Source organism: Solanum tuberosum, unplaced genomic scaffold (assembly GCF_000226075.1).
Source record: "Solanum tuberosum cultivar DM 1-3 516 R44 unplaced genomic scaffold, SolTub_3.0 scf00158, whole genome shotgun sequence".
Classification (NCBI taxonomy): domain Eukaryota; kingdom Viridiplantae; phylum Streptophyta; class Magnoliopsida; order Solanales; family Solanaceae; genus Solanum; species Solanum tuberosum.
In genome coordinates, this window is record NW_006239083.1 from 524,391 (window position 1) to 577,439 (window position 53,049).

Consider the following 53,049-nt stretch of genomic DNA (forward strand, 5'->3'; position numbering starts at 1 on the left):
ACAAGCTATATATTTATTAAGTATCGTTTATTCTAGCGAGATAACATAGTATATATATATATATATATATATATATATATATATGAATGAATAAGAGTGCAATAACATACTTATTTGGGACGATTATAAATTTATATAAAAATCTTCAGATTTATTTAAAGGAACATAAAAATTGATCTGATTCAATTACTTCAATTGAGTTTTTAAAAATCATTGTAATTTTAATATTAGAAAACTAAAAAAAATTAAAATATGCGCTGACTTTATTTTTATCTTTATAGAGCAAAGAAATTATTCTATACGAGACGTTGAATTTAGTTGGGTTGTTCAAACGAACAATTCAAAGTCAAATATGAGTAGTTAATATTATTTTGGCTGTTAACAATAAAGAAGAAAAAGTGTGACCACAATAAAACATCTATAAATCTTAATAATTAAGTTTTGCACGTAATATTTGACGATGAAAATATTTCAATATAGTATTTTTCTTCGTAGAAAAGGATCGCACTAATGGACGGGTACACGGCTTCCCTACACGGTTATATTTGGTCCCCTACGCCCTCACTCACCAAAAAAAGCGACGTATTTAGGGTTGAATGAACATGATATTTCTGATATTATTATATTAAAAAATTTAGAAAAAAATATTTTATTAAGGGAAAAAGGTCAAAAACGCCTTTAAACTATGCCAAAGAAACAAAAATTTCCTTCGTTTGTTGTTTGGTCCAAAAATGCTCTTGCCGTCAATACTTTGGTTCAAAAATACTCTTATTGTTATTTAATGAGTCAAAAATGCTCATTTTCTAAATAAATATATTATTTATTTTCTTTTTAACACATTCTTTTTTCTAATAATATTTTTTTAAAAATTAGAAAATGTTTATCTTACTCCAGTTCAGAAAAAAATAAAAATGAAAATATTTCTTACTTTTTATCGTTACATAAATATAAATTAATGATTGATATATTATGATATTTTATAAATGACATATATTATATGTCGAAAGGGTACATGAAATTATTGTATTTTAATTGATAAAATGAGATGAAGAAGAAAAAACATAGTTCCTACATTTTTATTTGTTAAACTGATTTTAAAAGAAAGAAAATAATAACGTGGTTCTTTAATAATATTTTAATTAGAAAGTTTATGTGTTTAAAAAGGAAAAAAATAATATATTTATTCAAAAAAGGACATTTTGGCCCATTTAGTAACTATAGGGGTATTTCTGGACCAAAGTATTGACTGCAAGGGCATTTTTGAACCAAAATATTGATGGTAGGGACATTTTTAAGCCAAACTAAAAACGGAGGACATTTTTTATCCTTTTCCCTTTTATTAAATTTGAATTTTGATTTTATCTTTGATTGTATTTGTTATTTACCTAGCATCAATCATGAATCCTGTCACACCCCAATCATATGGTATATATATTATTGTTCTTTATAGTCCAATAAATCTAAAGATTTTATTCCCTTGATCGCCTAAGCTAAATCGAATAAATACTATGTGAATTATTTTGTGTTGATCGAATTATCTATAAAAAATTTAAAATATCTTTAGATAAATATTCAGTACGTTCATTAAGTAACCGTATGAACAAAATAACTTAATCCAACCACTCATTAGTAGGAAAAATTAAATAAAGACACTACTGCACGATACTAATTGTACTTATTAGGAAATTTCTGCAGAGCAAAAATACTACTCACAAAAAACAGAAATGTCATCTTCATTGATTTGAAAAGGTGATTGTAATTTATGAATGTAAAAGGAAAGGGATTCACCAATTTTAAATCACCCTTTTAAAAAAAGAAAATAAATTAAAATTCAATACGAAGAAACGTACAAAAATTTGATTTAATTATCTTAAGTAATAAAAATGTACTATACATATAGCAAGAGTCTACCTACGTCCATTCTTTTTGATATGATAAATGTAAGTTATGATAGTACTCTTAATTAATGAAAACACATTATATATATATATTATTAGTTACGATCAAATATTCAAAAGGGCAATCTAAAAAGATATTTCAGATATATATTTAGATAGAAAATGTAATATATGTTACATATTTATGTCATCATATTTTTGGCGTACTAGACACATTAAGACGCAAAGTATGCATGGAATTAATTTCTCACTTATTGATGAGGTGTTAGGCCCATGAGACTTTTACCTCAAACAAATAAGGAAGTTTCCCAAAAAAATTTTTTTGACCTATGCAAGAATATAGTTTGTTCTCTACACATCTTTTAGTGAGTTGTTATTTGAAAGTACACGACTTGCCAAACAACTCAAATATTATTAAATTGAAGTTTCCTCCATATACGATATGAAGATATTTAGATGTGAATTTTAGACTTTTAGTATTCAAAATTCAAGGCTCCTATTAATTCAGATTTGCCTTAGGTTAGACAGTAAACCTACTAATATGCGCTGAGCTCCTTATCAATTAAGAGGATTATTGAGGAAATACAAAATTTCTTGGTTAGAAACGCTTTATTCTTTTAGTGAATCTACTTAATCTAAAACTATATTATTTATTGAACCGGTATGTTTTAGACATACCAAATGCTTAAAGAAATCATAAAAGAAGAAGAATTTAGCTTTTTAGTCCTGAAAGATTTTCAACACTGAATATTTGGCACCAATTAGGTGAAAAGTTCCAAAACTTTCATACTTTTTTTGGGCAAAAGACAAGTAGAATAACTACAAATAATTAGAGTACTTAAATAAATGTTTATATAATTATAATTTGATTACTAACTAAAAGAATCAGGTGATGATGTGGAGACAGGAGAGGATTGATGTTAGAAAATAAAGAAAAATAATAAGTTGTGGATGGAAAGTGGCCAGCTTTTGGTCTGAAGTGAGAAAATGAGCTGTTTTTCTATTTTCTATTTTCTTGTAACCTTCATTTTATTGTGGCAGACATTAAAAATTGAAACGAGAAAGAAAAGAAAATAAAAAATAAGAGTTTGGTTAAATAACTTTCAAAAAGCAAAATGTGACAATGATTTTAAAACGAATGAAGTATTGTCTTACTACTTTTGTAAGCTTACATTGTTAGAATCATTTGAATAATCATTTTTAATATGATATAGTAATTTAATCCTTTTAATATAAATAATGAGATAAATAATTTAAATTTACGTTTAGACATATCAAAGTATTCTTTCGCAGAATCTCAAATTCAAATTTGACACTCCTAATTAAAGATAAAAGAAACCTATGTCCTTCCATGGCACCTTACGCCACTATTAGTCATTGATGACCATAGAGTATAATATATGATTTTGTAGCCTCTTTGACCGACTATTTAATTTGATAATGTAATGCATAATAGTGGTGGCCAGAGACAACTTGTGTTTTTTAATAAGGAGAAAAGAAGATTAACAAGAGATTCCTCAGTATTTAATTATTTAAGAAGATTTATCAAACATTAATTTTGATTATCAACATCTTTTGACATGTACTTGCGTTGAATAGGCACTAGTATTATATTACCTATATATTACAGCTAAAGTAAACTTTATTGCGATTAAAATACAAAAAATAAATTAGAAGTGTAATTTATCAAGTATTATAAACAAAAATGAAAACATAATACTTTGTAGTGTTATAAACAAGAATGTTTTGTAGGCCACTTTCAAGTATTTCTGAAAAAAATCATATTATGCTATTCGATTTATAAGTAACCAAGAAATCTCAGTTTCTCATTTTTTTTTTTTATTTGGATCAAGTCATCAAGACTGGCCATACAAGTTAAAAGGAAATTTGTACAATTGTTGATATTGAAAAATTAGATAATGTGTCTGCATTTTCTCTCTCTTTTAGCTTAAGACATTCGAAACTCACTGGCTCGACTAATTTGGATCATGTTCACCAAGAGTCTTGGTGAATTGCTATAAACAATAGACAACAAATATGCTAGAGTGTTCCCATCATCAATCTGTTTTTTTTTCTTCTTAATCCTTCATATTTCGTGTTTGCAATTGATATTAACTCATTTATGAAGCTTGCACAATCCACATATATTCATTAGAAAAGAATTCCTCATGACAAAATCATTAACTAACTAATTTGAATGTTTGCATTGCAATGTACTATTTCTATTACAGGGAAATCATTCAACTGTCGTTCTGTTGCACAGCAAAGATAATTTACCAAAAGACGAGGACGAGGGAGAGGGGAGGGGGAACTCAGTCACAATTCAATAGGGGCACATTACCCATAAATAGCAAAAACTAGAACCACAAGGAGCTCAGAACCTCAAAGATACTGTAAAGGCGTGACCAAGACGACTCAATCAAACAGCTCACACTGTCTGTTTCTTTGTTTCAGTGATGACCTTGGTCAGGACAAAACAGTCTGGTGGAGTAATGTTTGTGTAATAGTTTGAGATTTTATCAGTAACCTCAAATCCAAATTTCTTATAGAAATTGATGGCTTCTTCATTAATTGTGTGCACATGCAAATAAATATCGATAACATTCTGCTTGGCACAAAGATCGAGGACATGATTCAACAACTTTGTACCTGCAGCGGAATAAGAAGGTGGGTGAACTAAATGGGAAGCAGCTCAATACTATTGAGATGTATCGAGAAAGATGACATCGACTTGACACTGTCTTTTTATTCATTTTGTCAAAGAATTAAATAACTTACCACAAGTTTCTGTTTTATGTTTTGGAATAGTGTAAATGCCTCACAATAAATTTCAATGATTAAACAGAAAGGGCAACATGAAGGTTGATGCCATAATACTAAATTTTGAGCAGTCAAAGTGGAAAAAAACCATGGAAATTTATATGAAAACATTAACTTTAAACAAGGAGAGCTGGATAAGAGAGCACTTACCAGTACCTAACCCACGATATGGAGCCAAAACACCCAGAGTCATTATGTAAACACGAACAGCCCCACTTTCCTTCTTCTCAAGGCGACATGCTATTGAACCTACACAGATATCACTGTAATATGCTGCAGGCACAAAAGTTGAACACGGTAAGTTCTTTAAACCACCTTGTGATTGCAGACATTTTTAATACAAATATCTTTTAAATTTTATTGATAAAAAATGATATGTCTAAATTGTGATTTCATCCAAGCGTTTAATTTGATTTCAGAAATCATTCTACATGTCTCGAATTTATCAATCAATTGTGGTCGAAGTACCCTAAATCAATTGACCATATCCGGTAATGCATCCCGCACCCATGTCGTGTTGACACAGGTGCAGCACCAGAAGTGAACAGTCCGCGCAACTAAACTAAATAGAAGGTTCTAGATTCTTCAAAAGTAACTCCCCACTTTCATTGGAAATATGATTGAACTTCAACTCTTCACTCAATAATTGTGTCGGAAAAAAAAAGGCACCTTAATAGTGATGGAGGAATATTTCTTCAAGCAGAGGCCATTTAAATGGTTTTCCATCTTTTGATACATCATAAACAAGCCAAAGAGGTGCATGGTGAATGTAGGACAATTAAGCAGAATATACATGCTATGGTTTTTTCTAATAGACACAGAGAGACAGAAGAAATGTGTTCCTTTTCCACTTCTGCCTGTGATGAACCAAGCACTTCTCTTATAAATTCAGGTCGGATGTTCAAATTCTTTCTCATTAGACTAAAATCAATTTTCGGCAAACCAAACCCTAATACTAGTAAGTTCACAGTAAATTCATGTGTAAACCAAAATCTGGTTAGACCTGCGAGACATATTGAGCCATATAGTTATCCCATATGAGTAGTGTAAGAATTTCCAAAAGAGTTTATAAATGTCATGAGCTACACCACCTGTTGCCTTAACTTCTTGGATTAGATGCTCAGATTGTTTTCACACATGAATAGTCGAAGGGCTTCTAATGGGTTGGATTTTCACACGCTACTTGTCCGGCATGAGTGTAATGGATTCCAAAAGGGTTATGAATGTCATGAACTACTTACATGTTGCCTTTAGCTTACGGGTTAGATGCCCAGGCCTTTTAACACATTCAATTCTTAAATGATATATACAGTACAAAAATCATTAAGTATAAAAACAAACAATCCACGGAAATCTAAAATTATTTGTCATTTACTCTGGTATACCAAAGTAACTAAAGGATGCTCAAATGACTTGATTTCCTAAACTATGAAAACAAATTCATTTGAAATGTTTTATGAGAATCAAAACAGTCTTATTAATAGTAGGACACTGAAGATAGAGTCTTGGATGTGATACTAACTGGGAAACAAATATGGCATGTAGAAATTCTAGAGTCACCGTGTAACACTTAGGGGCCGTTTGGTGTGTGGGATTAAAAATAATAGTGATGGGATAAAAAAAATTTATCTTGTTTGGTTGCCATGTTTGGAATAACTTATCCCACCATTTATATCATAGTGATGGGATAAGTTATCCCAGGATAGCTAACCCCAAGATAACTTATCATGGGATAACTTGTTCCCAACCAAACGACCCCTCCCTTAGAGATGTGGAGATACAAAAGAGATGGTATGGAGGTACAACCCTTAGAGATGCATATCCCAGGATATATTTGAAAAATTGCCATCAATGTCAACCTGCTAACTTTCTTTAATCCTTGCTAGATCTCCTATCTACATTTAACTTTCAAGTAAATAAGAAGGTCCTCTGAGACGTGGCATCCTGAACAACTCAAAATTGATGGAAGAAATTCATACCTATGCAAGCAGGCGCTTTCACATTATACATTCCAATATTTCAAATTAATTTTGATATTGGCTATACTGAGGAAGGTCAATTTAACATCTTTTGTAACATATACGGTTGTTTTCATTGTTAGATTTACTGTGTAAACATAAGAAAAAGGGGTTCTGAGCTGCATCATTAGCCGTTGAGATGATTGTGTTTCTAAGAAATATAGATACAATGTTGAAGTGGTATACGTCTTCAATAAAAATAGAGATTTATTTAGACTGTAACAGTTGGGTGATACCGACAGAAAACAACTAAAGCAGATTTCAACCCAATATAATCAGCACAGAAGGGTAATGAAAAAAAGTAGCAAAAAAAGGAAAGGAAAGACCAGAGTACCAACTACAAACTCTAACAACCAAAAATATTCAGCAACAGAAGAGGCCCTAAAGGACTCTGAGTAAGGTGTTTATTCAAATGTACCAGAGTGTAAAACTACCATATACAGGTATGGAACCCCTTTGAAGTTTGAACTAACTCCCTTCTCCATTTGGGAGTCATGTGACTACTTAAACTTAGCTCATCCAAGAAACAATTTTTCGGAAAAAAAGCCTCAATTTTCTGGAATCATTCTTGTAATGAGCTACTAAACAAACCAAATTAGTGCAGAAAATGGATATAGATGATTCATATAACTAAACCAGCTAATGTGGGATTGAGGCGCTATTGTTGTCGTACCCTCTTCGTGACTCATGAGTTGTAGTAAGACCGTAAGAATTCTAGTTCCTTCTTATAAGTTTCAAATCTACCTATAGTTTTTCTTGTCTCATGGCTATAATCCATTTTCTTTTATCAGCATATTCCTGTAATTGCTATTAACAACAGAGAAAACTAAATGTACTTTTTATATAATTCCAAATTCACAATGACCATTAACAAGCTTGACCCCCATAATTCAAATCAGATCATTCTTCTCGTACGAATGGATCACTACACACATACCTTTATTGGCACCTTCTACACAAGAAAACCTATTGTATACCTACTATTATGCAAACCAAAGAACCCATCTCAAAAAACGAACAAAAACTCAAAACAGAATACAAACCTAGCCTGGTGAAATCACCAGAGGCAATGGCATCAGTGTAATACTTATCATTGTAGCGTACTGGGAAAATAGCGGTGTTGATTTTTTTGAGTTGCATCATATTCTTGTCCCTAACTCCATCCAATGAAATTGCTACTTCACGTCCCGCTCCCATTCTTCTGCACCCTGCCGCTGGATTTTTGATCTGTGATAGATAGAATTTGGAGCTTTAAGAGTTAGAAGCACGTAGAAACAAGAAGAAGAAGATGAAAGGAGTTAGGTGAAGAAAGAGTGTAGTCAAATTGAAATTGGCTGCTACCTTTTGACAAATGGAACAATGGAGACATCATTTTTCTATGGGCTACAACCTAACTCAATTTTTGGAATAGCCCATCAATATGTGGCACAAAAATTCTAAAGTCTTTTTTTTTAATAATATATATTAATTTGTTATTCTAGTGTTAGGGGCATAACTTGTTATATCTTGTACTATATAACTCGTGAAATATTATGATATAAAAATATAAATTTATGTTTCGTGAAAAGTTGTTTGTTATTTTATTATTGAGAGTAATTTTTTTTTGGGTCACTAATTTGTTTTGTAGAGTGATGGTTAAACTAATTTTGTTGGCTGGAGCACATGGAGTGTTGGTTACTCAAGAATGCTCACGTTCAAAAGATGAAAGTTGTGAAATGAGTATGTTGTGATGGGGGTGGATATATTAGGAGAGATATCATTAGAAATGAGGATATCTATGACAAGATGGAAGGGCTTCAATGGAGGACTAGATGTAGGAAGCTAGGTTGAGATGGTCCGGACATGTGAAGAGGAGGACATGTTAGTGTGGAGGTGTGACAGGTTGGTTATGGATGATTTCAGGAGAGGTAGAGGTAGACTGAGAACGTATTGGGGAGATGATTAAATAGGAGATGACACGATTTCAAGTGCCAAAAACATAACAAAAATAAGAGGGTGTGGATGACATTGATTAGGATAGAAGGTTAGTACATACGTTAACAGTGTGTTGCCATCGATATTCAATTCATATTAGTAGTCATAGTATTGTTGTTGTAGTTTCTTGCCCTTCAATTCATGTTACTATTTGTTGTTACTTGTACGTCAATTATCGTATTATTCTGTTGTAGTTTATGTTTGTTACTATCTATTGTTTTCTAATACATCTATTAGTAATTCTTTTTTGAAACTTGTTTGAGCTATTTTTTCTTAAGCTGGGTCTAAAGTAGGGATAAATTATGGGTATGCTCCACTTTGTTAGATTACCCTAAATATATTATTATTATTATTATTATTATTTGTTACTTAAAAATATTGATGAATAAAATCTAAAAATCATATGTTTTTAAAAAACAAAAATTATACACCCACTCAAAATAGGGAATTAGGGATATATTGTGCGAATGACCCAACTTGATATATTGTGCGAACGACCCAACTTGATATATTTTACTGCAGAAATTGTTTGTATTGTGTATACCTTGCATTCTTATGTTTTGATGATAGATATGTAATAGTAAATCACATTGTTGTACAGAATATCATAATATTCACTCCTATTATATGAAAGATCCTATTTGTACCACTTAAATTATAGGCTGTGTAATTATTCAAACTCTCTCAACTATAAAACCACAAAAAGAATTCCTAACATCCTCACCAACTAGCATGCACCTCAATTATTTTATTCTACGGTGCACTTGCTATTATCTACCAGCAGAGATATCGAATAACACTACCACCAAGATTATGCAGATACGAAGACATCTCATACAAGCATTACACAAATATTTCTATTCACTACTAAGTCTATTAGCACCTTTAACACGTCTGCCTGTTCAGTCTAGCAAAAGTGAAGGTACTTTACTTAAAAGGCTAGCAGTTTCAAAAGTGCAGAGGACACACACACACACGACTCAAAAGAGTCCAAATTAGCAGCCATCTCAACCAACAGAGCAACGAAAATAACTGATTCACACTTCAAAGAGAGATGCATGTTTCAGATTAAGCAATATGTGCTTCAATATAGCAAGAGGTCGTTCAGATTTTACATCGACCGACTTTCCAGTATCAGTGTTCTCTATACGTGTGCTGAAATAGTTGATAAACCAGAAGAAGAGAGATCACAGATCTCCCCAATTGGAGGGTTCTAAAGTTCCTATTTAAGAGCACATCAATACTGAGACTCTTTGCAGAATGTGTAGTTATCAGTCATCAGTGCCAAAGTACCGATCACCAAACTCTCCCAAACCTGGAATGACACGGTACTCTTCATTTAAGCTCAGATCAATCTCTGACGTGACAATTTTTAAAGAAGGGAATCGTTTGCAAACACAATGTATTCCTTCAGGTGCCTACAGGAAAAGATAGCAGAAGTTAATACATGGTGAAATGCAGTGCAAATATCTCTGACATACAAAAAGGCAGCAACTCACAGAGATGAGGTTTAGGAAAATAATGTGGGATTCTGGAACTCCTTTCTGTATGAGCAGTTCAATTGCCTGGTTAGCAGAATTACCTTCACAGGAAAAAACATATATGATCAAATTCTATTTTTTTTTATCTACAAGAGTAAGTCAAGAAAACGACATTTCATCCCCAGACCGGGTAAAAGAACTCAACTGCACTGTTACTATTACTATATTTTAGTCTCCGGAGTCTGATCCACGTAACTAACATCCTCTTTCCCCTTAATTTATCTTCCCACAATAAATAAAAGCTAGAGAAAAGGGATTTCCAAGTCCCAAAGAAAACACTGGATATAAGAAACTGAGATCGCCTACCAGAGAGAACAACTCTTTCAACAAGTAGGAGATTTGGTTTCCCAAAAAAAATTATCGTCACGGGTTCCAGAATACATTACCTGTAGCAAGTACCGGGTCCAGAAGCAGGACATGCCGCTCCGATATGTCTTTTGGAAGCTTTTCATATATAAGCTGCTCAGATACAATTCACCACATTATTCATGGTATCCTGTCAATGTGGAAACAGAAAAGAAAAAGAACAAAACGGATACCTGTTTCCCATTGTCACCATCACGGTGGATCAGAATTTTCCCAATTTTAATACCCTTACAGCAAGCACGAAGTGCATTTTCCATGCTTTCACCACTGCAAATAAACATATTATGCAAATGAGTTGGTCCTGAGAATAAAGTAGAGATCCCAATGTACAACATCAAACCGCTTGATGGATACATAAATACCAATAACCCATGGCTATCCCACCACATTTATTTTCCAAACCCTAATAGAATCAATTACACCTCATGACCCAGTATCCAAAATGTAAGAAGCTGTGATTTTACACCTTTTTTTGTAAAGTTTGTTTCTACATCCCTTATTTAAAATTCTCAGTGGTCAAATCAGTGAGTTCTGATAAAGGACTAGAAAAGTGGTCCAACCCAGAGAATACACTAGTATATGTTCTTTGACAGCTAATCTAGGGAGACAAGATAGAATCAAAAGGAAAAGAAAATTTTGGGAAGCTGTCCCAATGTCATACATTACTTGAACTAAGAGGGGATATCCTTTACAAAGTCTTGAGCAATTCAAAGAATTTAATTTCCTGTATCTTTACCTATGTGCAACTATCAAAACTCCCAAGTCAATTATCATAATTTCCTTTCTGGAATTTTCACACACACACACATACATCACTATTCAAAGGGCCATATACTCTCACATTCGTCAACAAGTGAACTTATCTAGTATCTACGGTTTACTTTCAAATCCGTTTCCGTTCTACAAAAATAAAATTTCTGCACTAGCCTTGACACCTTGCATGGACAATTATCTCATCCGATTTAGGATCGGGGAAGTAAAAAGAAAATTAAATTATGAAAAAATTGTTTATATAGGACTCTGGATATACACATGTTTGGAAAGTATAGCAAGCGAAAGCTAAATTCTCCTTGTCTTTCTTCTGATGAAGAGACAACTTTATGACAGTGATTAAAAAAAATGCCAAGTAAAACAAAAGATAGATACAGTCATATATTTGAACTCCCGTACTTGGATCATATATATAGGGGTACAATTCCCTTGGAAGAAGGCTCATTATATGAGGGTCAGATCTTAAATGATTTAACTTAACTCAACAAAAACAAATGAAAAGCAGAGAAAAACAAAAAGTATCACTTTGCTTGGCACAAGTTTAGAGTGGAAACTAGACAGAGGAAGAATTAATTTTTCTCACGGATGGACAGAAACCCAACAAGTCAGTTATTGGTCATACTTGCGCTTACACATGAAGAGATCCACTGAATTTTTAAAAAAAAGAAGAGATCTAGCTCAGTGCAATTTCAATTCCTTATCTTTAACAAGGATATATCCCAAGGTGAAGAAACCTTGTTAATGATTGATCTAATCTCACCTTCGAATAATGGATACTCCACACAACTTTTTGCAAAAATCAACACCAGTGTATACTGACCCTGTAACCGAATCAAGCAAAAATATGAGTTTGGTTTTATATACAGTAGACATATGCAATAGAAAACTGAGAAGTAGCACAATCACTAATAAACAGCTATAACAAGAAGTTTTTGTCAACCCAACATTCAGAAAGTAAGGAAGAGAAAAGGAAATGATAAGTAGGTTATGAACATCAACTGATCAAAGAGCACATTCAACAGAAGATTCAAGTAGCACACAGAGAATAATAAGAGAGAAGGCCATATAACCGACCCAACTTACTTGGAATTGAGGTGTAGATGTTGTACTAGTTGTTACGAACATCAGAAAAACTAAAAAATTCTAATGAACACAAAGATAATCCCCAACTAGTTTGGGATAAAAGCTTAGTTGATTGATAGGTAGAATTAAGGGCGAGTGGAAAAGCAAAGATGACCCTGAGAGCAGAACTCATTTATATTCTCCAGATGGTTACAAGGTCTGATGAGTAGATGGTTCCTACAAATGGAAAAGTACTCATAAATGGATATATATACACAGTTCTTTGCTCCACATCATATAGATAATGAAGCTCAATCATCAAGATAGACCATGCAAACCAATCATGAGGAAACATCTAGTCAAGCATTTCTTTTGATGGAAATGGATCGAAAACATTTTTAATTCTTCCATAAAAGACTCCCTTTGTCCCTATTTATGTGGGGCACTTCCCTTTTTAGTTTGTCACAAATATATTTAGGAATAATTTAATTTTAAAATTCTCATTTTACCTTTGGGGTCGTTCAGTATGGAGGACGGAATTAGTATCCCATATATATATATATATATTATGGGATAATTTATCCCATCATTATAGTATAAATAGTAGGATAAATAATCTTGGGACTAACTAATAGGCCTAACCAAATGCAGGATAAAATGCTTCCCAGAATTATTATCTCTTATCCTCATACCAAAAGAACCCCTTAATAAGATGATTTAAACCACACAAATGTTGATGCTTGTTTTAAACCACAAGTTTCAGAAGTTTCCCTATCTTTCTTAAACACCATGCCCAATCAAAGGGTGATAAATTGGGACAGAGGGAGTAACATTTATTTAAGCAGCATAGGGCTTCTTGGATGATAAAAAATTTACATCTAATCATGATATAAGGTAGTCAAATGCCTCTAGCAAACCTATATAGCATTTGTGCTCACACTTCATAAACCCCACAACTTATAACCAAATTATTAATTCCTAGTATATTCAAAAGTAAGTAATAGACAGGATCATTCTTGATCCGTTCTAAGAAGTAACAATCAGGATCATTCTTGTCCGCTTAAATGATAGATAAAAATGAAAGAGAGAAAGGGTAAATGACCTTCAGATCATATAGAATGTCTTATGAACATACCTGTTGGAGTGACTATTTGCTTCTCAGTGAAGGGCAAATGGCCAAGACCATGCTCCACAACCTGAAAAAAAGTTCATCCAGATTCCCTTCTAAGTCCTCACTAGAGAAATTAAGCCTAGTAAATCATGTTATATCCAAAGTGCTTAAAAATTGAGACTTACCAGACGAATAAGACGATCAGAATAAAAAACAAAGTCATGCTTTGAAATCTCTTTATCTCGAATTAATGTATGCATACCTCTAATCTGCAATAGAGACAAAGAAAAGGTAATTGTCTATCACTAGTAGATAAACATACAGAAGTCACCAAATTCAACACTTAATTAAACCTAATTGTTAGGCAAATTCTTCATCTTTTCATTTGAGATACATGAATAATCTTCTTATTGAAAATTGTTCTCTTCCTCCTTTCTTTCTTGACTTCTTGTCCAGACACATCCACTTGACTTTGATATAAGCCCAGGGGTAAATTACGCTAACCTTCGGAAACTAATGCACTTGAAGCTGAAAGCCTACGAGGACTTTAATGCATATTTAGGTGCCTCTAATGATCTCCATATTCAGCTAAAAAATGGAAAAGCATTGCTTGTTCACTAGCATAATAAAGAGTGATGAGCATACCTGAAAAGTTGACTGAATAACATACACATTCGGATATATCTTGCAAAGATCATGCTGACCAAGCTTTGTGCGAATATGTTGGACAATCAAATCAATAGCAACATGATTATCACCTCCTCTAGGTATGATAACATCAGCATACTTCTTTGAAGGAAGAACAAAATCATCAAAAGCAGGCTTGACAAACTTCGCATACTGTATGATTTGAGAGAAAAAATTTAAGATTTTCCGGGTCATTTTTCTTACACTGTACCTTAAAGCCATATAAACAGGATTAAATATACACGAGTTTAAACTTTTAAGAAGAACACGTCAATCTTGAATAACTACCAAATAGCTGAAAAAAGAGAAAACATCTCATGTTAAGGAGATTTGAAATTCTTAGCAAATACCCATGCATAAGATTTTACCTAAAAAATAAAGATAGTTTTTGAATTTTGAACTCAAAAACAAGGATAACAGTTAGCTTTTTCCCTTCCAAATTTAAATAACTTCTAAGCGCACAGGTGAAAAACTATGGCTTAGTTAAGAAAGAAAATAAAACCTAGATTACTTTAAAGACCAAGTATAACATATTTCAAGAAAGGAAAGCTTGCCTGTTCAAGTACTGAGTTTATGTCTCTACCTCTCTCCACAGTGTCACGTCTTATTCTACGAGCAAGCCTCACGTCAGCATCTAGCATAAAGCAATTATAACCAGTAAAGCGCAATCATGACTAAGAAAAGTGATCTCTCACAATATAAGGACAGAACTTCCAATAAGAGAAAAGCATCAAGATAGTTTCAATGGGGTAAAACTAAAGAATACTCAAAAAGGCTAAAGTGTTTACAACTCTTCAAATGAAAACACTCCCTTCTAGAACAGTAAGAACTTCTAAGCTAAAGAGACTCCAGAAGGAAAAGTATAACACGATCTTGGTAGTCTACTTTAGTTCATTATGTGAATTAATTAGCATAATACCACTAAAGGGCCTTAAAGCAAATTATTACAGGCTCCCCTTAAATTACTAAAACAACTTTGGTAACCTGTAGGTTCAAGGTATATCTTTTACTTATTTATTACTCCCTCCGTTTCAAAAAGAATGTCCTAGTTTGACTTGGAACGGAGTTTAAGAAAAGAAAGAAGACTTTTTAATCTTGTGGTTCTAAATTAAAGTTATGTCAAATGTACCAAAATGCCTTTTAATCTTGTGGCCTTAAACATGCCATGTGGAAAGTTGAAATTAAAGTGTTGCCAAAAAGGAAAGGGGTCATTCTTTTTGAAACAGACAAAAGGAAATAAGGCCATTCTTTTTGAAACGGAGGGAGTGCTACTTTTTATGTGTTTATGGTTTGACATGAATTGAATATTGTCCGACTTTAGCTAAAGTTGAAACAGAAACTTGATATAAATATTTGCCTTAGGTTGGATAAATAATGGAGTTTAATTGTACTCCACTGTGTATAAATTGTACTCTACTGTGTATATGTCACGGGAGATGTGCAGAAGTAATGCTTCCCCCAACTTGGTTGTCGAATGATTGCTTCTAATTACCAAGTGAAACATTCTGTTCCTCACATATGACTGTAGATCATACATAAACGAATATCATTTTAGTCAGGGTGAAACAGAATGATTATGGAACCATGCTAGATCACAACCTGGAGATTCTGACTTTCAGTCTAACCATGATAAGGTGCTACCAAAAGTCAAACCTATTATCAACGATTATTTAAGCAATCAATGCTTGAAAATAATGAAGTTAACTGTTCAGACAATAACTTAGTCAACTCTTCTTCTTTTCTGAAATCTAGAAATCAGCGACATGTAGAATATTTTTGTGGGGAGTTGCAGAAGAGATTGATAAGTTAAAAAAAAATAAGCCTGTCATATTGGATTGCACTGTCCATAAAAGCATAAAACTTAAAATTCTTTTTTGGAACTAGAAGCAAATGAAGCTTATAAGCTTGATGGAATGTGCATGCAAAGTAAAAGAAATCTGATGCAATAGAAACATGGATGACGAATGATAAGCTGGGATGGAGATGCACATGCATGGCATCATGTAACAGAGTGCCAAAATTAATTAAAGAAGTGGAACCTGTATCAACAAAGATCTTCATACTCATCAGATTGCGAACACGCGCATCGTGGAAAACAAGAATACCCTCCAAGATGATAACATCAGATGCATTCACCTGGCAGAATTTACATGCTAGAGATTTGTTAAGTTGCTAAAGAAAAGAATAAACAAACACAAAGAAACTTAACTAGCAAGCTGTATGCATTATTTTCTAAAAGATTGCTCTTCTTAAGAGAAACAGAAGCACAATATCTTATAAACCCGTGAAAAACAAAATTGATGGGTGAGTCATGTAAAATGGAACAACTGTGCAGCAGTCCAGACACAAGTTGATACAAATTGACTGGGGAAATCTCGTTACTCCTACAAAGGATGTGCCAAAAGGCAATAAGCTTAAGCCCCCAAGGCCTAGCTCAAGTGGCAAAAGGTGGAGGATTTGTGGCTTAGGTCACAGGTTCAAGCCCCACACCACGCAAAGCGAAGCCCGGTATTTTAAGTGGAGAAGGGTAGAGGTGCAGGCCCATTATCCACCGAGTTTAGAAGGCTGTGATTGGTTCAAAGGGCGGGTCAAAGACGGATTTCTCGGTTATAAAAAAAAAAAAAAAAGGCAATAAGCTTAAAGGTCTTACTTGATCCTTTGTAGCAATAAGAACCGAGAGTCAAGTAAAATCAGCAATGCCAAAAACATGTAAGTCGACAAACTCAAACTTGAAACAACTAATGCTGTCCAATGACCTTAAATGAGGAGCATAGTGTGAAATGTTCTCATGAAAAAAGAGAAAAGGAGGGACACAGAAAAATGCTACAGTAACATGGTACAAATACATACCTGGCGAAAGCTATCTGAACATCTTTGATGGGTTTTAAAGTCATAAATTGGAACTTGGACCGACATCCCAGATTTTAACTTTTCAACGCACTCTAAGAGCTGCTCAGTGTCAAAGGCATCTGAAAGTAAATCATATATTATTTGGGAGTTAGAACTCATGCTCCTGCACATAATAGCGCCAGAGGTTGCTTAACTGAAAACTAAATCAAGCCATGAAAAGAACAGGAGCCCTAATTTCCAGATCTTCACCAGTTAAACAATTACATCAATGCATTACCTGGGTGATCAAAATTATATTCATGGACATGTTTCATTTCTTCGAGCGTCAAACCGCGGTAGAATGAGTCCTGCATTATCATCAAAATTATGTTATTAAATTAAATGTTTTGAACTTCTCCACACAACTTCCCGGATGAAGATGATCAACATGCATACTAATGTGGTACCCATACCCATTATTTTTATTTTTATTTTGATAAAGTAATTAATGATATTAGAAATCATCAAGAAGATGCGAAGTTACAAAAGCACAGTGTGCAAGAAAGCTGCTCCAAACAGAAAAATATGGAGCTAGCTTGGCAAAAACTTGTGAAACAGTCAATAGGGAACCCTACTACTCTACTGTAAAAGAGATAGGGAACTAACAAAATCCAAAAGGTTATCCACACTGTTTACATTGGCAAAAAAGTGCCAGCTAAATAAACTAACTAGACAATGGTACCCATACCCATTATCTTGTAGCCATTGGAAAATGTAGTATCATACTCAAGCATACCAACATTAATGGCATAATGCCATCCAACTTAGGAGGAATGCATTCTTTTTTTCTTCTCTTTTATTTATTTATATTTATTATAACTTGGTAAATCAAGTCACAGATATATTTTGTGTGGCTTTGACCCCAATCATTAAGAAAGCAAGGACAAGAACCTGAGACATACCTGATTAATCAGCACAACACGATGATCATGAAGTTGTTGGATGATCATGTCACACACAGTAGTCTTACCCGACGCTGTTCCTCCAGAAACCCCTGTTCATAAAATAATAGAACAAATATAAGGCCTAAATCATTATAGTAGAATCTCCATGAAGAAATCCAAAAAGTAAAAACAACAGCTAAACCCTAAAGAGTGCAATATATGGAAGAAGGGGTTTAATACTTCAATATCTATTCTCCTTTATTCTGGGCCATTATAAGTAGGTAAATTGTACACAGAAATCTTAAACTAATTGCCACATTGCAATCAAATCAGTCAATCAACGGCTTCATATAACCGATCAAAATTTCGAAACGAAGTAGGCGTACAAATAAAGCAAAACAGATACTGAAAATTTATATAGGCAACCACAATTTAGTCTAAAATAAATACGTATTTGATTCACTCGAACAAGTAGGAGAAGTAATAGAAAATTGGAGGAATTACCGATGACGAAAGGCTGTTTAAGAGCAGTGGAATCAAGAGGGGTAGGGGTGGAGAAGTGAGTGGGGGTAGGAGTAGGAGAAGCACGGGGAGAAGATGAAGAAGAAGTGAGAAGTCCATCCACTCGGAGACCGGAAAAGTGTGCACCAGAAGCTGCCTCCATCACGTAATCTATAGCCGTTGTTTCCTCCGGCACCGGCGACATAATTGCTTTTTATATAGGGAAGGCCAGAAAACAAATTAGGTAAATAGTCGATGGTGAGAATATTTAGTATATCAGAAACAAACTTAGCTACCTACTAGTACTACACTAATATATTTCTTTTCCAGAATATGCTCTTCGAAATCCATTTCATTAACCTAGTGGACTAATTGTACCTTGGTTGATAGGAGTAAAAATGGTAAAATGAAAATAAAAATAGAAAAAAATCTTGAGAATTGGTTATTCAAAAAACAAACAAATTAGCCAATAAAATAGCATTTGGTGTAATGGATCTCATCTAACTAATATAATATGTCCCTCACTTATCATGTGATTTTATTTGATATATTCTTTTTGTTTTGAATTAGTAGAGGCTCTAAAAATACCTATCTCTAATGCTGCGTACACACCATCCTGTCTAATGTTATACACACCAAATTCCAACATCTCACTTGTAAAATTTCATATAGTTGTAATGTAATTTGAGAACAACTCCAGAAAAGGTGCTAAAAATGTCAGTGTTGTCCACACCATAGCAACACAACTTTAACTGCTTCATTGTTCTGGGCAGAGACGGAGCCAAGAGATTTTTAATAAATTTAAAAAAGAAATGAACTACTTAAACACGTACATAAATATAAGCATTCCTCATGGGGACGGTATTGTGCCATGGCACTGCTTGAATATCAATAACTAAAAGATAAAACTAACACAAGCACAAGGGGCCAGAGGAAATCAAAGTGCATCCAAGTATATCAGTAAAGCTGAAAATTGACACCACTTTACCTATATGCTGCATCAACAGTACAATCATTGTAAGAAAGCAGGAAAAGATGCCTAATATGACACAACTATACAGAAAGAATGCTTCATTTCACCATATATTCTCTCCGTTCATCTGAGCAAATGGTCTCATTAGCTCCTTTACCCAATACCATCTGTTGATCAGGAAAGAGGTATCTAAGCATCAAGTTGACACCAATTGTATTATAGTAGTAATATCACAAATCAATAACAAAATCCCAACAAATTGACCAACCAACCATGAGAGAACACATAAAACTTGAACTGTTGAAGCAAACAAATTTAGAACTCAGAAAGGAGAAACTTTAACTGTCTGATACCTAGAGTTATAAGGAAAAAGGGACATAAAGGTTTTCCATTAATGCCAAACTGGCGAACTAGTGCAACAAAATTTGCATGAATTCTAAGTTGCTTCTCAATAAACTTATGACCTAACATGTTACATGAACAAGTTGGGTTTTGTAGCCTTGTATGTAGTCTTGAGTTTCCTAGTAGGTGGTCTGACTTTCTTGAACACCAAGGGGAACTTGATTTTGGAGTCATGGAACTGCTTGGTGCTCTCCCTCTTGCACAGTTTAGCTGGAATAGTGGCTGTCTTAATGATCTGGATGCAGTGATGGCGAACCCTGTGACGTGAAGCCATCTCTGTGTACATCTGTTCTACAGCTCCATTCAATGTGGTATCACGGTACTCCTTGTACATGTTGTGGTACCCAGTGCGACTCTGATAACGCAACCAAATGCCGTAGTTCTTGATCTTAGTAGGGTACTTCTCAAAGATCTACAGAGACGAACATAATATTTCAGTCAATCATACAAAAAAGTCATACACCACTTTAAAAGTAAAGTTCAAAAAGTCCCTCAACAGGGTGTTTGGCCAAATTGCCCCTCACTCTCCAGTCTCCCCCCAACTTATCAATAAACACACATTTCCAAAATTTCTCCCTAAATGCTTCCATCATTGAACTTGTCACAGAAACTGACTCCACATCTCCAATATATATATAATGTATGAGAAGAGTAATATCACCAGAAAATACTCTTTTTGTCATGCAAAATAGGAATAGTATGTGTGTGTGTGTGTATATATATATATATATATATATTACTAACAAATAGCAACAATATATGCTATGTTCTAGATTTAAGAGCACCAAGCATCATTGCCAAAATTGTACTGAAAGCAACTGAACAAACTCAAAACCAAAGCGTCCCTCTAAAACTAAAAACTTGCAAAGGGAAACTAGGCAGAGCAATTCAACAAAAAAGCAACTGTTGTTGTAGCTTGTAATAGCAGGAATCACTGGATGTGGCTCCTAATAAAACACTTTGAAACATGAATAAGACAGGAAGGGTGGCTTGGACACTGCTATTATAGAAAACTAGCAAGCAGAACAGAAAGCCAGCAATCCCCTCAAACTGGCTCATATGTAATCAATATGGGAAAAATAGTAACTCAAAATTAGTAACACAAAGCTTTCCAAACATGTTTTTTATACCTGCAATATCATGTCGTACAAGGAGAACTGTTTTCATAAGGTCCTAACCAAAGTGTCCTCTACACTCTAATTGGAAGGTTGACTGTCTACATTTCACCTCTAGGACATCAGATACAGCAATCCCATAAGATAGTTCTTTCTTTACTACTTAACAGACTAAAAAGATGTAAAAAGAAAAAAGACAAGAAGGCAATAGATGCATGGCGCAAAATCAATTTGAGGAACTGAAAAACAACAGCTTGCCAATGTAAGCTTTTTAAAGCATAAACAGACCCCAGCCCAAATAAATTAGTGTAAAACTAATATTAACATGATGGATCCTGATAAATCCAACTAATCCAGTGTTGAGACACAGTTGATTGTTCATTACGCTTCAACATACTAGCTTTGACATGAAAAACCAAATATACAAGTACATACCCGAAATAAATTGAAAATCATAGTAATTCATCCATAGACACATCACAAAAGTGTAAATATATACACCATACCTCATTAATAGCAAGCATCTGCCCGTTGCTCTTCTTAACCTTCTTCAGCTTCCTCAAAAAGTACCTTTTTCCAGTAAATCAACCAACATCCATTCAGTACAATCACTTCTCAATACACATTCAACTATCTAATAATATGCTTCTGGCACCTAATGCATTCAGCTTAAACTCAACATATAATTGAAATTTCTTCAAAAATATACGTAACCATAATAATTTCGCATATGCACTAGCTACTTCGGCGATTATACATTAATACTAAGAATGCGATCATCGCCAAAAATGATTAGTTGAGTAGACAGGTACTCACCAGAACTTGGATTTCGCACGGACCTCATTGGTAGCCCAAAGTTTCATGCGATAGATCTTTGGGTGTTCATCGGTCTCTGATGGAAGAGCTCTACCCACCACCTGGTACTGATGAAACTGGAAACAGAACAGAAACAAAGCTGGTATTAACAACTGAACCGTAAGAAATGGGAGAAGAAAAACAAGTGTAAGACCTTACTTTGAAGGTCACCATTTTCAGTGCCGTCCTCTCTCTCTCTCTCTCTCCCTCTCAAGCAGCTCTGTGTCCGTCTGTGGCGATGGTGAATGAAGGATTAGGGTTTTTGTTTGGAAATTTAGAGAAAATCATCGTGATCTGGGCTAGAAAATGGGCCAGCCCAAACTTGATGCAATTTGAATAAAATCTGGCCCAATATTACAGTTATAAAAGGAGAAGTCCAGTAAACAGTACCGTTACTTATGTTTTTCCTTTTAATTGTACCATTTATGATTTTAACATATGTTTCTTGCTCTCTTTTTTAAATTTAAAAAATGTACACCAAGGAAATAACCTAGTATAGTGGTTAATGAAGTAGGTGGAAAATTATGAGATTTTAGATTTGAATTTCAACGGATCAGATAATTGTTATTGTGGAAGACAACAAATATTTTGAGAAATTAGTTGAGATGCACACAAATTGATCCAAACACCATGATTTTTTTTAAAAAGAAGAAGTGCGAAAAATGTAGTTTTGCTCACCAGAACTTATGTTGTCTTGATCAATTGGGACACACTCGAGGTATGTATATGTGTCCTTGTTTGCCTTGTTATTTAATTACTACTACTAAAAATTATATATTCGATCTTAAGGATAACAAAACTAATAATGAATTTAACAAAGAGGCACCAATTGGTAGATGGATTGACGACGTAGCTAGTGACCTATAGAGCTCTTATTTACTTAGTCGAGAAAAAGTGGAACCACCGCTTCAATTTTTACGGTTTGTTAGAACATATTTTCTCAATAATCATAAAACTTCTAATATGTTGTTGATTGAACGAAAATAAGAGTCAATTTAACATTAAATATAATATCATATTGTGAATTTTCTTAGTAGGGGTGCATAATCAAGAATTGACCTCTCACGTCAATCGATTATTGTTATTTTGCAACATCATAATAAAGTATTTCGTACGAGTAGAATAGTTAAGCAATTTTGCATTCATGACCCTAATTTGAGACGAAGAAATATAATTATTCTTTGGAACACTCCTTTCTTTTCTAGTCACAATCTTGTGACACTTAATTTTCTTTATATGAAAAAGCAAAATATGTCCATAATTAGTCACATTTACGTATCCTATATGTATATACTAATATTAGTGATAAAAACATGGATTATTCGAAGTTAACAACAAAACAAGAAAAATAAACTATACAAGAAAATCCAGCTAGCAATCGATGCCAAGTCAAACAATAAAATTTGGGTATGTATAAATACTTAAAATTTTCACTAAGCTTTCCTCAACAAGAATACTTCCAATTAAGGCAATGGCTAGTTATTCCAATTTGTTAAGTCCTAAAAAATCACTTAATTTGCTCCTCATTTGCACGGTGCTGGCAGTGGCACTTCCAGCGGAGGCGTTACTATCGTGTAGCACGGTGTTTAGCAGCCTCGAGGGATGTGCCACTTACATCGTACTTGGTGGTAGACCTGTGCCACCAGAATGTTGCAGTGGACTTAAATCTCTTATTTCTACCGCCAAAACCATCCCTGATCGCAAGAGCTTTTGCTCATGCATCAAGGGTGTTGCTTATAGTGCAACCCCTGAAGAACTCGCCCGCGCAGCCGGTCTGTCCCGACGATGTCACGCCCGTGTTCCGTTCAAGATTAGCCCAGATGTGGACTGCTCAAAGGTCAAATAATATATATGTTGCTAGTTCTCTATGTAATAACATGGTTTGTTGAAAATAAAGTTGTTATTAAGATGTTATAGTTTCAATGGTATGTAGAGGTATATGCTAATAAGTCTAGTACTGTTTGTACTTTTATCGTGATTAAAATAAAATCTTTTGGTCACATTAAAAGAACCAAACTTTTATTAACCATTATAAATAGCATTAAACTAAACTTAAAAGCTAAGCCAAGATGCACATGATTTATTCTATTACTCCTTCTGTTCCAAAATAGTTGTCATGTTTCACTTCATGAGAGTCAATTTAACTAATATTCAAAGCTAAATTAGAATCGTCTACATCATACCACTTAAGGAGCGATGCTATAAGATCAAGCACTAGCAATCATAATACTTAAAAATACTGGATCATATATATTCAAACCTCATTACATAAATCGTCTTGCATTAAGAGAAAATTGTACATGGTGGTGATATTTCCTATGACCAATTACTATGTAATGAACTAATATGATCAACAAAAGCAAACACAAGACTCCTAAATATAAGTGAAAAGATCTAGGTGATCCTAAATCAAATGAAATATAATCAAATTTAGATAGTGAAATGTAGATCTTAGTCTAGGCAATCAATATTCTTAATGTATTAATATAGTATATCTCCTAACACAATCAAATATATATTAGTAATAAATAGCATAGCTAGCTAGCTAGAACAAGAAAAACTACTACTTAAAAGAGATAACAAAGAATCACCTAGAGAATAAAAAACTACCCGATGTAAACTAGAGTCAATTGTCCTACATCATATTGTTTATTAATACTCCACATACATAGTTACTTCACATTACTCAAACTACAAATGCTATAATGGCCACTAGCCCTAGATTAATGCTTCTTTCATTCATCCTGATAATTTACATGGTGGTGGCACCACCACCGGCTAAGGCGGTGATCACGTGTGACACCGTCTACGATGGCGTTAAACCATGTCTTAACTATGTGTTGTTTGGTGGAAGTGTTCCGATAGATTGTTGTAATGGACTTGAATCTCTTATCGCTTCTGCTACTACTACTGCAGACCGTCAGAGCGCGTGCTCGTGTGTAAAGAGTCTTGCATCGCATGCCACGGACGAAGAACTTAGTCGCGCTGCTAGTATCCCCGGACAATGTGGAGCAAGTGTTCCTTTCGAGATTAGCCCAAATGTTGATTGCTCAAAGGTGAAGTGAAGAAAAAGAAAAGATAGAAAATGAAAAAAGAGCTACAAAAATAATATTTTTCTTGTTTGGGTTTAATGTATATATAAATTAAGGTATACTACTTGAGAAGATGGCCTTAAATTAGTATGTTCCGTAATTTAATTCCAATATGGTTTTATCTTTCGATAAGAACTTTTATATGTTTAAACTCCATCTAATTAAATATAGAATGGGGAAAATTACACGTAAACATATATGGAGAAAAGAGATAAACAATCGGACTTGAAGGAAATAATTAGGAGAAAAGGGGAGAAATAATAGGATTATTTTTAATTGATATAATAATATATTTATTATCTAAATCATGGTTAGGGATATATTCTAATTAATTGAATCTTAGCCATTAAATCTAACTTATGCCATATGTCATTAATCAAGGCTAGAACTTGAGGAAATTAAATGGAGACAATGGAAATGGAGAGGAGTCGGATCTAACATATACTAGTTAATTAGTTAACATAGCTATAGTTTGCCTTAATTACAATTCGCGACCTATTTTTAGCTATAATTACGCGGTTCAGCCTTTTAGTTTCATATAATACACACGTTTGTATAATTCAAAATTTGTATAATATAATTTGTATAACTTTTGTATAATTCGGAATTTGTATAATATAATTTGTATAACTGTTTACACTTCTGATGTTTGTAATTGTATAAATTCGTTATTTCGAGTTTATACAAAAATAACTGAATTATTCAAATGTATCCGTAAATTATACAAACCTTATGCGAATTATACAAACGAGACAACTTAAACTCTCGCTACAACCCATAAATATGCAAATTATAGCTATGGAGCATAATTAAGTTTATTATAGTGGCTATTTGCAAAAATTTCCCAATTATAAGTTCTAATATACGACCTAGCTACCAAATATTTAATGAACTATTCAAAATGGAATTATATAAGTTAGCTATAGACAGTTCGAAATTCAGACTTTAAACTATTCAAAATGGAATAAGTTAGCTATTTACGTGAGTAATAAGACGTAAGTTTAGTCCATATTTAAACGTACTCAAAAGACAATAATTAATACATGTGCGAAACGTTCTCCATCATATATTAACAAAATATTTTTTTGTTAATGAAACTATTGATTGAGTTCTTGATTACTTGTGTATTAATATATGAGCTGATAGTAATAACTAATACAATATTTAAAGTTGAATAGTTGATAAACGTGTAGGCGAATGCCAACACTTTAAGCATCAAATACTATTTCCAGTTATTGAAGCAACGTCCATTTCTTCTTCATACTCTGATCCGTTTAGTTTCTTGTAAAATGAAATTATTCGAGATACGATTATGATATAGTTGATGACATGTGAAATTTATAAGTCGGTCAAATTGACTTAAGCATTCTTTTTAGTCTATCTACACATTTGATAAATACTTAATAGTCATAAGTTGATCATTTTTAACTTATAGTGTTTTTTTTAGCCTATAAACACTTTTAATTTAAACAAAAATTTATTCTATTATTTAAATATTTTTTCTAATTCTCCAAATACCTTTTTCAAAACAAAACCTCTAACTTCTTCCCCATTCCAAACCCATTGTTAATCATTTTCTATACAAAAATATATCCAAATTTATGATTTTTTATATAAAAACGGAAAAGGCTCAAAACCATCCTTAAACTATCTGAAATAGTTTAAGTAGGCGTTTGGCCATGGGATACCATATCACGATATGGAATCAGCGTTTGGACATGCGATTTTACGTTGATTCCATCTCATGATTCCATATCATGAGATGTGATTTCATATTCTCCAAAAAACATGATATGGGAATTCCATATCATGATTTGAGATATTTTTAATACAAAAATTGATCTACAAGTTTATATTTTGTTAAAACAACCCCACATTTATATCTACTAACCATTGTTATGCCGTAATTTAACTATCTATAGAAAAATTACTTTTTTGAAATGTTCTAAGTATAAAACATTTTGAGAAAATACTTAGAAAAGAGTCGCCACTTAATTTTTTAAAGAAATTAAGAAAACTTATAATTTTCAAAAGATTTAAATAGAAAAAAAATCAATTGAAAATACCAAAGAGGGTTCGGGGTTCAATTTACACTTCGAGAAGGGTTTAAGCATTCGAAGTGCCCGCTAACATGCGGTTGACCTGCGATTTGACTAAAATATATTTGACCATTTTTAGAAAAATAATGATTTAGCATAAAAATAATAACTTACAATATATTTGATTAACTTTGAGAAAATAACTAAATAAATGACGCATTTTTATTTCTTTATTTTATTTTTTAGAGAAAGGGATCCAAAATGATACATTTGACTCGAAATACAAGTGATTGGAATATTAATAAAACTAGATTAATTAGAATTTAATTAATTCATTTTTTTGAAATAATAATTTAAACCAATTTAATAAATTAAAGCATGAATATCATTTTGAATTAATTGACTAAACTTTTTGAGAAAACGACTAAGTATATATTTTATTTTTTAATTTTTTATTAATTGGAAAAGTTTTAACTAACATTTTTATAGTTTATTTAAGAAAAATATTTTAACTAAAAATAATAATTTTAAAATGAGTATAATATGAATAAGTGAAGAGGCGTTAAAACATATATCTTAAGAATAAAAGGTTTAACTTAATTAGAAAGTATAATTTGATCAACATGTTTGATTAATAAAATAAAATAAACATTAAAAGTTAACCAACACAAAGAAAATAACTTATCTTTTGGGGAATCTAATTAAGTTATTTAAAAATTATAAAGTTAGAGTTAAACAACAAACAATTAAATAATTAAAGAGTAAGGGAGAAATGAATTTGGGCCTCCTTTTGGGCCTGCTGCAATTTTTAGGAGGTTTAACCCAATCCCGTTTTTGTATACACAGGCTGTATATTAGTGTATATCGGCGTGTATATCAATTTTTTCCGTGCATCTCCTGCTTCCGAACACCTGTATTTTACCTCCGCCCTGTGTTTTTTCGTTTTTGACCTGTATATTGATGTATATTGAATGTATGCAGTGTATAATGAATGTATATAGTCCATCTTAAGACCTTCGAACACCTGCAATCTGGATTTCCAGCCCTGTATTTCATTCTATTTGCTTTGGCTGACTCAAGAGAAAGATGATTTGGGGGATGGCCTTAGTGACCTATCCGAAACGCAAAGGGGGAGGGAAAGTAGAGTTCGAAAGGACTCGGATGATTTCACATGCAAAAAGATAAAAAGAGGGTAAAAATTAGTGTCGGATAGTAATATCTCAAGCTTATAACTTTAAATGACAAAGAGGACCAGTCACTTGCAACTTAACAAGCAGCAAATAATCAACAGTAACCATAAGTTGAGCAAAATGCAAGCAAATCATTAGAAAATTAAAGCAAGCCATGGTGATCAAATTCTTCAACTTAGATTACTGTTTCCGACTAACTTTTTTTTTTCTTTTTTAGCCAATCGACGAACAAATGAAGCGAACAAGCTATGGACGACTCAAAATATAAAACGATGACTATAACTAAGTGAACTTACATGAACATTCAAACATGATGAGTTAATCTATCAACGCTCTTACAACTCAACAAACATGAAACAATGATAAGGGGAGTTGGAAGCTAAATTCAATCTAAACGAATAAAAATTTAGCAAGTGCTCTCTTTAAAAGCGAAAGAGAAGCAAAAGGATCCATCTAATTTTAACACACGCGAGAGTAGTATAGTCACATTGATTATAGCATTTAAAGACGAGCAAACTCATATGCTAAAGACCCATAGTTTAACGGCCAACCATTCTTACCACAAGAGATACTGCCTCAAAAAAAAAAAAAAAACAAATAGTCGAGCACCACAACATGATCAATTACCATGTATTTAACCGAAGCAAGATTAATTCAAAGACATAAGCAAACAAATGCAATTTAAGAAAGCTTGAACCACACGAGGGACTAAAAGAGGACAAACAAAAAGGAAAAAAAAAAACTAAGCAATGAACTGGAGAGGAAACAATATGCTGGGGCAAGCCTAAAATCTGGAAAAAAAACTATAGAACATATTTTTAAGAGTTCAACTGTAAATGACAAAGCATTTTTTGACTAAAAATTGGACGAGATGAAGACACAATTTAATACAAATAACCGCGGAGTTGCAAAATGGAGAAACGTACTGCTACAGACAACAAAGAACACAACATATAACTTCCACACTAACTAGTGGAGATTCTGCATCTTCCTCAGAATAAAAACAAACCAACAATAAGAAAACCCAAACTTAACTAACGAATTTCAGGCTTAAATCAGGACCAAAATAAACACATTTTTTTTATCTTCAACAACTAAAGGAACGCCAACTAAAAACCAAACGAACTATTACTGGACATTAACAGTAGACTAAGAAGGAACATGGGGCATTTGAGAAAGGAAGAAAAGAGTTGACAAAGAGACCATTCACGAATAGAGAAGAAAAAACCAACTAAAACGAATTAGAAATTAAAAGAAGTTTACCTTTTTGGGAGCAGCGACTGGGACGAACGAGCAAGGGAGGACAGTGATTCTTCCACCACCGAATCCGAATGCGAACAGTAAACCAAGAAAACCTGAGCGGCGTCCTTCTCAGAACTTTGAACCAGAGAGACGAATATAAAATTTAAGTGTAAAACGACTATTGCAAAATAATCGAATTCTAAAACATGTCAAAATCCAACTTCCAAACTTGTTCTAATAACTTGAATGTAAAGGATTATTTATAGGAGAAGGTTGGGCCATTTAGGGGGAAATCCATTGGAAAATTCAAACAAAGATTTGAATTTCTTTTGCTCTTTCGAAGCAACAGTGAAGGGGATGGGAAAAAGTTGAATTCCGCGAAAGAGGGGGAAAAGGGGACGTGAAGGTTTGACGTTGAGGCTTCTACGGTATGGGTTCTGCAGGGTAGCTTTCGCGGATTTTCTGGGTTTGCAACTTTGCTCATGTTCTCACGTGAAGATGACGAGCAAGATGGGGTCGGGTATTGCATTGTACGCTGCTGCTTGTATTGTTGAAATAGGTTTCTTTTGAATTGGGTTGTATTGAGGAATTGTTGCTGAAGTGGGCTGGTATTAAGAGTTGAATAGTGGGCTGGGTTATTGGGGGAAAAGGAAATGGGCCAAAAATAGGGAGTGTTGGGCCGACTGATGCTGGAAAAAAGGCCCAAAGCTGGCTTGAAATAATTAAAGTAAATGGTAAGGAAATTAATAAAAGGCCAAAGATTGCAAACTTAGCCTACTTAAATTGAGAAGTTAGTCAAATTGAATTTAATTAGCAAATTCGACATAAAACTTAAATAAGATGAATTAATTTTAATTAATTAACGAGCTTCTTAACCTTAACAAAATAAAATAATTAACTTAATTAAAAAAAACTAATTATTTCAATATATATATATATATATATATATATATATAACAATATATATGAACTATTATATAACTAAATAATTAACCAAATATTTAAAATATAAAATATTTTTGAGACGATTTTCGAATATTCATAAAATATACTAATTATATACATAATTATGTGAAAGATATATATTATCTAAAAATTATAAAAAGTGACAAAACTATTTAAAATAACTTGCGAACTATGTTATTATTATTGTTATTAATTTATTTATTTGAAATTTTATAAAACTAATTATTTAAAAATCGTTTTGAAAATTGAAGAAGCTCGATTATTAATCTATAATGTGGAGGTCCAAAATTGGGTGTCAACAACCATTTATTTCATATGTAAAATAAAATTTTATAATCACATCATTACTTTTTAAAATTTATTATTCTCGCCGACATAAAATTTATTATTCTCACCAACATATAGTCACTTTAACTTCACACCAAACCGAATTGTTGAGTAATAAATTTAGTTCTCGTCATTTACTCCAACACCTAATTTATTACTTCTACCATTTTGTATTTAATACAACTCAAAGTAACAATGTTGGTTCGTCTTTTTGATCACATGATCGAGAAATGCAAGTTCAATGTGAGAAAATTGTTCGTACTATATAGGAGGATTATATTAAAGACTAGTACACTACAATTTATGTTCAATTTTTTATTGAATTAAAGTTAGATGAAACAGTTACTTAAGTGGAGAATAAATAGTTTTGTAATAATTTATTATGTGATTTTATAAATTTTTATTTATTTGGTAAGATTGAATAAACAATTGAGGTTAGTTTAATAGTTTTACAACTTATGGGATTCTTATGTTTATGAGAAAATATACAACACAAAAATTTCATATCGCATGTCTAAACAAAACTTCAATTTCATCTCATAATTATATATTATGATATCATATCATGATACCTTATCACATGGTCAAACGTGTCCTAAATATACCCTTAAATTATATTTCGGCTCAAAAATACTCTTCCCGTTAAATTATTGGGTCACACCTACCCTTCTAGTTAACAGAAGTAACCATGTGTGTGTTAAATGCCACATGAACGCCACATTGCACGCCAAACAGACCCCACCTCCACATAGACTAATTAAATACCTAATTACTAGTTTTCCCCTCATTTCATCCTTTAGAAATGATTTCTCCCATTTCCCCTCATTTCATCCTTTAGAAATGATTTCTCCCATTTCCCCTCATTTCATCCTTTAGAAATGATTTCTCCCATTTCCCCTCATTTCATCCTTTAGAAATGATTTCTCCCATTTCCCCTCATTTCATCCTTTAGAAATGATTTCTCCCATTTCCCCTCATTTCATCCTTTAGAAATGATTTCTCCCATTTCCCCTCATTTCATCCTTTAGAAATGATTTCTCCCATTTCCCCTCATTTCATCCTTTAGAAATGATTTCTCCCATTTCCCCTCATTTCGCGCTTAGGATTTCATCCCTAATTAAATCTCTAGTTTCACGCTTTTTCCCCTCATTTCATCACTTTCTCGATCAAAATACCTAAGAACTTCATTCACATAGATTTCGAAACAATGTCAGAACCCTCTATCAATTCACTTAAAACATTGTATGCAAGAAGATGTCATTGTGGTCTCAATGCACTAAATTTGACGGCTTTGACTGATTTTGAATGCAGGAACACTACATCAAAAATAATCTTTAGTGGCAATTAATTAATGGCAATAGCTCAATTGCCGCTAAATGTGTATTTTTAGCGGCAATTAGCGCTCTTTGTATATGTCCCTAAATCATTTAGCGACATTGGATCTAATGACACTTAATTAATGTCGGTAAAGACTTTAGCACTCTTTATTAATGTGTCTATTTATTGCCGCTAAAAGTTATTTTTGTTGTAGTGGAAGAAGGTTCTACAAATGTCCAAGACCCAAAGTAGGTTGTAAATTAATTTGAGGTTTGGATGTTTATATACAAACTGTTATTGGTTAAATTAACATAAAGTATTTATGTAAATTAATGTGTAAATTTGATGGTTGAATTTGTACACTACATGTAGGTCACTTTATGTGGATATTGGGAATGGAAAGATAAACAACAACTCCAACCAAGAGCAGTAACTGTTATAATAGACATAAAGGGTAAATTGGATATCATGAAGGTTGAAAGAAATAATTGAAACGGATTGTCGATGGAATGGAAAAGACTGAAAGGGACAATCTGGAAAAAAATTTGAAGAAATGAAATTTATTTCAGCCCAAGAGGCTGGAAAAGTTATGCTTTTGGAGAAGAAAATCAAAAAGTTAAAAACTATCATTTTCATTTCATGTGCTTTGTTCATTGTGTTTCTTGCAAGGATCATGACTATCATTTTCATTTTAGGACTCAATGTATGAATTGAATGTTTGTTCGTGTTGTATTACCTATGGAGTTTGTGTTTTGTAATGATGTTGTAGTACTTATGGAGTTTGTATTTTGCAATGAGGGGAGTAGTTGTACAGGGGAAAAGAATGGAATTTCACTAGCTTGTTGTTTGTTGAAAATCAGTAGAGTTGGTCAATAGAGAACTGAAACGATAATGCATTACCAACATTAGCTAAAAAATTGGAAATAAACTTCACACAAACTGGATAAAAATCAAACATTAATGCTAACCAAACTAAGTAGAGAACTAGAAATAAACTTCACAAAATCGAAACATTAATGCTTCACTAAACTTCATAACTTAATACCAACTTCAAGGCAAAAACAAACATAAGCATTCATTGTTTTGCATCTAATAATGTCAACCCAAAATAAATATAAGCATTCATTGTTTTGCATCTACCAACTTCAACCCAAAATAACTAAATGCATTCATTGTTTTGCATCTACCAACTTTAAGCAAAAATAAATAAAAGCAAACAACTTTTTGCACTATCCAGAACACTTCAAATCTGAGATTTCCCATCAACGTTTCTTGTCTTCAACTGCCCACCTTCTTGTGTCTCTCTCTTTCCAGCTGATTGTCAGTGACAACTTCTTTTCCTTTCCAAGTGAGCTTAGTAGGTGAGTAAGGCAAATATGTAGGCTCACTAATTCCAGCATGATCACCTCTAAATGATATAACTTTATTTTTAGTTGCTCTTTGTTGATTCATCCTCATCTTCAGTTTTGTGCGATTTTCATATATGACTGGAGGCCTTATATATGGATTACTTTCAGGTTCTATAGTAGGACCAAATGGTTCATACTGTTGTTGTGACAATTCAGGTGTGGGCATGATATGGTATTCTTCATCTTGTGTTGGTCTATGGGCTGACCTATTAACATCATAAACTATGAAGCTTCTTGTTCTTCTTCAGATTCTTCCTCAGTTCTGCCCTTTTTTTTCTTCAATGTTGCCTCTTGTTCTTCTTCAACAAACTGAAAATACAATGTTTATGTGCTAAAATTTAGGGGTACAGTCAACTATATAATACTAATAACAGAGAGATATGTAAATGAGTAATGTTCTTACATTGCATGTCCTTGCATTGTGAGTTGATTCACCACATTTACTACATGTCATTTTAGTTCTTTTTCTTGAGTGAGCCCACTCTCCTGTTCTTTTAATTGTTGCATCTTTTTTCCTACTTCTTTTGAGCTTTGGTCTACCCACTGTTTTCACAAAATCAGGTGGGTCCATCCCATGTTCTGGCAATACATTCCAAAATTGTTCACCTCTTACAAGCATCAACTTTGCCTTATATGTCATCAAGTAAGCTTCCTTACTGTACAATAAATTAATTTCATTCTTTGGTTCTATCTCCTGGTACAACATAGCTTTGATGGCATGAGGAAATGAAATGCCAGACAAATGCCATGACCTACATGTGCATTTTTTCTCCATTAAGTTCTCTGTGTGCCTATCTTCACCCTCAGACTACTTCATATCCAAGATCACCATTGAAATCAACATTACATAACTGGGATATCTTTATATATGCTTTGAACAATTTCATGCACTTAGGACTGTGATTAGTAGTCCATTTGGTTGCATTCTCTTTCTTCTTTCTTAATCTGTTCATTATCTTAATTCTTATATCTTCAAGCATTTTCAAGATTGGCTTACCTCTTGCTTTCAGAATCCAAGAGTTGAAGGACTCTGTGAAATTGTTATCCATCATTTGATTTTTGCATATAGTATCCAAATATGCCCTGCACCATGTCTGTGGTGGATACCTAAGCAAATCCTTGACAACACTTTTTGACAATGCACCAAGTGTAATCAACTGATCCTTGAAATCTTCCTCATAAGTACTCCAAGCAGCCCACCAAAACAGTTTCTTCATTTCTGACCTAAATCTCTTCATCCACTTGGCCTCAATTTTCCTAACACATTACCTATAATCAATAAACATGAATAGTTAGTTATATATTCAAGAGACAAAATAATTAAAGCAACTTAAAGTACTTGTGCTGAGACAAATGAAGGACATTTTTTATTGTTTCTATCAGTCCCTGCACATGTCAAATAAGTAAATATACAGTTACCAATTGTTATAAAAAAGATAAAATTATTCAAAGATTATTTATTTACCTTCTGTATATCAGACATAAAGGTGACAGTTACACCATCTTTCAGATTCAATGAATTGTTCAGAAGTTGTAGAAACCATATCCATATCCTAGTTGTCTCATTATCAACTATAGCCCATGCTAATGGATAGAAGCAATTCTGAGAATCTTGTTCCATAGCCACCAAAAGTTGTCCCTTGCATTGACCCTTCAAGAAGGTCCCATCTAGTCCAATAAAGGGTCTCAATCCTTCTTTCCGTCCCAACTTCAGAGCATTGAGGCAGATGTACATCCTAAGAACTTTCTTTTACCTTGTTCCAATCCATCATTTGAGAAATTAATCACAATATCACTATCAAAATTGCGTAGCCTAAGCTTATTTGCATAAGCCTCAATTCTGTTGAAATCATCTAAGAAAATTCCCTGCAATTTTTGAAGAGCCACCCTCTTGGATCCTTTCAACTTAGAGGTACTAGCATTCAAATTAAACTGATCATTCAAGTCTTTTCTCATATCCTTAAGCTTGTACTGAGGATTATTCTGCAGTTTACTCTTTAAATATTGTGCTAAAATACTTATGCAGGCTCTAGGATTTATAAATGCATTCTCACAATTGTGATTTGTTTTCAGTGTTTTAACCATAAAACCTGGACCTTACCATCTTGTGAAATAAAAAAGACAAATGGACAACCAATCATGCATTTATACCTTAGTTTAGTTCTGTCACTTTTTTCCACTATTATAGGCTTGGAATTTACAAGAGAATACAAATTCACAATTTTTCTTGCCTCATTCAAGTCCTTGAAAGTCATGGAGGAATGAAGTTCTTTGTAGTGACTGAGATCAACATTTACTTCTTTAGATTTCTGCATCTTAATAAGCTCTAACTCATCAATGTTATATTCATCATCACTAGACTGGTCATTATCACTACAATCACTTTTTGTTTCAGCATCAGTTTCATATTCACACTCTACCAAGTATGTTTCACTATGGTGAATAATATTTGGTGCAGAAATAATTTCTTTAAAATCATCCACATCAAAGAAATGAACCACCTTAAATTGTTCATTTAATAGGCATTGCAGTGTCCTACTTCCTTCAGATCCTTCAACCAAGTAAATTTTTTCCGGAAGGCCCTTTCACTAGTATTTGCTTTTTACAAGCACAAATTCTAAGTTTTTTGTGTACTGTTTCACTATCTTATCATAATCTAAGATATCTACACCAGTGTCTCTCCTAGTAGTAATATACTTTTTGTCATATGTAGTGATTTTGTAATCCATTTACCCCCATAATGCAACATAAGGTCAACCAAAAGATCTTTCATATTGAACTGAGAAAAAAAAAAGCAGACAGAATGAGCCTCAGACATAGTGACTTTATGAGCAGAAATGAATAAGATACACTTTAGTAACTACATAAATGAATAAGAAACACAAACACACAGAAGCTAAATAAATAAGTCATTACACTTTAGAAATCTGTACTAAAAGAAAGAGAAAACAAACTGTGGCCACAAGTTTACTACAACATAAAGAATAGAGTGAAAAAAACTCAACAAACATAAATGAATAAGATATACAAACACACATGACCTAAATAAATAAGTCATTACTCCTTACTACTATAAAACACGGAGGAGCTACATGTTTAATACAACATAAATAAATAAGAAACACAAACACACACGAGCTAAATAAATAAGTCATTACTCTTTAATGCTATAAAACATAGGAGCTACATGATTATTACAACATAAGTGAATAAGAAACACAAACACACAGGGGCATTGGGACCCCACACATCAAGTCTTTACAGGGGTCATATATTTTACAACATAAACAATAGTGGGAAAATATATGACCAAACAGGCCTTAAACTTTAGGAATCTATATTGAAAGAAAGAAAAAAGATAACATGCAGGGGGGGGACATGTTTAATACAACATAAACAATAAATATAAAACTCTTAACAAAAAGGCCATAATAAATAATGAAAAAGGGCATTTTGGACCAAGTCCTTACTGTTACGCATAAATGAACTAAAAGAAAGAAAAAGCATACATGGGCCACATGTTTTACAACATAAACAATAGTAGGAAAAAATATGAACAAACATGCCTTAAACATTAGGAATCTAAACTAAAAGAAAGAAAAAACATACAGGGGCCACTGCTTAATATAACATAAACAATAGATATAAAAACTCTGAACAAAAAGGTCATAATAAATAATGAAAAAGGACAATTAGGACCAAGTCCTTACTGTTATGCAGAAATGAACTAAAAGAAAGAAAAAGCATACATGGATCATATGTTTTACAACATAAACAATAGTGGGAAAAATATGAATAAACATGCCTTAACCTTTAGGAATCTAAACTGAAAGAAAGAAAAAAACATACATGGGCACATATTTAATACAATATAAACAATAGAGGGAAAACCTCGTGAAGCCGTAACATCGGGGAAATAAGGATAACTATCGTCGGAGCAAGCGTATCGCCTAACTACGGCCCAAACTATCAGACTCAAGTCTGCTACACCAGTCTACAGGGATCTAAGTCGGCCGAGCGACGTCGGGGCAGAACCAAGGCCTATCGATTTCGAATCATGCATTTTAAAGCAAGCCCTAGTCAAACCTAAACTAAGGCCCATCATGCTTCAAATAAACAGTAATTAAGCATACAAGCACTCAACATAGCGATGACGGTCAATTAGTAACACATAGCATGCTCATAGTTACCGAATAATTCCCGAAAGAGGTCAAAACATGATTTCTAAACACCTATGCATGATTCAATAACTACCAACTCAAATCCCAACTACTCAACATGCATTCACACTCTCGAGCTCAATCTAAGAGAGGGAAACTGTAGGCTACCTGTAGGCCAATTACGCGCGCTCCAAAATCACTCATATGGAGCTTTCCCTTTCCGAACGGCCTCGAAACGCTGACACACTATCAAAAATAGAATCACAATGTTATTACGGTCGATTAGACACTAAAATTGTAAGAAACGGAGAAGGACCAATTTCGTGGTCAAAATAGGGAAATTCGGATCCGCGCTAAAAATTCCAAAATTAACTCCAAAAATAAGTTCTTAACAACTCCCCAAACCTGTGTTTCATGATGGGACACAATTCGGGGCTCGAAAACAACACAAAGCCAACATGCAACCAAAACCCAAATTTTCCTCAAGAACTAAAGAAATGGGACAACAATTAATTCAGCATATTTAAAAGAAACGGGTGGCCTACAGTAAATTCCGACAATACCACAACGGTCTCCTCGAAAAACCCCTCAAAATGGACTCAGGAATCGCTGAATTCGGACCTAAAATGGATGAGAAAACAAGTATCAAAAATCCCAAAATCAAGCTCACAAAAAAAGGGGTTGTGGCAGCAGGTATTTTGTGAAATTTACCTCGAACGGGGACCCCAAATCAGATTTCGAGATCACCAACGAGTTGTCCTCGACAAATCTCACAAGTTTGCATGTTGAATCGCCCAGATTGGAGCTCCAAAGCTCAAGTTATCGCACTTTAAAGAAACTGAGGAATAAAGATAAGTTGGAGTTTTATAAAGGGCGAAACTGGTCGCTAAAAACCCAAAAGTTGATCGTTAAAGGCCCGAACTCTGGTCGCTAAAGAGTTGCACCAGATCTTAGCTTTGGCAAAATTCTTCAAAGTCTCCGACGGGGTGCTCAGAATTCGTTCGGTACTCGATAAAAATAAAACAGATATGCTACCCTGTTAAATTCGACATTCTGGACTTAACGGCGCAGTCAAAATTTCCATCAGAGGTCATCTCAATAAAAAGTGGGTCCCACTTCCAAAAGCCATTTTAACCAAAATCCACCGAGGGGAATGATGAGTCCAGAGGCCTCGGGAGTCGAACGAAACGTCGTTCTAGACCAAACTTAACATTCCGGAGCTAATCGCACTGACTCACACTGAAAACCTTGAGAGTCATGCCGACCATGCTACTAGCTTAAAATGACCCTTCCGGAGCTAATGAGATCATCAAAATTCTATTCTGAGGTCATCTTCTTGAACTATTGATAAAAAATGACCGTTTAAGGTTCATAAGCTACAAAACACTAAAACTCGCACCATAACCAAACGAACGACCAGGTGACCGAACGGTCAGTCCCAGCAAGTCATAAGACTTGGGGTCGCTACAGAACGCTCTAAACGACAAACAGAAAGCAAGACATAGAAATGACCAGGAGGGTCATTACATCTATACTCTGCCTCAGTGCTGGAGCGAGCAACAACAACTTGCTTCCGAGAAGACCAGCTCACAAGATTACCTCCTAGAAAAATGGCAAAGCCATGGTGAGAGCAACGATCAAGAATGTCGGAAGCCCATCTCGCATCAGAATAAGCTTGAAGAGACTGATCTGATGATGGAAAAAATTGGAGACCAAGGTGCAATGTGCCCTTAAGGTAGCGCAAAATGCGTTTAACTGCAGACCAGTGAGATCGCCGAGAATCGTGTATAAACTGACAAACCCGATTAACAGCATAAGTGATATCTGGATGAGTAATGGTGGCGTATTGCAACGCACTAACAATATTATGACATAAAGTAGCATTTGGAGCAAGCGGTTCATCACGTGTGAGTGTGGAAGTAGAGTCTGCAGGGGTTCGTAATGGTTTGGCATCTTGGAGATGGCTATAGTGAAGGAGATCCTTAATGTATGAAGATTGAGATAGTAGTAAAGAACCATTGTGACGCAGTACTTCAATCCCAAGAAAGAAACTCAAATTGCCTAAGTCCTTAAGAGAGAAAATAGAGTCCAAAGTGGCTGTAGAGTTGGAGATAAGAGTCGTTACCTGTAATAATGATATCATCCACATAAACGAGAAGGTAAGTAAGAGTAGAGCCTAGATTGCAAACAAAAAGGAAAGAGTCAGTATAACAGCTCTGAAATCCTTGTTGCACCAGAAATGTTTTCAGTTTCATAAACCAAGCTCAAGGAGCTTGTTTCAAACCATAAAGTGCTTTTCTTAGATGACAAACATGATTAGGATATTGTGTATCGATAAAGCAGTGGGATGAGACATGTAAACAACCTCTTGAAGATTACCATTTAAGAAAACATTATTAACATGAAGTTGTTTAAGTGGCCAGCCATGAGCAAGGGCAAGTGATAAGACCTCCTGAATGGTAGTAGGTTTCACAACAGGGATAAAGGTATCAAAATAATCAACACCCTCTTCTTGGTGATAACCTTTAGCCACAAAACGAGCTTTATAACGCTCAATCTTCCCATTGCCATGTTCTTTAATTTTGAATACCCATTTGCACCCGATAATGTTGGCATGAGGAGGATATGGCTCGAGAGACCAAGTGTCATTACGAATCAAGGCATTAAATTCATGTGACATAGCCTCACACCATTCCGGAGATGAACTTGCTTGCTTATAGGTTTTTAGTTTCATGTGAAGAGATGAGACGGTGTTTTGAACAGTAGATATGAATGTTTTGGGTTTAAGAGAATCCGTTTGGGCTCTAGTGATCATGTGGTGTGTAGATGTTGAAGATTGACAGAGGTAGGGAATGGTAGAAGATGAAGGGACATGATGGGAAGAAACGGAAATGGGAGACGGAGAAGCGGAAGGATTTGCTGGTTTTAAAGGCTGAGAAGTGGCAGATAAGAGAGAGGACGAGGATGATGGACAACTTGATGAAGGAATTGACCTATCGGGATGAGAAGAAATGGATCAGATGAGGTGAACAAAGAGGTAAGTATATCAAGATTAAAAGAGTTTAAAGTAAGAGATGTTGGTTTGGAGGTATTGGTCACTATGGAGTAAGGAAAATTCTGCTCATAAAAAATTACATGACGGGCAACGTAAATGCGGCTTGATGAAACATGAAAGCACAAGTATCATTTATGTTTACTATTGTAGCCTAAGAAGACACACGACAAAGATCGATACTGGAGTTTATGATTGTTGTAGGGACGTAGAAAAGGATAACACAAACACCCAAAAATTTTAAGTAACGAGTAATCGGGATTACGATTATAGAGAAGAGAAAATTGAGATTGAAAATTAAGAGATGGACTGATCATCCGATTATGTAGGTAAGTGGATGTGGAGAATGCATGTTCCCAAAAACGTAAGGGAAGAGATGAATTTTCAAGAAGAGCAAGACCCTTTTCAATAATGATGCAGTTACGACGTTCAGGAGCACCATTTTGTTCATTTGTATGAGGGCAAGTGACGCGATGAATTATACCTAATTGTTGGACAAAGTTAGAAACATTGCGATATTCACCTCCCCAATCAGTTTGAATGGATTTAATTTTGCAACTAAATTGAGTTTCCACCATTTTTATAAAATGTTGAAAGATGGTAAACACTTGAAATTTAGAAGACAGGAAAAAAATCCATAAGAACTTGGAATAGTCATCCAAAAATTGAACAAAATATTTGTTTCCATTAACAGAATCAATTGGAGAAGGGCCCATACATCGGAATAAACTAATTCAAAAGGAAAATAACTTGACATATGAGACGAAGCTAAATGGAGACAGCGACTCTTGCCAAGTTGGCACGGGCCACAAACTTAGTGGAGTTTATTGCTAGGAAGATTAACACTGGAAGCCAAACGACGGAGAACGGATTCATGAGGATGACCAAGTCTATCATGCCATGTTTGGAGAGGAACTTTGACAGCCAAAAAACTTCTAGGTTGAGATGGAATATAAGAGGCAGTAAAACGATAAAGGCCATGCTTAATCATTCCTCGAAGAAGAACCTTTCCCTGTAGATCCTTTATAAAACAAGAAGAAGGATGAAACTCAATTATGACGTTGTTATCACGAGTAAATTGAGACACACTAAGGAGATTGGTTGTAATTTCAGGAACAATTAAGACTTTTTTTAAATGAAAAGATCGAGAAGAAAATGGAATAACAGAAGAACAAATGTGAGTTATAAGGAGTTTAGAACCGTTACCAACAGTAAGCGAGTCATTTTCAGAATAGTCTGAGGTGGCAAAAAGATTACCAACATCTGCAGTAACATGATTTGTAGCGCTTGAGTCAAGACATCAAGAGGGGTCTAAGAACACCGAGGATGAGGTAACTGCATTGGCTTGAGGGCGAGGTGCATTAGTTGGCGGGTACTGGTCATTGTACCGATTATACCAATTTTTTGCCACATGACCAAGTTTCTCACATATTTGGCAAATGGGGCGATTTGATGGCCGCCTATTGTCATTGCGCTTGAGATTGCGTTGTTGGGATTGATTTGTTATTAGACTGGAGTTATAAATGGGGCAATTTGATGGCCGTCTATTGTCATTGCGCTTTGGATTGCGTTGTTGGGATTGATTTGTTATTAGATTGGAGTTACAAGAAGGCCGAGACTGAAAACTTTGGTGATTGGCAATATTAGCCGAAAGAGTGACATGGGCAGAATCATCAGCAAATTTTTGTTCTTCCTGTAGAAGAAGACCAAAGAGTTCTTCGCAAGTGATAGGAGGAGTTCGAAGGTTGATGGCCGTGCGGAAGGGGCTATAAGATGGATCAAGTCCATACAAGATATAAGTCACCAATTCATAATTAGTGATAGGCTGAAGGGCCATATATATAGCAAGTTTGTTGGCAATTGTACGTTTGCGTTGGACGTACTCTATGATGGAGAGACTACCCTTGGTCATTGTTTGTAGTTGGAGACGCAAAGTCATCACCCAAGAAAGGGATTGAGTTTGAAAAATATGATGAAGGCTAGTCCAAGCCTCAGCCGCGGTTCGAGACTGATTAATATGTCCAAGGATGGACGGACCAATTGTTGTTTTGATCCAAAGGAGGATAACTCTATCACGGGATTTCCAAGTTTCATATTCTGGATTGGGAACATGAGTTTGATTTGTGGAGCTATCGGTTGTAGGAGATACAACTGTGAGTGCGGGCATTTGGGTAGAGTCGAGATATTTTTCCCAGTTAAATATCTCAAGAGCAGATCTGATTGTGGTTTTCCATAGTAGATAAGGAAACTTTGTTGTTTGATCCTTTTGATAGTGTCATAAGCAGATTGTTGGCCGAAGAGGATTGATTTCCAGAAGTCATAGGGACGGAAGGAAAGGAAAAGAAGCAGGAATAGCACACTGCTGTAATACTAAGTTAGAAAAAAGAATTTGATAATGACTCTTAGTGTGTGATAGTATCTTTCATTCACGTATATATAACATTTACATCAGGTTTGAAATACATGAGATTGAAACTCTTAAATATAAGCTAGCTATCATCCAAAGGATAATTCAAAACTATAGTGATAATATTACAATTGTTTATCCTTAATAGTTACATATTTATTTCTATACAAAATATCAAAAGAAGAAGAAATAAAAAGCAAAGAAAGAAAAGGAAAAACGAAAAAAAAAGACGAAAGAAATGGTGTCAAAGCAAATAAAGAGAAGAAAAAACGGAAAAAATGGCATCAGGGCAAATCATGACCTGCATGCAATAATGTACACACTAAACCAACTAAGTCGCATTCCCTTTTGCGTCAGTAATTAACACTGTATAGTATATATCGTTTTCTTTTATTTTTTTACTTTTAATTATACATATATCAATGTTTATCGATGAAGTCATGTCCGGTGACACCCTTTGGGCCTTCCTAAATCCACCCCTGAGTGTGTGTCGTTAGAAATAAAGATATTTTTGAGTCAAAAGGTTGACTTCATGGGTATTTGAAGACCCAAATATGGATGAAAGATAGTTTTGTACGAACTCAAATAGTTAAAGGGAATTTTAGGCCCTTTTCTAATTTAATAAGTCTGAATTTGCATCGAGTATGCCCTATTTGTGGGTAGCATGTCACGACCCGATTTCTCGAGTCATGATGGCACCTACTATGCCCTACCAGTAGGTAAGTCAACCTGTAACGTAGAACATCAAGCAATGAGCGAAAAGGCATAAACAAGCAAAAACAATAATCTAAACAAGGACAACAAGGCGGAAGCAAACCAAAATGAATATATATAGAAAATCCCCTCCCCAGAACCTGGAAGTCACTAGTTCAGAGCTATCTAATAAAAGAGTACAAGTCCCAAAAGTGGACCACAACAGAGCATTGCTCAAAAGCAACAAGACCAGCTAAACCAAAAAGAGGGAGACAGAACAAAACCCCTAAAAACGCCAAGTGCTCGCCCTCGTCTCCGAGTAACAGCTGCAAAAGAAGGTTGGAACTAATCACCGCTGGTAACTGATACTGGGACCTACATCACGAAATAGATGCAGAGCGTAGCATTAGTAATCCCTCCCAGAACCTGGAAGTCACTAGTTCAGAGCTATCTAATAAAGAGTACAAGTCCCAAAAGTGGACCACAACAGAGCATTGCTCAAAAGCAACAAGACCAGCTAAACAAAAGAAGGAGACAGAACAAACCCAAAACGCCAAGTGCTCGCCCTCGTCTCCGAGTAACAGCTGCAAAAGAAGGTTGGAACTAATCACCGCTGGTAACTGATACTGGGACCTACATCACGAAATAGATGCAGAGCTTAGCATTAGTACCAACACAACAGGTACTCAGTAAGCATCAAAGGCCGATTGAGCAAAAATGGTAAAAACAATAGGAAATGATAGAATCTAGACACAAAGAGGTCAAAGCGGATACGAAAAGAAAGAACACGAGCATACCATAAACAAACTAAGTACAACTAAACTAAACCTAACTGGACCCTTATAAGCCCAGAAGGTACACTCGTGCGCAAGTTTAACTAAAACCTGAACGAACCCCCATAAGCCCGACAGGTACACAAAATAGCTAAGTTTGCTGAGAAAGAAGGAAACCGGGATCCCAGCCCAAAGTAAACAAGATAATCCATCAGACTCAACCCAGCCATCAGTGCACTCCCAGCCCTGCTAGAAAGAGCGACCCTAAGGGGCACCCAATTAAACAGTCCACTCCCAACCCAACTAGAAAGAAGGACCCGTGAGTGAGGTAGATATCGCGAGTCGCCCGACCATGTAGACAACTCCCAGCCCAGCTAGAAAGAGAGGCCCGGGGGCGATCGTTGATATCACCGAGTCTACCCAACCAGCGATACGCTCCCAGCCTAGCTAGAAAGAACGACACCGGGGGTGATGGTATCTCCAATAAGGTCCAATCCAACAACAATCACCGTGGAACGCCGTCCACTCTAGGAGATCACAGAAAAGGCTCCAAGCCTATTCTATCTCAATCCCACACCTTTAGTGATGCACTAAACCTTTGAGAACGCATCAGAACTAGATGGAGAAGATACAGAAGTGCAGCAAGCAACGATAACGCCTAATCTAAGGCTCAAACTATCAGACTCAAGTCTGCTACTCCAGTCTACAAGGAGCTAAGTCATCTGAACGACGTCGGCAGAAAGTCAAGGCTATCCAGCCCGTACAGGTCACAAGTCTAAGGCAATGTTAGCCTAACCTAGACTAAGGACATCATGCTTACGGTTAAGGATGAACAAGGCATACAACACATAATATACAAGCATACAATATCATTTAGCACATAAGCATGCAACTCTACTAAACCAGTTAACATGATACTACACCTGAATATGGCCATTCGATCCTAACATGAGGTATCTAATCAAAGTAAAGTAGGAAACTGGTACCCACCCCCCCGAAATAAGGCCAATCAATCCTAACATGAGGTATCTAATTAAAGTAAGGTAGGAAACTAGTACCCACTCCAAATTCACTCCAATCGACATGCTTTTACACAATTAAGCTCAATCTAAAAGAAAGGAAGTCGTAGCCTACCTTAAGGCCGATCGCGCTCGCTCCCAATCACTTTACCGGAACTTTTCCTTCCCGAACGACCTTTGAACGTTATCGCTCTATCAAATATAGGATCGAAACGTTAGTACGGTCGTTTAGACACCAAAATCATAACAAACGGAGATGGGTCAATTTTGGAGTCAAAACGGGAATCGTGGGACCCGCACCGAACTGTCCGAATTTGACTCCGTCAAGAGACCCAAAACAATACCCCGAACTTGTGTTCCAAAATGGAACACAATTCGAGGCTCAAAACATAGCAAAAATCGAACTATTCGAATTTGACTCCGTCAAGAGACCCAAAACAATACCCCGAACTTGTGTTCCAAAATGGAACACAATTCGAGGCTCAAAACGCAGCAAAAACCAACATGCAATAAAAACCACACTTAAATCAACTTAAAAGAAGACATGCAGCAGTCTAAACTCAAAATTTACAAGGATCTAATGGTGCCCAACACTCCTTGAACACTCCACAACGTTGCCACGACAACTCTCAACATGTGGGACTTTGAATCACCCAAAACCGAGCTAAAATGAGAGAGATAAGACCAAAACAAGAATGCCAAAAATAAAGGCTCGAAAAAGGGTACAACAGTCAGGTTTATCACGAAATTACCTCGAACTACGCGTACCTAACAACTTTCGAACACTCTACAGTGAAGCCACCGAAAATACGAAGCTCCCGCAATTTGAATCGCCTAATTCAGATGAGAGAGAGATGCAGTTTTTAAGTTTTGAAAAGGGTTGCTGATAATCTGCATTTTATAGCAGATTTTTCTGTAATTTTTCCCAAAACTTAAAAACTCCGACGGGGTGCCCCGAACTCTTTCGGAACCCCGTGCATGCAAACGAGATATGCAACCATACCAAATTTGATATTCCGGACTCAATGGCGGAGTCGAAATTTCCATACGAGATCATCTTGACAAAAAGTGGATCCCACACCCAAATGCCATTTTAAGTAAAAAACCACAAAAGGGGTTAAAAAAATATCAAAAATCTCGGGACACAAAAATAGGGTCAATCTAGACCAAACTCGACATTTCGGAGCTAATCGCGCTGACGGAATTATCATCCGAGCGCATTTACTCAGAATGTTGACTAAAGTAAAACTTAGGCTTAAACTTAAAGTTAAAACGCCTAATCGCACCGACGCACACTGAAAACCTCGGGAGTCATGCCGACCATGCTACTAGCCTAAAATGACCCTTCCGATATTGATGAAATTGTCAGAATTGGATTCCGATGTCATCTTCTTGAACTTTTGATCGAAAATGATTGTTTAAGGTTCATAAGCTCCAAAAATACTAAAACTTGCACAATAACCAAACGAACGACCAGGTGACCGAACTGTCAATCCAGTAAGTCATAAATAACTTGGGGTCGCTACAAGAATGCTCTAAATGACACACATAAGGCAAAACACAGAAATGACTAGGAGGGTCATTACAATATCCACTACTAAAAAGAACTTTCGTCCGCGAAAGTAAGGGCCAAGAAGTACCTGAAGGATCAAACAAGCCGGGAAACTGCTCTCGCATCTCCTGCTCGGTCTCCCAAGTAGCCTCTTCAACTGGACGATGCCTCCAATGGACCTTAACAACAGTAATGGCTCTCGAGCGCAATCTCATCACATCTCTTGCTAGAATGACAATTGGCTCCTCTACAAATGTCAAACGGTCATCCAACTCGACTACATCATATTGGAGCACATGGGACTCATCAGGAACATACTGGCGCAACATCGAGACATGGAAAATCGGGTGGATGGCTGAAAATGTTGGAGGTAGGGCCAACTCATAAGCAACCTCCCCAATTGTCCGGAGTATCTCAAAAGGCCAAATGTACCTGGGGCTAAGCTTGCCCTGCCTCCAAAACCTCATTACGCCCTTCATGGGCGACACACGGAGGAATACCCGATCACCAACAAAGAATCTGAAAGGTCGACGCCTCCGATCCGCATAACTCTGGTGCCTACTCTGAGCCGTCCTAAGTCTATCCTGAATCACTCTCACCTGGTCCAAAGCCTCCTGAATCAAATCCGTACCCCGCGGCGTAGGCTCTGTAGACTCAAACCAGCCCACCGAAAAGCGACAACACCTACCATACAAGGCCTCGAACGGGGCCATCTGAATGCTAGAATGGTAGTTGTTGTTAGACGCAAACTCCGCCAAAGGCAAAAACTGGTCCCAATGACCACCAAACTCCAAAACACAAGCCCGCATCATGTCCTCAAGGACTTGAATAGTACGCTCCGACTGACCATCAGTCTGCGGGTGGAAAGCTGTGCTAAGGTCAACCCGAGTGCCCAACTCATCTTGAAAGGTCCTCCAAAAGCTAGACGTGAACTGAGAACCCCAATCTGATATAATAGAAATTGGCACCCCATGAAGTCGAACCACCTCCCGAATGTAGATACGAGCAAACTTCTCGGCGCTAATGAAGACTGAACAGGAAAGAAATGTGTTGATTTGGTTAATCGATCAACGATGACCCAAATGCTATCAACACCTCTAGAAGTCTGCGGTAGGCCAACCACAAAATCCATAGTAATGCGATCCTACTTCCACTCCGGAATGGGTAATCTCTAAAACTTACCACCAGGCCTCAAATGCTCGGTCTTTACCTGCTGGCAGCACAAGCAACGAGAAACAAAGTCAACAATATCTGTCCTCATGCCACTCCACCAGTAATGCTGCCTCAAATCACGATACATCTTCGATGTGCCCGGATGGATAGAGTATCTAGACTCATGGCCCTAAAAAAGTATCAACGGTATCAAATCCCTAACTCTCGAAACACAGATGCGGCCGGTGAATCTCAACACTCCATCAGGATCTAAGGTAGCCTGACCACCATCACCTGCTAACACTCAATCGCTAAGGGCCACCAAGGCCTCATCCTCGAACTGACAACCACAGATCCTATCAAGTAAAGAAGACTGAACTCCCATATAGGCCAAGACGCGTCTAGAATCTGAGATATCCAACCGAACCATGCTATTGGCTAAAAACTGAATGTCGAAAGCCAAGGGTCTCTCCTCAACAGATAAGAAGGCTAGACTACCCATACTCACCGCCATCTGGCTCAAGGCATCCGCTACCACATTCGCATTGCCCGGATGATAGAGAATAGAGAGGTCGTAGTCCTTTAGGAGCTCAATCCAACGATGTTGCCTCAAATTATGGTGCCTCTGGCTCATGATTTACTGAAGACTCCTATGATCGATATAGATCTCACATCGAACTCCATATAAGTAGTGCCTCCAAATCTTAAGCGTGAAAACTACCGTCGCCAACTCCAAGTCATGGGTGGGGTAGTTGCGCTCATGAATCTTAAGTTGCCTCGACGCATAAGCAATAACCCAGCCCTGCTGCATCAATACACAACCTAAACCAATGCCTGATGCGTCACAATAAACCGTGAGTCCCTCGCCCTTAACTGGAAGAGTCAATATAAGAGCGGTAGTCAATAACTAGTTGAGCCTCAAAAAGCTCGCCTCACACTCCTCTGACCAAACAAAGGGAACATCAACACGAGTCAACCGGGTCAGAAGTGCTGCCAAGGTAGAGAAACCCTCCACAAATCGTCTGTAGTAGCTTGCTAGTTCGACGAAGCTCCGAATCTCAGTAATTGAGGTGGGCCTAGCCCAATCACGAATAGCCTCAATCTTCGCCAGATCTACCATAATACCCTCATTGGATACAACGTGCCCCAAGAACGCTACAGAGTCTAACAAAAACTGGCACTTTGAGAACTTGGCATAAAGCCGTTGATCTCTCAAAGTCTGGAGCACAACTATCAAATGTTGCTCATGATCACCCCTACTCTGCGAGTATATCAAAATGTCATCAATGAAGACTATGACGAAGGAATCAAGAAAAAGCCTGAACACGTGCGTCATCAAGTCCATAAAGGCAGCATGGGCATTAGTCAACCCAAATGACATCACCAAGAACTCATAATGGCCATAACGGGTCCTACATGCAGTCTTAGGGATGTCCGCTGCCCTAATCCTCAACTGGTGGTAACCGGACCTCAAATCAATCTTAGAGAACATTGAAGCTCCATGTAGTTGGTTAAATAGGTCATCAATCCTAGACAGAGGATATCGATTCTTCACTGTCATCTTATTCAACTGCCTATAGTCAATGCACATGCGCATCGTACCATTTTTTTTCTTAACAAAAAGAACGGGAGTGCCCCAAGGTGATACACTATGTCTGATAAATCCCTTACCCAAGAGATCCTGAAGCTGAACACTAAGCTCCTTGAGCTCTGCAGGAGAAATCCGATATGGCGGAACAGAAATAGGCCAAGTACCTGGCTCAAGCTCAATCGGAAAATCAATATCACGTTCTGGGGGTAGGCCAGGTTGGTCGACAGGAAACACATCTAAGAACTCACGAACAACGAGAACTGACTCAACCGGAGGGACCTCCCTACTCACATCAAGCACATAGACAAATGTGATAAGCATCCGCTAGCCATTAGCCTCCTAGCCCGAATAAAAGAGATAACCCCAACTGGTGTGCTCCCACGAGATCCCTGCCACACCATCGGATAAATGGCTAAGGTAACGGTCTTAGAGAAACAATCCAAAATAGCGCGATAAGGGGATAACCAGTCCATGCCCATAATCACATTAAAATCAACCATGTCAAGCAATATAAGGTCATCCCGGGTGTCACGCCCCTGGATAGTAACTAAGCAAGATCGAAATACCTGATCCACTACTAAAGACTCACCCACGGGGGTCGACACACGCAACGGCGCTACCAGAGGCTCATATATCATACTTAAGCGAGAGGCATAGTAAACAGAAACATACGAAAAAGTAGAGACCAGATCAAATAAATCCAAGGCGGGTTGCTGGCATAAAAGAATCGTACCTGTGATCACATCGTTTGATGCCTCAGCCTCCGCCCTCGCTGGAGCAGCATAGAAATGGCTATGTCTGCCTCTGCCTCGATCATCAAACCTACCACCTGACCTGCCTCCTCGGGGACCACCCCGTATACTCTGTTGACCACCTCTACGGTCCTGACCCTGACCACGGCCTCTAGCTGGAGGTGCAGGTAAAGCTGGGGGAACTACCTGAGGAACGGGAGCAATCCGACTATGTTGAGAGCAGTCCCTGGCCCAATGACCCATCTCACCACACTCATAGCAACCATGTCAAGGGCAACTCCCAGAAAAACGGCCATCATGGCCTGAAGAACCTGACCGAAATACCTCGCTGCCCTGACTCGAACTAGCCTTGCTCTGACCAGCATCTGATACCTGAAGAGAGGCATGTGTAGGTCTGCTAGACTAACTCTGTTGAAACCATCGTCTGGTCCTATCACGATAATCCCTAGACCTGGGGCGGGAGTCATTGTAGCTGCCCTCATGCCCAACCCTCTTCTCGCTGCCCCCTTAGGCCTCGCGACGAAGATGCTCCATAGTACTGGCATGGTCAACTACGTCTAAAAAAGATCGACCCGCAGAGACTAAGGATTGGGTCTCAAGCCGAAGCTGCAATCTCAACCCACGAACAAAACACTTAATTCTCTCCTCCTCTGTAGGTAATATCATCTCGGCATGACGGGAGAGCTCGTGAAACCTAGTCTCGTACTCTGCCATCGACATGGTACCCTGCTCCAACCTGCAGAACTGATCCCTAAGGCGATCTCTGGCGCTACGAGGGATAAAATTGGCCAAGAAGGACTCAGAAAACTCATCCCATGATACCGGTGGAGATCTAACTGACCTGGTCTGAATGAATGTGCGCTACCACTTCCTGGCTGACCCATCTAGCTAGTAAGCAATGAAGTCGGGCCCTCTAGACTCCACTAGACCCAAAGTGCGAAGCCTCTCACGGCAAGTAGTAAGAAACTCGTGGGAATCCTCACCCACAGCCCCAGAAAACCTCGGTGGTGTCAACCTGAGAAACACACCAAGCCTCTTCTGGTCCTCGAGCGGCATAGGTTTATCCGCTGCCAAGGGTTGTACTCCCTCAGGTGGTACCTGGACCTGAGGTGCCTACACTGTAGGTTGATCATGCGGTACTAATGCTGGTGTAGCTGGGGCGAGTGCCTTATGTATACCCTCAAGCACACCCAAGAGCTAAGCAATAGCGGCCTGGAGATCTGGAGTCAGAACTGGTTCGGGTGGCGGCTGGGATGGCCCCGGCCCCACCGACTGATCTGGTATACGAAGTGCTGGAGGGTCTGCTACTGGCTCTGGATCCTCATCTCTCTCCTGGGCTGGTGCTGCGGCTCTCTCTCGACTTCGGGGTTGGCGTTTACCCCAAGCTGGTGCTCTGTCTGCAGGCCCGGGTACATCACCCCCGGCTGCGCTACCTCGCGAGCGAGCCATCCTGCGAAAGAGTGAAACAAGTGAGATTTCAAGGAACCAATAAGACACACGTTGCACGAAAGTGAAACAAAAGAGGAACTCTTCCTAAAGACATCATGTAGCCTCCCGAAGATAAGTTACGGACGTCTTTGCACCGATCCGCAGGACTCTACTAGACGTTAGCACTGTACTAGTAAGACCGATGAACTTGGGGCTTTGATACCAACTTGTCACGACTCGATTTCTCGAGTCATGATGGCACCTACTATGCCCTACCAGTAGGTAAGCCAACCATAACCCAGAACATCAAGCAATGAGCGAAAGGACAGAAACTAGCGAAAACAATAATCTAAACAAGGACAACAAGGCGGAAGTAAACCAAAATAAATATATACAGAAATCCCTCCCAGAACCTAGAAGTCACTAGTACAGAGCTATCTAATAAAGAGTACAAGTCCCAAAAGTGGACCACAACAGAGCGTGTCTCAAAAGCAACAAGACCAGCTAAACAAAAGAAGGAGACAGAACAAACCCAAAATGACAAGTGCTCGCCCTCGTCTCCAAGTAACAACTGCAAAAGAAGGTTGGAACTAATCACCGCTGGTAACTGGTACTGGGACCTGCATCACGAAATAGATGCAGAGCGTAGCATGAGTACCAACACAACAGGTACTCAGTAGGCATCACAGGCCGACTGAGCAAAAAGGGTAAAAACAATAAGAAAAGATAGAATCTAGACACAGAGAGGTCAAAACGGATATGAAAAGAAAGCACACGAGCATACCAGAAACAAACTAAGTACAACTAAACTAAACCTAACCGGACCCCCATAAGCCCAGAAGGTACACTCGTGCACAAGCTCAAATAAAACCTGAACGAACCCCCATAAGCCCGACAGGTACACAACAAGGCTAAGTCTACTGAGAAAGAAGAAAACCGGGCTCCCAACCCAAAGTAACTAAGATAATCCATCAGACTCCACCCAGCCAGCAGTACACTCCCAGCCCAGCTAGAAAGAGAG

The 53,049-nt window shown here is 36.2% G+C and overlaps 6 protein-coding genes across 6 annotated transcripts; 2 read left to right on the plus strand and 4 right to left on the minus strand.

The window, feature by feature from the left end:
* Positions 1–4,021: 4,021 nt before the first annotated feature.
* LOC102601173 (N-alpha-acetyltransferase 50) lies at positions 4,022–8,097 on the minus strand. Its single transcript, XM_006353583.2, has 3 exons — positions 7,780–8,097; positions 4,869–4,991; positions 4,022–4,547 (listed from the first exon to the last, which is right to left on the minus strand). Exons 1-3 carry the CDS (start codon positions 7,931–7,933, stop codon positions 4,327–4,329), a joined length of 498 nt encoding a protein of 165 aa, XP_006353645.1. The 5' UTR covers positions 7,934–8,097; the 3' UTR covers positions 4,022–4,326.
* Positions 8,098–9,730: 1,633 nt separating this feature from the next.
* On the minus strand, positions 9,731–18,876 carry LOC102601516 (uridine kinase-like protein 1, chloroplastic). The gene is made up of 14 exons (XM_006353584.2): positions 18,526–18,876; positions 18,040–18,131; positions 17,376–17,445; positions 17,099–17,217; positions 16,288–16,384; positions 14,803–14,882; positions 14,207–14,401; positions 13,747–13,830; positions 13,586–13,646; positions 12,149–12,209; positions 10,791–10,884; positions 10,638–10,710; positions 10,210–10,292; positions 9,731–10,128 (listed from the first exon to the last, which is right to left on the minus strand). The coding sequence occupies exons 1-14, from the start codon at positions 18,725–18,727 to the stop codon at positions 9,982–9,984; spliced, it is 1,458 nt and encodes a 485-aa protein (XP_006353646.1). The 5' UTR covers positions 18,728–18,876; the 3' UTR covers positions 9,731–9,981.
* Positions 18,877–19,769: 893 nt separating this feature from the next.
* Positions 19,770–22,101, minus strand: LOC102601848 (60S ribosomal protein L18a-like). Its single transcript, NM_001288178.1, is given in 4 exon segments — positions 19,770–20,309; positions 21,519–21,582; positions 21,829–21,944; positions 22,027–22,101. Coding segments are annotated over 4 exon segments (537 nt in total). The 5' UTR covers positions 22,042–22,101; the 3' UTR covers positions 19,770–19,967.
* Positions 22,102–23,338: 1,237 nt separating this feature from the next.
* LOC107061687 (non-specific lipid-transfer protein 1-like) lies at positions 23,339–23,713 on the plus strand. The gene has a single exon (XM_015311395.1). It carries the CDS (start codon positions 23,339–23,341, stop codon positions 23,711–23,713), a length of 375 nt encoding a protein of 124 aa, XP_015166881.1.
* Positions 23,714–24,572: 859 nt separating this feature from the next.
* LOC102594248 (non-specific lipid-transfer protein 1-like) lies at positions 24,573–32,473 on the plus strand. The gene is made up of 3 exons (XM_006353647.1): positions 24,573–24,923; positions 29,874–29,950; positions 32,413–32,473. The coding sequence occupies exons 1-3, from the start codon at positions 24,573–24,575 to the stop codon at positions 32,471–32,473; spliced, it is 489 nt and encodes a 162-aa protein (XP_006353709.1).
* Positions 32,474–33,671: 1,198 nt separating this feature from the next.
* Positions 33,672–34,224, minus strand: LOC107061688 (uncharacterized). Its single transcript, XM_015311396.1, has 2 exons — positions 33,853–34,224; positions 33,672–33,758 (listed from the first exon to the last, which is right to left on the minus strand). The coding sequence occupies exons 1-2, from the start codon at positions 34,222–34,224 to the stop codon at positions 33,672–33,674; spliced, it is 459 nt and encodes a 152-aa protein (XP_015166882.1).
* Between the last annotated feature and the right edge of the window lie 18,825 nt (positions 34,225–53,049).

What these genes read in the sequence shown, in the direction of transcription:
- LOC102601173 (XM_006353583.2), bottom strand. Translation starts at nt 7,933, where the DNA reads ATGGGAGCGGGACGTGAAGTAGCAATTTCATTGGATGGAGTTAGGGAC. An exon ending in TGGTGATTTCACCAGGCTAG is followed by an intron (nt 4,992 to 7,779) that starts GTTTGTATTCTG and finishes TTGTGCCTGCAG; the next exon opens with CATATTACAGTGATATCTGT. An exon ending in ATATCGTGGGTTAGGTACTG is followed by an intron (nt 4,548 to 4,868) that starts GTAAGTGCTCTC and finishes ATTCCGCTGCAG; the next exon opens with GTACAAAGTTGTTGAATCAT.
- LOC102601516 (XM_006353584.2), bottom strand. Translation starts at nt 18,727, where the DNA reads ATGTCGCCGGTGCCGGAGGAAACAACGGCTATAGATTACGTGATGGAG. An exon ending in GTGTTGTGCTGATTAATCAG is followed by an intron (nt 17,446 to 18,039) that starts GTATGTCTCAGG and finishes ATGATAATGCAG; the next exon opens with GACTCATTCTACCGCGGTTT. An exon ending in GGAGTATCCATTATTCGAAG is followed by an intron (nt 10,885 to 12,148) that starts GTGAGATTAGAT and finishes GTTTATTTGCAG; the next exon opens with TGGTGAAAGCATGGAAAATG.
- LOC107061687 (XM_015311395.1), top strand. Translation starts at nt 23,339, where the DNA reads ATGGCTAGTTATTCCAATTTGTTAAGTCCTAAAAAATCACTTAATTTG.
- LOC102594248 (XM_006353647.1), top strand. Translation starts at nt 24,573, where the DNA reads ATGGCCACTAGCCCTAGATTAATGCTTCTTTCATTCATCCTGATAATT. An exon ending in CAAATGTTGATTGCTCAAAG is followed by an intron (nt 24,924 to 29,873) that starts GTGAAGTGAAGA and finishes TGGGTTCTGCAG; the next exon opens with GGTAGCTTTCGCGGATTTTC. An exon ending in GACGAGCAAGATGGGGTCGG is followed by an intron (nt 29,951 to 32,412) that starts GTATTGCATTGT and finishes CACTACATGTAG; the next exon opens with GTCACTTTATGTGGATATTG.
- LOC107061688 (XM_015311396.1), bottom strand. Translation starts at nt 34,224, where the DNA reads ATGGAGAAAAAATGCACATGTAGGTCATGGCATTTGTCTGGCATTTCA. An exon ending in ACAATGCAAGGACATGCAAT is followed by an intron (nt 33,759 to 33,852) that starts GTAAGAACATTA and finishes TTGTATTTTCAG; the next exon opens with TTTGTTGAAGAAGAACAAGA.